The sequence below is a fragment of the Lithobates pipiens genome, unplaced genomic scaffold (genome assembly GCF_037356315.1).
Source record: "Lithobates pipiens isolate NorthernLeopardFrog02 unplaced genomic scaffold, aLitPip1_a1.2 Scaffold_19, whole genome shotgun sequence".
NCBI classification, from domain to species: Eukaryota; Metazoa; Chordata; class Amphibia; order Anura; family Ranidae; genus Lithobates; species Lithobates pipiens.
This window is the reverse complement of record NW_027507764.1, coordinates 450875696-450947784: the sequence shown is the minus strand read 5'-3', so window position 1 is coordinate 450947784 and position 72089 is coordinate 450875696. Positions and strand designations below refer to the sequence as shown.

Sequence of the window (72089 nt, the reverse complement as noted above, 5' to 3'; positions counted from 1 at the left end):
CACACATTGGTACCAAGTCCCTGCCACCATCACTAAAATATTTCCAGAATCGTCCCCTCTGTGTTTCAGGGGATGTGGCCATAATGGCTCTTTACTCTATATATGGTGGACATGCCCTCAGCACTGGAACTTTTGGAACAGCTTTTTCCACATATTGCTGAAGATCACGGGAGTTGCAGTTCCGCAGGTTCTGGAAATATCACTCCCATGTCCAGGTAGAGAAAATTCCCAAACATACACATTCATTGATTTTTTATATGCTATTAGGAGCCAAAAATCACCATAGCTAGGAACTGGAAAAGGCACTTGGTACCGTTCTCTGGAGTGAAACGTAAGATCTCCTGGATCATGGCCTAGGAGAAGATTGTCAGCAAGCTGCTTCACAAAACCCACAAATTTGAATTAATCTGGGAACTACATAGGTATATCATTACATCCAGGATCTTAGACGACCCTGATTTATTTTCTACTCTCTAGGTGACCCTCCTTCCTCCTGACACTTTTCTCCCTTCTGTCACTCTCTTTTCTTTTCCCCCTCTCTTTCCTTCTCTTTCTTTTTTCCCCTTGGGGACGAAGCATCCCCCTATGGCTGACACTCTTAGCCCTTGTACACACGGTCGGAGATTCTGACGGAATGTTTCCTATCGGACCGTTTTGTCGGATATTCCGACTGTGTGTGGTCTGCATCGGACTGTTTCCATCAGACCAACTTTTCCAACTTGCCGGTAAAATTTTCAGACAAAATGCTCTGATCGGACATACTCCGATCATGTGTAGCCTACTCCGATGGACAAAGTGCCACGCATGCTCAGATCAAATTCCTAGACCAAAGCTATTGGCTACTAGCCTGAACGTAGTCCCGGCATAACGAAATAACGTCATCACGTTATGTAAAATCGGATTTTCCGACAACTTTGTCCGACCGTGTGTATGCAACAGTTTCGGACAAAATCCGTCGGACAAAATCCAACGGATTTGGTTGTCAGAATGTCCGACCATGTGTACAAGGGCTTACAGGTGGATTTTGGCTGATAACACTCATTCAGCTTCTTAAACTACAATGTTTCAGGACATAACGTAAGGTACCCAGAGTCAGATAAACAATACTATAAGGACCAGAATGTTTGGTTTATATGACCACATTACTCAACACATCCCTCACAATATAACAGTATTGGCAGATCAGGGTAGACATACTGCTCCCCTTTGACCAGCCATGTTGACTGTTAGGAGTGGTTTCTCCACAGTGAATTCCCCTTGGGGTGGAGAGGCGGCCCATTATAAGCAATCAATCTCCTAGTTTATCACCTGTTACATTTTGGTCGGTTGAACAGGGTCAACATCACACAGCACTCAGACAATATGATTGAGTGCACGTGTCACCCTGATCTCTTGTTAACCCCAGGTCCTACCCTTCCTTAGGCTGGGTGGACATAATCCTGCTTTACCAAGTGGTCAACTATAAATGATTATTGTTGTATACCTGTTTTGGTACTGTACTCTCACATGAATTTCCTTACCTGAAATTGAATGTTACAAGTATTATTGTATATTGTAAAAACAATACAAATATTGAAAAGAACAATTAGATGCGTGTACACAATGTTTGTTATATATCTTCAAGGATTCCCTGGAAAAGGGTTTCAATGGTTTTACAGGTGATACATTTTTTTTTATCTTAGGTAATTTCAGGATATACAATTTCTTAGCAGTCCACTTAATGAGACATGACAACTGCATAGATATAAAGTTTAGTATACGTGCAATAAATACTCCTGTTCATCTAATACATCCAAACACACTTACTTACTAGACTTTCATGCACTAGGCTATATATTATGTTTTTAGAGTGAGACACATTTTAATATTGTTGAATTGCCTAAAGAAACCTATATAGGAACTACAATTGTCTTAAGCGCTTTAGGCCAAGGCCAATTCTGACATTTTTCATATACAAGTAAAGATCTCAATTTTTTCCAGAAAATTACTTAGAACCCCAGACTTTATATATTTTCTGAAAACAAAGGCCCCAGAGAATAAAATAATGGCAATGTTGCAATTTTTTATGTCACTCAAAATTTGTGCAGTGGTTTATCAAAATAAAATTTTCTGAAAAAAAAAACTTTATTGAATATTAGTGCACACAAACACAATAAAATACCCATTTTTTTGGTAAAGTATAAAATATGATGTTATAGGAAGTAAATAGATACCTTTTGTAATATGTCACGCTTTAAAATTGTGCACACTCATTGAATGGGGACAAACTATGGTACATTACATTATCCATAGGGGGCATTTTAAAAGCTTTAAGGTTACCAGGGGGTCTGGCACTAAACTTATTGCTCTCACTCAGAGCTTCATGTGTGTGGTGCAATTACAATTTACATAATCTTGTAGGACCTATGTGATAGCACCATCCCTAGAGATAGCATGGGCAGGGACAGGTACTCTTTGGTGAGAGATTTGGGGTCTATTACACCCCAGGTCTCTCCTCTGCCCTCAAAGGCATGAGATCAGTTTGATTAGATGCTTTACAAGCCAGTAATGGCTTGTAAATAACAAACCGAACCCAGAAAGGGCAAAATCCTTGTCGCTTCTGATTTCTTTCATCACAGAATGTACCTCCTTCTCCTCTGTATTCACCAAGTCCAACAGTTTTCAATGGCACCAGGCTTCCTGATTGAACCTAAGAGCCCAGTAACTGTCTGCAGACGATGGGAGGGGGGCCCTATAAAAATGACCAAGTAGCTGTGGAGCCGCTCAGACCACCTCTACAGATAAGCTTATCACTGGATGGAAAATATGATACCAGGATCCTGGAATCACTGCTTCCCAACGAGGATGACTATTTACATATGGCAGATGGGGCAGATTTGATGGACATGTTAGTAAAATGACAGTTTCGGGTGGTACTCTCCTTCTTGCGGGTCCGTGGGGGCAATCAGCGCAGCATATCATGACGGCGCTGTGTTCCTAGGACATGTGGCAACCCCAATCTCGGTAAAGACCCGATGATGCGGCTCTTTACCTGTGTAATCAGCTGTGTCCAAACACAGTCTGTCACATGTAAACAAGGAAGTGCCATTTATCAGCTCTCCTCGGCTTACACTGAGAGACACAGTAGCATCTCCTCGCAGGGTAAGACCTGTACAGGTAATCAGAGCACTGATCATCAGTGCCCTGATTACAGCACAGCCCTAGTAATGCCCGTTAATGAAAACAATCAGTGCCCATCAGTGACACCAATCAGTGACACCAATCAGTACCCATTAGTGATGCCAGTCAGTGCTGCCTTTCAGTGCTCATCAGTGCCTGCTCATCAGTGCTGCCCAACAGTGCTGCCCATCAGTGTTGCCCATGAGTGCACCTATCTGTGCCGCCTATCATTGCCCACCAGTGCCACCTATCAGTGGCCATCAGTGCCACCTATCAGTGCTCATTAGTGCCACATATCAGTGCCACCTAACAGTGCCCATCAGTGCGGCATATTAGCGCCTCCTCATCAGTGCCACCTCATCAGTGCCCATCAGTGCTGCCTCATCAGCACACATCAGTGAAGGAGAAAAAGGACTTACAAAATGTACAGACAGAAACTAAGAAAAAATTATTTTTTTCAAAATTTTTGGTCTTTTTATGTTTTTTAGCAAAAAATGAAGAAAAAAAAACAGCAGTGATTAAATGGCATCAAAAGAAAGCTCTATTTGTGTAGAAAAAAAATGAAAAAAAAATGATTTGGGTACAGTGTTGCGTGACGCAATTGTCATTCAAAGTGTACAGCGCTGAAAGCTGAAAATTGGCGCGGGCAGGAAGGTGGTGAAAGTGCTCAGTAGGCAAGTGGTTACATTTATAGAAAAATATGGCGAAAAAAATGGGAAACAGATCTGTTTAATATTCTATTTTTAGTTCACCTGTTTTTTCACCATTTGATTTCTGATTTGAAGAGTTAAGCCCACCGAAAAATGTATGAGTCACCCACCCACAGGGATTGCTTACAACTGCAGTTGAAATGTGTAAATTTGACATGATATAGGTGACATCATTTTTTGCCATTAATAGAGAGGGGGAAGGGCAGTTCCAGGGCTCAAGCATAAAGTTGTTGCTGAGTCACAGAAGAATGTAAGAAGTCAGTGGGTGATTCATCTTACCATCATCCAACTGTATCTAAAATACCAATGTGGGTGGTGATTTCAAGCTTGCTTTGACACATGGGTAGAATGGGGGATGCCCAAGCAGGCAGCATTCTATTTGGGAGAGGACAAAGTGTTTCCCTTCTTTGTAAACCAGATCTATTTCCTTTAAACAACTACACATTTCTACATATACAGTATATATAACATGCTATCATCATCTAGATGAGAATACAATCATTTTTGAAGGTAAAAACATTTGCTAGGTGTCCTAAAACTAATTATAGTTAAACTAATTTACACAGAAACTGTACTTTTACTTTGACTCTATTATTAATGGGGTTTTCTTCTTTACCTGTAGTATTACGGAGTCCCATAATGAACATGGTAGCTAAAATATCAAGATCCCAGATCAGGTTTTCATGCTATTCTTCATCTACCTTAAACTTGCCACCTCTAGATCGTGATAAGTGGCTTGTGTCAAGGCGTGGACTATAGCTGTTCGCAAACCTGCCTTCTTGGGTTCCCAAGAGTTTCAACGGCTGATGAGAGCTAAAGAAACGGTGTGGCTGTTAGATGACTCGTCACATACCAATAAACAATCAGTATGCCAAGAGACATTTTAAGCTTTTGAACATCTTATGCTCCTGAAGGATAATAATCATCATAATAGAAAACCGACAATGCAGATGTCCTCAGGAACAGTTTCAAGGCTACAGTAAGCAATGTAAAAAACATTTGAGGGTTGAATTACTAAAACTGTAGAGTGAAAAATCTGGTGCAGTTCTGCATAGAAAGCAATCAGCTTCCAGGTTATTTTGTCAAAGCATAACTGAACAAGCCGAAGTTAGAAGCTGATTGACTACCAGAGCTGCACCAGATTTTGCACTCTCCAGTTTTATTAAATCAACCATATTGCATGTTTAATGTATTTTGTTAGAGTTCAGTTTAGTTACCAATACAGATGGCATTCCTATCATGAGAAATGCTAATTTCTACACTTTTGCCTAATTGTCAGCTATTCTGGGTGATATATCCACAAATTTGTATCATATTTCAATATGGATTAGAATAATACAGCAAAACCTGTTTTATGTAGGTTGTCAGCCATTTTTTGCTCAAAATGCGTTTCACCATTTACTTGGCATCATCTATTGTTGCTCACTGGAGCAACAAAGGAGAATAGGTTTTCCACAGGTTGGTGTGTTTTTTTTTCATCTTTTTTTTTATTAACCTATGTCTTGCCAATCTTTTGCCATGCCAAGCTTTTATGAGCAGGAAGAAAACTAAGTGAGATTTTGTGGTATCACTGGGAGACAAGAAGCACAACTAAGGCTGCTTTCACACTGGGGCGGGCGGCGTTGACGGTAAAACGCAGCTAGTTTAAGCAATGCTTTACCGTAGCTTTAGCGACACTATTCGGCCGCTAGCGGGGCGCATTTAATCTCCGCTAGTGGCTGAATAAAGGGTTAAATGTAGCACCGCTGCCGAATCGCTTTGCAGGCGCTTCAGCAGCGGTGCCCATTCATTTCAATAGGCAGATCAGTAGAGGAGCAGTGTATGCAGTATGCTCCTCCACCGCCCCAAAGATGCTGCTTGCAGGACTTTTTTTAACGTCTTGCCAGCGCAGCGCCACAGCGTGAAAGCGCTCTGGCTTTCACACTGCAACTACAGGGGAGGCGTTTTTCAGACGCTTTACAGGTGCTATTTTTAGCCCAAAAGCGCCTGAAAAAACGCCCCACTGTGAAAGGGGTCTTAAAGTAGTTACTTTGAAATGTTTTAAAAATAGGCCCACTGCTTTGGATATTGGTACTATTTAAAAACAACATATTAATGACATAATCCAACTTTCAATTAAAATCTGTCCTCAGAAAAAGACAGAGGTTTCTTTCGCTGCTCTTTCTTAAAATGCTGTTTCTTCTCTTACCTTTTGCCCTGAATACCTTTACATAAAGCAATTAACTTCTCTTATTTGGTTCCTTTTGGCCTATTAAATATACTATTGAAAGCATTTTGTTAAATCTGTTCAAGGGCTACAGAATGCATGCTCCTTATGTTATAGAGAAGAGGAGAGGGGTAAGTTATCATAATCCAGTTTCAAGGTGACAGCACTGCTTCTCCATAGATACAGTACAGTAAGTTTGCATTGTTACCCTAGGACAGGAAGCGTGTTACTGCCAGGATTGGCAGGTGGAAATTAGGAGGAAAAAAAATCTGGAAAAAAAATACATCCACCAAATCTATGGACTGGTAAGTTGCAACATATTACGTATTTTATCGCTTAGAATAACAGCCATAAAGGTAGTATTTAACCACCTCAATACCTGACAATTTTACCCCCTTCCTGCTCAGGCTCATTTTCAGCTATTACAGTATATCTGAAAATCATTCAATCCTGACGTGCTGGCGGCTTATTTCAATTCTTGGGGTCCAAACATTCCAGGACAGTACAAATATCCCCCAAATTACTCCTTTTTGGAAAGTAGACAGTTCAAGGTACTTAGTAAGAGGCATTGTGAGTTTTTTGAGGTTGTAATTTCTTGTCACAGTTTTTTTTGGGAAAATGAAGAAATAAGAATTATTATTTTTTTTTACATACTATCTTCAGTGCAGTACAGCATCATCATATAACTGGTGTCAGGGAAACCGACTGGTGACAGTATGTAAAAAAAAAAAAAAGTACAGTAATAATTTTTTTTCTATTTAAAAAAAATTATATTTTTTATTTTCTTTGTATTTTCTAGATTCATTTTGTTATGTTTTTTTTAAACACATTACTATTGCTTATACCAGTGGGCAACCATTTTCACTAAGTGAAATCGATTCATTCAGTGTTACAAATGATGGTTAGCTGTGATTGGAAACTGCTAATCACATGGTATAGATGGGCTGTGATTGGCCCTGTCTGTAGCATGTGATCACTGTGACCAATCACAGAGATCAATACAATATTATATAATGAATGTCATGAATGAAAGCCATCTATTGTGTATAATTGTCATGTGATCTGCTGTGGTTGGTCATGACAATCAGGCAATCAAGGCAATCACAGCCAGTACACTGATCGGTCATCCACTGTGTCTGGTGCACATAGCGGGTGACAGACCATGCTACAGCGTGGCCCAGGGGGCACACAATTAATATCCTGCCTAACCATAATTGTACTATAAGCCAGGTGTGAACTGGTTAAAGAGGACAGCAATGGCTTTCTGACTTTTAGTTTTAATCTGTTAAAAATATGTAATGATCATGAAAGTAAAAAGTCCTCAAAGTTTTATAGTGTGTTTTCTTTAAGCTGGCCAACCAGTGGTTTGAATGGAAAAAAGTGACCCGATTTCTTCATTCACATCCAATGCGCATGCGCGAATCCTCCCCGCTGTGTTATTGTATTCTGACAGTGTGGGGACTCTCCCACTGTCAGAATTCACCGGTCAGTGCAGCAGACTATAGCCTGCAGCAGTAATTGAACAAGAGAATATCAGCAGAGTGATAGAACAGAGGTCGACAGATTGAATTTCGATCCATGCATGGTCAGTTACACAAAGCAGCCACAAATACTGTAGCTGCTGACTCAGAATGTTGCGGGCATGGGAATCACCTAGGCCAGTGATGGCGAACCTTGGCACCCCAGATGTTTCGGAACTACATTTTCCATGATGCTCTACTATACTGCAAAGTGCAGAAGCATCATGGGTAATGTAGTTCCAAAACATCTGGGGTGCCAAGGTTCGCCATCTCTAACCTAGGCCATTCTAGCAGAAGTGGGGAGTGGGTACCTGTCAAAACTAGGTGCCTTCCCCCCTCCCCCCAAAAAAATGATGTTCCAAAAGTAGAATATGAGGGGGGAGGAGGAGGAAGAGCGGATCTTCCATTTTTCAGTGAAGTTCTACTTTAAACTTAGAGTTTAGTTTGACTTTAACATCAAATTTTTCATTTTGTGTGATTGGTTTTCTTTTGGTCTATTTTTTAATCTCCTTTAATATATTATGATGTTCACAATAAGTAAACATGTATTTGTGCCTAGAAATATAATTTTTATATTATTAAACATAATCTACTATCTAGATGATGTCTTATAAAAGAAAGTGTAAGCACAGGATGTAAAACATATACCATAGAGTGAAACCTGTTTGTTTGCCACTGTGCAATCATTTCACTTGTTATTTTTATGCCGGATTGAAATTGAGACTCAGATAAGTACTTGCTAAATCACTGCTTTGTTATTCACTTGATTTACATGATTATTTTTTCTGCTATGGTAGCTTTTATTTTGCTTTTGTGTTCCTGAAATCTCTAATTGTGATTTACAGAGTAATCTGGCCAGTGCATTATAATAATTTGCAAACAATGTCTTAGTTTCTTCCTAAGCTATTTGCCTACCAAACAATGTTGGCACTTCAGCGATGCGTAAGTGATTTGCTAATGTTTATCTGCTTAAAACACATTAGCTGCCCTAGGTATACTGTAGTTATAAAACATTATTTACACATGGGAAGATATATATTTTTTTGTTAGTACAATCAGAACCTTTTTTTTAATCTTTGCTATCTGGTTAAAGGGAACCTTTGTTTTAGACTGCATGGTACGCTTTCCCCATCAGCTATTGACAGCCACACCAGCTTCACATACTTCCTTTCACTAAACAGCCACAGCCTTCAACTGCCAGGAAAATTAATAAGGGTTTCATAGTGTTGGGAAGCACAGAACTCACTACCCTTCTTTTAATGTGTTATTGGGACATACTTGCAAACTGTCCCGAATTGGCCGGGACAGTCACGCTTTCTAATAATGTGTCCTGCTATAGCTCAGTCCCGGGCTTTGTCCCAGAAACAGCAGCCATGTCCTTGCTTCTAAATACATACACCAGTGGTGTATGTTTTTTGAAGCCCTGAATCCCCTTCCTAATACGCCCAGGAGTCGTCTGCAAGCTTGCTTTGTGCCCTCATACATTTACATTAAAAGAAGAAAAGCGTGTTTGTTTGTTTTTTAGTTTATTTATCAAAAAATAAAAAACCCAGCGGTGATTAAATACCACCAAAAGAAAGTGCTCTTTGTTTAAAAAAATGTAAAAATGTCATATGGGTAATGTGTTGCATGATCGTGTAATTGTCATTCAAAGTACCACAGTACAGAAATCTGAAAATTGGCCTGGGCAGGAAAGGGGTGAAAGTGCCTGGTATATGTGGTTAAAAAAAAGTGCAGATAGATCATGGAAGAGGAGGAGGGGGAAAACTCTGTAATACCCTAGCCTATCTTTTGTATACCCCGCCTCTCTGTATATATCCGGCCTCTCTGCGTGCCCAGCCTCTCTATATATACCCAGCATCTCTGTATACACCAGCCTATACCCAGAATCTCTGTATATACCCAGCATCCCTCTATATACCCAGCCTCTCTGTATATACCCAGCATCTCTGTATACACCAGCCTCTCTGTATATACCCAGCCTCTCTGTATATACCCAGTCTCTCTATATACCCAACCTCTCTACATATACACCAACCTCTCTGTATATACTCAGCCTCTCTGTATACAGTGGCCTTTCTGTATAATTAGCCTCTCTGTATACCCAGCCACTCTGCATACCCAGCCTCTCTGTATATACACTAGCCTCTCTGTATACACAGCCTCTCTGTATATACATTAGCCTATCTGCATATCCAGCCTCTCTTTATACCCAGCATCTCTGTATATACCCAGCATCTCTGTATATACCCAGCATCTCTGTATATATCCAGCATGTCCATATATCCATTCTCTCTGAATAAACTCAGCCTCTCTGTATATATCCAGCATGTCTGTATATCCATTCTCTCTGAATAAACTCAGCCTCTCTGTATATATACTAGCCTATCTGTATACCCAGCCTCTCTGTATATACCCAGCCTCTCTGTATATACATTAGCCTATCTGTATACCCAGCCTCTCTGTATATACCCAGCCTCTCTGTATACCTAGCCTCCCTGGATACCCAGGCTCTCTGTATATGCCCAGCATCTCTGTATATACCCAGCCTCTCTGTATATACCCAGCCTCTCTGTATGCCCGGCATCTCTGTATACCCAGCCTTTCTGTATATACCCAGCATCTCTGTATATACCCAGCCTCTCTGTAGATACACAGCCTCTCTGTATATACCCAGCATCTCTGTATATACCCAGCCTCTCTGTATATACTCCGCCTCTTTGTATATACACTAGACTATCTGTATACCCAGCCTCTCTGTATATACCCAGCCTCTCTGTATACCCAGCCTCTCTGTATATACCAAGCCTATCTGTATACCCAGCCTCTCTGTATATACCCAACCTCTCTGTATACAGCAGCCTCTCTGTATATATCAAGCCTCTCTTTATCCCCAGAATCTCTGTATATTCCCAGCATCTCTGTATAAACCCAGCCTCTCTGTATATACCCAGGATCTCTGTATATACCCAGCATCTCTGTATATACACTAGCCTATCTGTATACCCAGTCTCTCTGTATATACCCAGCCTCTCTGTATATACCTAGCCTCTCTGTATACCCAGCCTCTCTGTATATATCCACCATCTCTTTATACCCAGCATCTCTGTATACCCAGCATCTCTGTATATATCCAGCCTCTCTGTATATAGACTAGACTATCTGTATACCCAGCCTCTCTGTATATACCCAGCCTCTCTGTATACCCAGCCTCTCTGTATATACCTAGCCTCTCTGTATACCCAGCCTCTCTGTATATACCAAGCCTCTCCGTATATACCCAGCCTCTCTGTATATACCCAGCCTCTCTGTATATATCAAGCCTTTCTTTATACCCAGCATCTCTGTATATTCCCAGCATCTCTGTATAAACCCGGCCTCTCTGTATATACCCAGTCTCTCTGTATATACCCAGCCTCTCTGTATATACCTAGCCTCTCTGTATACCCAGCCTCTCTGTATATATCCACCATCTCTTTATACCCAGCATCTCTGTATACCCAGCATCTCTGTATATACCCAGCATCTCTGTATATACATTAGACTATCTGTATACCCAGCCTCTCTGTATACCCAGCCTCTCTGTATATACCCAGCCTCTCTGTATATACTCAGCATCTCTGTATATAACCAGCATGTCTGTATATCCATTCTCTCTGAATAAACCCAGCCTCTCTGTATATATACTAGCCTATCTGTATACCCAGCTTCTCTTTATATATCAAGCCTCTCTTTAAACCCAGCATCTCTGCATATACCCAGCATCTCTGTATATAACCAGCCTCTCTGTATATACCCAGCATCTCTATATACCCAGCATCTCTGTATATACACTAGCCTCTCTGTATATACCCAGCCTCTCTGTATACCCAGCCTCTCTGTATATACCTAGCCTCTCTGTATACCCAGCCTCTCTGTATATATCTAGTCTCTCTTTATACCCAACATCTCTGTACACCCAGCATCTCTGTATATATCCCCGGCCTCTCTGTATATACCTAGCATCTCTGTATAAACCCAGCCTCTCTCTCTGTATATCCATTCTCTCTGAAAAAACCCAGCCTCTCTGTATGTGCACTAGCCTATCTGTATACCCTGCCTCTCTGTATATACCAAGCCTCTCTGTATACCCAGCCTCTCTGTATACCCATCCCCTCTGTATATACCCAGCCTCTCTGTATACCCAGCATCTCTGTATACTCTAGCCTCTCTGTATACCATGCCTCTCTATATACCCAGCCTCTCTGTATATACACTAGCCTATCTGTATACCCAGTCTCTCTGTATATACCCAGCCTCTCTGTATATACCTAGCCTCTCTGTATACCCAGCCTCTCTGTATATATCCACCATCTCTTTATACCCAGCATCTCTGTATACCCAGCATCTCTGTATATACCCAGCATCTCTGTATATACATTAGACTATCTGTATACCCAGCCTCTCTGTATACCCAGCCTCTCTGTATATACCCAGCCTCTCTGTATATACTCAGCATCTCTGTATATAACCAGCATGTCTGTATATCCATTCTCTCTGAATAAACCCAGCCTCTCTGTATATATACTAGCCTATCTGTATACCCAGCTTCTCTTTATATATCAAGCCTCTCTTTAAACCCAGCATCTCTGCATATACCCAGCATCTCTGTATATAACCAGCCTCTCTGTATATACCCAGCATCTCTATATACTCAGCATCTCTGTATATACACTAGCCTCTCTGTATATACCCAGCCTCTCTGTATACCCAGCCTCTCTGTATATACCTAGCCTCTCTGTATACCCAGCCTCTCTGTATATATCTAGTCTCTCTTTATACCCAACATCTCTGTACACCCAGCATCTCTGTATATATCCCCGGCCTCTCTGTATATACCTAGCATCTCTGTATAAACCCAGCCTCTCTCTCTGTATATCCATTCTCTCTGAAAAAACCCAGCCTCTCTGTATGTGCACTAGCCTATCTGTATACCCTGCCTCTCTGTATGTACCAAGCCTCTCTGTATACCCAGCCTCTCTGTATACCCATCCCCTCTGTATATACCCAGCCTCTCTGTATACCCAGCATCTCTGTATACTCTAGCCTCTCTGTATACCATGCCTCTCTATATACCCAGCCTCTCTGTATATACACTAGCCTATCTGTATACCCAGCCTCTCTGTATAACCAGCCTCTCTGTATATACCCAGCATCTCTTTATATCCAGTCTCTCTGTATACCCAGTCTCTCTGTATATACCCAGCATCTCTGTATTTACTCAGCCTCTCTGTATATACCCAGCATCTCTGTATACCCAGCATCTCTGCATATACCCAGCCTCTCTGTATATACCCAGCCTCTCTGTATACCCAGCCTCTCTGTATATACCCCGCCTCTCTGTATACACCAGCCTCTCTGTATATACCCAGCATCTCTGTATATACCCAGCCTCTCTGTATATACTCAGCATCTCTGTATTTACTCAGCCTCTCTGTATACTCTAGCCTTTCTGTATACCTAGCCTCTCTGTATATACCCAGCCTTGTTGTATACCCAGCCTTTCTGTATATACCCTACCTCTCGGTATACACCAGCCTCTATGTATATACCCAGCATCTCTGTATATACCCAGCCTCTCTGTATATACCCAGCATCTCTGTATATACTCAGCCTCTCTGTATATACCAGCCTCTCTTTATATATCCTGCCTCTCCGTATACACCCAGTATCTCTGTATATACCCAGCCTCTCTGTATATACCCAGCATCTCTGTATATCCAGCCTCTCTGAATAAACCCATCCTTTCTGTATATACACTAGCCTATCTGCTCTCTGTATATACACTTGTCTCTTTGTATACCCAGCATCTCTGTATATCACAGCCTCTCTGTATACACTAGCCTCTCTTGTATATACCCTAGCCTTTCTGTATGTAACAATCCACATCTGGTGGAAGGTGGCATGGCAAGTGACAATCTGCATCTTGTGGCAGGTAAGGTGACAAGCTCTCTGGTGACCCTGATGTATAACAATCTGCATCTGGTGGTAGGTAACATGGCAAGTGACAATCTGCATCTTGTAGCAGGTAATGTAACAAGCTCTCTGGTGACCCTGATGTAAGGGGAAGGCTCTCTGGGGACCCTGATGTAATGATAATATATAATGTTGGAGAAAACAAAACAAGAAAGGAGAGCGCACTGACCTAGTGCATTACCATAGACAGAGCTTTATTAAAAACAACACATATAGCAAAATGGCTACTCACAAACGAGTATTGATAAAAGGCATAATCAATACAGCCGGGTCCATCTCACCGAAAATCCACATGCCTGGATTTGATGTCAAGTAAATCGACTGATACCCCAACACAAATGGCTGATGCGTTTCAGGGGAGAACCCCTTTCCTCAGAGCCTAGACGGGCAAAGGTTTCTCGCTGGAGGCTAACGTTATATATATATATATATATATATATATATATATATATATATATATATATATACCTAGATGTATATGTGGGTCTCTGAGTGCATGTGGCCAGAATACCATAGAGCTCCACCCACACCACTCCCACGGACCACCCCAAAAAATAAATAAATACCATTTAATTTAATTTATTTTAATTAAATTTTCAACCCATTCAATATCTATCTATATTACTGAAAAATCATACTAATAGTACTAATAGTAGTAGCAGTGATAGTATCTCCAGATCTCAATGGGTCACCTCTGATCATAGTACTAATAAGGAATATATAAATATATAATATAAAAATGATATATAAAAAATAAATAATAAATAAATAATAAAAAATAGAAATAGAAATGAACATAGAGCAAGTGGTGGTATAATAACAGCCTTACCCAGAGTGCAAATCCCAAGGATGTATCTATTCAAGAAATTCAGGTCCAGCATCTATACCAGAAAGGCGCCTGCCCAGATAGATTAACTGGGACACTCGATTGATGGCTGGAACGCACACAGCCTCATAGAACAGGAAGTGCGGGTGGAAGTGCGTTCCACCCGCAACTTCCAGCCACCCCATAGGCGCCGCTTCCGCTCCTGCGCACATTAGAGTCGCTGGAGCGCAAGCTTCCACAACTTCTGGCCGCCCCATATGCACAGCTTCCGCTCCTGCACACACCAAAGTCGCTGGAGCGCAAGCTGTAACCAGCAGACAAGAAGCTCGGGTGGAGATAGCTCCACCTGCAACCTCCGTCGGCCAGACACAACCCCTCTGCCCTCATGCACACAAGCCTAATGCCTGCGCGTGAGGGCGGCACAGTATCTATAGAGACACACGCGAAAGGCGTGGCCCAAAAGGGTAAAAACGAAAAATGAACGCCCCACCCACCCCATCCGGCATACCCAATAGGGCTGCAAGATTCTTTTGACACTACCTTGTAAAACTGTCGATATCACACTTTGAGGATCCAGACACCAGAGCGCAGGAGAAGTTGTCTTTTTCCAATATATAATGTTACACACACACACATATATTATATACACGTGTATACCCGCCCAAGCGTATGACTTTCTTCACTTCACTGCTATGGGCTCTAGCCCCAGATCTTTTGTAGACCTAGTAACGCCCCTGGTGTCGCCATTGATTTTGAAAAATCTGACTAACCAACCCTTCAATTTCACCTCATGCTGCTACAGAAAAGAAATTTAGTGACCGGAATCTTCTTTTATTTCCAGGTCCCAGCTCATCCTCATATCTTTTTCGATTAAATTTCTCATACGATTCTCCCATCATTGATTAGAAATTCATTAAACTTTCAAAAAATTTCCAACACGCCCGATAACTTCAATTTGATGGCCGCACAAAAATTGCCCATTGCTGTGGCCCACTAATGGTGCCAAATTCAAACCAAAAATCTTAATTACTTTTTTCAAAGACAATTTGTTTCTGAATTTGACCCTTGTCTGGCCAGCTTAAGTTTTTATAATGATATGTACACTTTTACTAACACGTCAAAGTTGTGTTCAGGTGCTGGGATTTGTTTTACCTTCATCATGAAGGGGTTAAAATACAATTTACAGGCAGTTCCTATTTTTATCATATTGGCTTTATACTTTAAGTTTGGAAAAATTGGTTTTGAATTTAAGAACAATTTTATTTTCAGCATTACAGACTCTTACATACTCTTGTTTAACATCTGCAAAATAAAACCTTTCTTCGCCGCTGAAAAAATTTACTCTTTTTTTTTTTAGCAATCAGCAAAATAAATTGACCTCCTAATAACATAAGAGAGGTTTATGACACACCAGGCTTATGAATTGAATTTAAAATAGGGTTTTTTAAAAGTGCAGCATTGGGAAGGAGGGGAAACAAATGGCTTGAGGAGATCACAAAGGCAATATGCTGTTTAAGTGAAAGTCCTGAGGAGATTTTTCAGTGTATTAACATTCAAACAGCTCATTAAACTGTTCATTTGATTAAATGTAGATTACTGAATTCTTTTAATAAATACTTTATAGAAGTTCTCAAAAAGTACTCAGTTCAGTCTTCAAGGCGTCTTGTTTTCCTTGGTAAACATAAACATAATTACTCCTATGAGAGACATATTACCGTAAGGCTTTTCTGCCTCCAGAGAAACCAAACACGCTTTCTCTTCACCTGCCGTATTGTACTATTTATCATTCTTTCTACTCATTAGAAAGTAATGGAATGCAAAGCATCTGTCTGCTGTAGCACTGATATGAATGGTGGAGCCTTCTCACCCATCACACAATGGAGACTGCATTCTAAGAACATCACTGTACTTATCCAATAAGTAGGTGCTAAGAGAAATGATTATTCATAAAGTGCGTAATTATATCAACCCATCAACCTGTAACTGATCTCACAATAGTGGATACTTTGGTTATGGATGGAGCCTGGTAAGTCAGCCCTTGACTTCTTGTCTCAACAGATAAGGATTTGAGGCACTAGATTTTGGGGTATTATAGTCCATTACTATGGTAGAAGAATTGATTCATAGAGCACAATGCTCTGGTTTGGCAGCTCCTGTAAACCAGGGGCTTTGAGGAGCACCCTAGGAGGGCCCCAAAACTTTAGAAAGGCAATGGGAGTGCCACACCAATTTTCCTAAGATACAGAAGAGTAACTTTATTAAATCTCAACTTTAGCCAAAAATAAAAATAACAGCTTTAGTCACATTATTTATCCTTAACCACTTGACAAAAGACAGCTTAAAATGCAGGGAGGGCGTACATGGACGTCCTCCTGTTCCCGCACATCCTTGGGACTTGGCTGATCACTGATCAGGGTAAAGGACCAATCACAGAAGGCCCTTTACCATGTCATCAGCTGTAAGCCAATGACAGCTGACAGCAGAAGTAAACATCTTCAGTTTGGAGATGCCTGTCCTCCTCCTGCCTCTTCATTTCCAGTACTACCACTTTCCAGTTCAAAAAGAACAGCAGTACTGATGGTCCGACCACTCCCCCCACTTCCTACCTCCTCCTCCATGGATAAAAGTTCTTTCATTTCTCACACTGCTTTTAACATGACCTATGAATGGGGGAGAGTGTGATTAGACATAGGATTCTCTCCTCCATTTAAAGATTGTGTTACAGGCAGTGTACTCAAAAAATAACTTTTCTTTCTCAATGATGGAGGAGGGAGAAGAGGAAAAGAAAAAATGCCCATATGAATTCCCTGTGGAGGTAAACAGACAGTGCACTAGCTCATGGTGTCTTCCTACCCCTGAAAGACAGCATAAAAAGATAAAGTGGAGAGCTGGCAACTCGTTCTTCGAATATATTACTATATTGTAATAGGCCAAGTGTACAAAATATAGCAAAGTACGTGTTTCGGCAATAAGCCTTAGTAAAAATCAGTATTTTTTGCTAGAAAATTACTTAAAGTCCCCAAACATTATACTTTTTTTTAGCAGAGATCCTAGGGAATAAAACGATGACTGTTGCATTTCTTATGTCACATTGTATTTGTGCCTCGTGCGGGGAAAAGATCAGCTTAGACTCCTCCCACTGGGTGCTGGCTCCTGTGTATTTTCGCAGGTTTTTGACACAGGCTCCTCCCATGCTTACGCACCTCAGTGAAAGTTTCTCCAAAATGGTGCTGATCTTTGTGGCACAGTTCAAAAACATTCTTCACCCTCTGTTTTAAGGCCCTGCTAGGTAACAGTAAATCCCGGACTGCGAGCCCCCACATGTAGCGGCCACAACCCTTGCAGGGCGGCCTTGACTTATTGGGCTTACCAGTTACCTCCTCTTGGCCTGCTCTTCCACGTCTAGGGGTTCCCAGGGTTGATACCCAACAACTTGAACGCTGACACCAATAAAGTCCTTTTGAAAGGTTTTATTTTGCAGTAATAACATCCAATAACACAGTCTCTCGTGGGAACAGAGGGCACGGGTGAAGAACTCAGGCACCTTGAACTGCAGATCTAGCAAAGTCTCTAATTCCACCCAGAGAGTAGCCACTCGCAGCTGGGTACTTCAAGGCTGAACCGATCTCTAGTCAGAGATCATGGCAGTCAGCACGTCGACTCAAATACTTGAAACAATCCTATGAACGTGGACAAGTTGTAACTAAGGGTGAACAGGAACCTTTTTCCTCAGTACCTGGAACGTTCTCTGTCTCCTCAATGGTACTGGAAAATGTGAATTCATCAATGTCCTTCCCAACTCAGTAACCAGGCACTTCCCAGGATGCCACTTGTCGGCCCTCCTCCGAACAGTCCTCCCCCGGTCACTTCCACGAGCTGTGGCGCCTCTCCAGGCCGAGAGCACACCCGGACACCTTGAAGACTCCCCCAGTTACTGCACCTAGGACCAGCAGGTTCCGAGACTCAGGAACAGACAGATCCCTACCCCAGACCAGGCAGGTCTATTAGGGGCCTCTAACAGGAACATGTTGCGGGATGTCGAACACCCCCGGGCCTCACAAACTCTTCTCCCTTAAACACGTGACCCACACATCTTAAGTACCCCTTCCCAGACTCCCCAGCGGGGCCCGGCACTCCCACTGATTGGTTCAGAGAAGGTTGATACTCAAAACGTCCAACCAGACCTGGTTCTGGCCTGTCATGTGCACCTCACTGCTCACATGACCAGGCAGAACTTCCAACACAGCCCGGCCAGACTGATGTCAAGGCCAACCTACGTAATTAACCCTCAGAACCCCTACTGTTCTGAAGCAAAAACTAAATTTACATGTGTATGACATTTTGTCCAAAATGTCATCCGCTACACAAATATAGTCCTTTAAAAATTAAAACAACAGTTCATCAATGACACTTCAAAAATATCCATCCAAAAAGGACTTAATCTGATTATAAATATCCAGTGTGTATCGGTGTTATAAACAGGATGTGACAAATGGTGCTCAGATGAATGCCTTCACCCCATATAGCACACGCCTCTTACCAGACATACATGATTTCAGGTTATAAACATCTCACTTGCTTAAGGTGCATCCTAATGCCGTGTACACACGATCGGAATTCTTGTCGGAAAAAGCTCTGATGGTTTTCCCGACAGAATTCCAATGGAATTCGGCTCAAGCTGTCTTGCCTACACACGGTCACATCAACAATTCCAATCGTTTATAACGCGGTGACGTACAACACGTACGACGTGACTAGAAAAAGGAAGTTCAATAGCCAGTAGCCAATAGCTTCTGTCTCGTAGTTGAATCTGAGCATGCGTGATTTTTGGCGTGTCGGAATTGCATACACACGATCGGAATTACCGATAGAAAGTTTTTCCGTCTGGAAAATTGAGAACATGCTATCAATTTTTGGCTGGCGGAAATTCGGACAGCTAAATTCCGATGGAGCATATACATGGTCGCATTTTCCGATGAAAAGCTCTCATCGGTCTTTTTCTGCCCGGAATTCCGATCGTGTGTACGCAGAATAAGAGTTCAACAGCAAAAGGGAGACTCATTCCATTCCACTCTTTATCAGTATGGTGATCCAAAAGAATCAGGCACAGCCAGAGCCGGAGCTATCACTAGGCAGACTAGGCAGCCGCCTAGGGAATAACTGCGGCTGCTGTGTACACAGCTCTCTGGGGTGGAGATGACACAGCCTTGTGTGTAGAGCCCGGTGTCAGTATGACTAGGGGGAGGAATACGGAGATGGCGCAGCTCAGTCGCTGGGGAAAGCAGAATATTTTTGGTGAAGCCACTCTGCACTACAAGTGTATGGGAGCGATCTGCGCTCCCCTCCTACCAACAATACACAGACCAGCCTGGAATTGTCTTCCCACCCAGCTCCCTACACTCGTCCTGAGCACAGACACACACACATAAAGTCCTAGCTGGGGGGAGACGAGGAGACGCAGATGGGGTGCATAGGGAGGCATCAGTGGAGGAAAATTCAAAGACTTGTGCTTGCAAATGCCACCCTATACACACCACTGAGCACTGACCCCCGAGCCTTTACATTGTGCCTGCCCCCCTGCCCACTGTGCTCTGTACACACTCAGCATGCCCATTGCATGGCACAGTAAACAGTTCCTTCAACTTTCGGAGACTTTCAGGACAGGGTTATATGATACCAACGTTCAGTTCAGCTCTTCCTCCTGATAACCTGGAGCTCTCTGGAATGTTCCACCTCGTCCCCTTGGTAACATTGCACAGATCACAGCGTAGCAGGTTGGAAGCAGAGGTTGTGGATGAGTGACGTGGTACACATGTTATTACTGATATCAGTACTGTGCAGGGTGGTCAGTGTGTTGGCTCTCTTTATGTTTCCTTTATTTTGCTGGGGACCACCCATAGAAAACACTGCCTACAGATCAGGCTGCTGCCCACTAGTCCCTATGTATTCTCCTGGTTACTGCTGATACTAGTGCACCCTGGGTGGTGCAGCATTTACTAGAACTAGACTATATTTTCCTCCACCTGCAGCATCTGAAAACTGTCTTCTCCTCCTCTCCCTTCCAGCAGCAGTCAGTGGCTGCAGGAAGAAAATACAGACAGGCAATCAGTTCTAGTAAATGCTGCCCCTCCTGTCCAAAGGTCTGTACACCTTTTGTGCCCATTATGAGGGGTTCCCACCATCCCTGTGCTGATTTCCCGAGTCTGTACACCTGTTGTGCCCATTATGAGGGGTTCCCACCATCCCTGTGCTGATTTCCCGGGTCTGTACACCTGCTGTGCCCATTATGGGGTGTTCCCATCATCCCTGTGCTGAGTCCCTGGGTCTATACAACTGCTGTGCTCATTATGAGGGGTTCCCACCATCCCTGTGCTGATTTCCTGGGTCTGTACACCTGCTCTGCCCATTATGAGGGGTTCCCATCATCCCCGTGCTGAGTTCCTGGGTGTGTTCACCTGCTGTGCCCATTATGAGGCGTTCCCACCATCCCTGTGCTGAGTTCCTGGGTCTGTACATCTCCTGTGCCCATTATGTGGGTTTCCCACTGATGAGGCTGTACTGATGGGCACTGATGAGGTGGCACTGATGGGTTGCATGGAGACTATAGGTGGCACTCACCGATAGACAGTACTGAGGGGCCTGCACTGATCATAAGTGCCTTGATGATCTGTGTGCATATCCTCTGTATAGGGCCGGTGCTACCTATAGACAAGGTTGGTAGCAGTCTATAAAAAGGTGGGGTTTACATAGGGAGGTCAAAGGGGGAGGTGGAGTCAGGGGTGGAGCCAAAGGGGCGGCAAAATGAGGTTTCGCCGAGGGTGTCAAAAATCCTTGCACCAGCCCTGGGCACAGTCAGCTACTTCACAGATCTCTATAACCATATGTTTTGTAAGAGGCGTGTGCTATATGTGGTGAAGGCATTCATCTGAGCACCATTTGTCATGTCCTGTTTATGACACTGATACGCACTGGATATTCATTAGAGGATTAGGTCCTTTTTGGATGCATTGTTTTAAAGTGTCATTGATTAACTGTTTTTCTCATTTTTAAAGGACTATATTTGCTTATTAGTTATTTTTTATTTGATTGGATCAAGTTAACACTATTGACTACTTTCTTATATTACTGCTACAAGGAATGTAAAGATCCCTTGTAATAGAAATAAGTGATGACAGACCTTAAATCTCTCTTTTACCTTTGAAAGCAAAAGATCAAAAAAAAATTGATCTTTTGCTTTAAAAAGAAAAAAATAGTTTAGACCACAAGTGACATCATAACCTCACTTCATTTCTGTTGAGCTCATCAGAGACAATCTGGTCTATGTTCACCTCTGTGACCAGTTGCGCGAACCATCAGATCACTTCCCAGGTGAGCGGCGGGAAAGAGCGGTAAACCCCTCCCCTTGCTTCTGAACCTGATCTAATGGCTAATTAGCTGCTCTGACCACTTTGAGAACTTTAATCGCTGGCTGAAAGAAAAAAGGCAGGGTTATGGCTGAAGGCTTCAGCCATAACCCAGTAAACCACTTGCAAGCCGAAACATGTATATAAGTATTGCGGTAGGCATGTGGTTAAGGCTTATTGCCGAAATGTGTAAGCCACTGTATTATGTACACTCCGCCTGTTACAATAAAGTACTACAGTATATTCGGAAGAACGAATTGCCGTTTCCACTTTATTTTTTTACTGCTGTTCTGCCTGAAGACCCAAAGCTGTTAGCTATTGCAGCATCCTCCCTCCTCCTCCATTGAGAAAAGTTATTTTATTGATTACACTGCTGTAACACAATCTGTAAATGTATAAGAGAATCCTGTGTCTGATCAGACTTTCCCCCATTCATAGATCATCCTATAGGTAGTGTAACCAATAAAATAACTTTTCTCCATGGAGGAAGAGGAGGAAGGAGGGAACAAGTAGGGCCATCTTTACTGCTGTTCTGTCTGAAGACATGATGTAGACCTGCAGACAATTGTAATACCAGAAGTTCAAAACCAGGAAGAAGACAGGCATCCTTGCAGTGAAGATTTCTCCAGGATCCAGTTGCCTGCACAATGTGGGGCATCCTAAATTACAGGTAAGTGTTGTGACTAAAGCTGTAGGGATTTTTTTTAAACTTGAGCTTAGCTAACAGCTCTTGTATTATCTCTATTAGGTATTAATACATTGTTTATTCATAAAGTCTTACGATCTGCGATAATTGCATTATGGCAGACTTACTTATACACATGATATCCATGTACGACTGGCAGTCTACTGTGCAATTAGAAGAAAAGTGAATATAACGTTTTGGGTCCGGAGGTGGCAGCGGCATCGTGATTTACATCGCGGGACAATGTTTTTTCTTTTTAATTAAGAAATTGTCAAAAACTTCCTCCTATTTTTATTTATTTTTACACTTTTTTGTTGAATGGGTCGGGTACTATGCACCCCATACTCATTCACATAGGCCAGGGTTGTGAGGCTGAGACCCTTGTCCCCATCAACATGGGGACAAGGTGCTTTGGGGTGGGGGGGCAGAGCCCCCTATCCCAAAGCACCTACCCCCACATGTTGAGGGCATGTGGCCTGGTATGGTTCAGGAGTGGTGGAGCTCGGATAAGGGTCTGGTATTGATTTGTGGGGGGACCCCTTGGCATTTTTATTTTATTTAGGCATAGGGTTCCCTTTAAAATCCATACCAGACCTGAAGGGCCTGGTATTGATTGAGGGAGACCCCCACACGTTTTTTATTCAGCTGTCAGTGGGGAAGCCCATTGACAGCTGATGACTCATTGGTTGTTAAAAATGTGGTGGCCAGCTTCCTGGCCTTGCTCCTTAACCACTTCAGCCCCGAAAGGATTTACCCCCTTAATGACCAGGCCATTTTTTGCAATACGGCTCTGTGCCGATTTAATTGACAATTGCACGGTCATGCGACGTCGTACCCAAACAAAATCAATGTCCTTTTTTCCCCATAAATAGAGCTTTCTTTTGCTGGTATTTGATCACCTGTGCGGTTTTTATTTTTTGCGCTATAAACAAAAAAATACTGACAATTTTGAAAAAAAAAAATAATGGATATCCCCGAAATAGAAATATGTCTGTGCTCATATCCAAATATAGTATATAGTATATATGCGGTGGGCAGTCCAGAAGTGGTTAACAACTAGCTATTCACTACACCCTGATGGGGCAAAACTTTGCAACATGCAGAACATTGCAGGGGCAACAACCCACCGAATGCCCTGCAAATTTGGGTGTTCACCAATCAAGCGAACAGTGCAGTGCAGCACGGTACCCATAGTGATTGTCCGCTGGTCTGGTCCCACTATATCATCTCCAGTACACTGTGTCTTACTGTTGTTGGTGGCAAACTATGCAATCCCTGGAATGGCTCAGTTCAATACTGTATTTATAGACTGGAGTAATCAACAGCGATGTATACTCTCATTTGAGCTCTATCAGTACATCATATATTTCTGATGATCTTGGATGGATCTTACTTACTCTTATGCCAGAGATGTGGTGCTCTCCATACTCCATAGGACTATGTGTATCTTGGTTATGCACTACATTCACCCATTGTGGCCTTAAAGTGCAGTGCTACCACATACAGATTTGTTTGTTTATTTTGGGTCCCATGATCTACATGGAATATAGGTCCTTTAAGCGTTCAGGTGCACATCAATCAGGGGTCCCATCAGATTAGGGGGGTTCAGTTTATGCAGTCATCTCTGTTCCAGCTTCTAGTGGGAGGCCGATAATTTTGTAGTATTAGGAGGGGGTTATTGTGTGTTTGATTGGGAGAATATAGGTATTGGGGGGACGGTGGTGACATTACTTTAAGAGGGAAGGAGGACTGAGAGTCATATAGATTTCTGCCTCTTTTGATGCTGTTTTATCTTTACAATAAACCATGAGGACGTAGCCCCTAGGTGTTCAATCGTGTTTCTTTTGTGTTTTTTTGTTGTTGAAGTGATCAAATGCCACCAAAAGAAAGCTCTATTTGTGGAAAAAAAAGACATCAATTTTATTTGGTTACAGTGTCGCGCGACCGCACAATTGTCAGTTAAAGTAATGCATAGCCATATCGCCTGGTCAGGAAGGGGGTGAAACCTTTCGGGCTGAAGCTTTATATAATATGAGTTGAACATTTTATATAATATACACCTTTACAACAGTGCTGTATCACAAAAAGTGGGCTGGCCACAAAAGGGGGGTAAATCTTCCGGAGGTCAAGTGGTTAAATACTCATTTTCTGTAAATAATTAAATCATTGAAATAGTAATTTGTTAATCTGAATCTTCAAAGCTTTATATAATATGACTTTATACGACAAACATTTTATATAATATACACCTTTACAACAGTGCTGTATGACAAAAAAGTGGCCTGGCCATGAAGGATTCTAAATCTTCTGGAGGTCAAGTGGTTGGATTTTTTTTTTTTTCTGTGGAACTCCACTTTAAGTACACAATGGGGTTTATTTACAAAAGCTGGAAAGTGCAAAATCAGGCTCACTTCTGCATAGAAACCAATGAGCTCCTAACCCCAGCTTGTTCAATTAAACTTTGGTAATAAAACCTGGAAGCTCATTGGTTTCTATGCAGAAGTGAGCCTGATTTTGCACTTTCCAGTTTTAGTAAATAACCCCCATTTAGAAAATAACCCCCAAAAGTGTGGTATGCCTGTATCACAAAAAAAGTGGCCTGGCCATGAAGGGGGGTAAATCTTCTGGAGGTCAAGTGGTTAAATACTAATTTTCTGTAAATAATTGAAATAATAATTTGTTAATCTAAATCTTCAGAGCTTTATATAATATGAGCTTATATGATGAAAACTTTATATAATACACACCTTTACAACATTTGATTGTGTTAGGCTTAATTCCCTCTTCCTTTCTATGGCCTTATACTCAAGTGCATCTTCTTTTCTTCGCAAGTTTCCATGTAGCGTGAAGTGGGAAACGAGCGCCCTCTACAGGACAAATATGATAACTGCTGCTAGAAACTCCTGCTCAGATCTGTCACCAATACTTTGTAGAGTGCTCACAACCTGCTCCTTTCCCACTGGGAGATCATGTAAAAATAAATATGCCTGTACTATATCTAAAGCACAGCATCGTGCACAGGAACTTCATTTAAAGCCAATAATCCACCTACAATACCAAGAAACCAGTATAGCTCATTCTAAACACAGCAGCTTTTGTGTGCTTGCTGACACTTGTAATTCTGTTCTCAATAGCTATTGAACATGAACCAATATTTCATCTGTCACGTTTCTGAGTCCCACTTATGAGCCTCCCCCAGCACTTGTGATAGCGATCATGACTCTGCTTAATTATAAGAACTTATGGGGCAATGACTGCGAAATCCATGCAGAGATTTCGTAGGAGATGCGTCAGATGGAGCCTACAGGCTATTGGGGGAAGCGGTCTGCTCTCTTCTTTAACTAATTATAAAGAAGCCCAGCGCTGTGATTCCTCTAACGAGCCTCCAACCGCACACAAGTCCATTTATGGAAAGAGGCTCGTAGACGTGTCACTGCTGCCGCTCTCTCCCTCGCTCTCTCCTTAGCTCTCTCTCTCTCTCTCTCTCTCATAGAAAAGTAAAGGAGGGGAGATCACCTACAAGACTTGCACAGGTTTCTGCTGATCAGCAACACCCGCGGGCTGCTGCTCCTTGTCTTCACACTTTCTCTAGAGACCTTCACTACTTTGCTGCTCTATAAATAATTCCCTGATCGGTCCCATCCAACATCGCAGCAGTACTGAGCCGGCTGTAGTGGTCCATCTACTACAGCGCTAACACGGAGCCATGCAAGTGAGTATCACCATTCACCATACATTCACTTACCTATCTATGTCTTGTGTACAGGATGCACACTCATCACCTGTACATTAACCCTTCTTCTAACAGTTATATATACGACATGACGGTATATGCAAGCCATATAACGTGTTTTTTTTTTTCTTCCTATGTTCTTTTTGCAGTCAATCACGCTGGTTAGCAGACACTGCTGTTTAGTCCTTGCCATTACCACCTACCTGTATGTGACAATTCGAGCAGATTGCAGCAAAGATTGCGCTTCCTGTACTTACCATTTGGGACAAGCAACTGAAATCAACGCTTTGGTGAGTTAAAAGTAGCAAGTTCTGTGATTTGGTGAGCTTAGGAAGTTGAAGGGTCTTTAGAAATATTTGGATGTGCCTAATTTGCGGCAGGCAGCAGTTCAGCACCTTGGACAGCATGCTAGCGCTACATTGTAATTCTCAAGCAGTGCCTATAAATCTGCTGTGATGTGTAGCCTTCTTCTACTACAGTAAATGTTTGCTAAGGACCCCAGATGATTGCCAGGTGTTTGAAAAGTGACCCCTGAAGTCTGGACATATATTCCTTGCATTCTTTATGTATGCATAGGTACTTCTAAAAGATTATGGTGTTGATGTGCTGAAACTAGAGAGTGCAAAATCTATAGCCTTCTACTACAGTAGATGTTTGCCAAGTACCCCTGATGAATGTCAGGTGTTTCTAAAGTTACCCGAAGCCTGGAAATATATTTCCTGCATTCTTTAAGTATACATATGTACTGCTAAAAGATCATGGGGTTTATTTACTAAAACTGGAGGGTGCAAAATCAGTATTGTGTAGCCTTCTACTACACCAGATGTTTGCCAAGTACCCCTGGTGAATGTCAGGTGTATCCAAAATTATCCCTGAGGTCTGAAAATTTGTTACCTGAATTCTTTAAGTATACATAGATATTGTAAAAGACTATGGAGTTGATTTACTTCAACTGGAGAGTGCAAAATCTGTGTTGTCTAGCCTTCTACTACACCAGATGTTTGCCAAGTACCCCTGGTGAATGGCAAGTGTATCCAAAATTACCCCTGAGGTCTGGAAATATATTACCTGAATTCTTTAAATATACATATGTACTTGTAAAAGACTATGGAGTGGATTTATTTCAACCGGACAGTGCAAAATCTGTGTTGTCTAGGACTTCTACTACACCAGATGTTTGCTGAGTACCCCTGGTGAATGCCAGGTGTATCCAAAATTGCTTGTGACATCTGGAAATATTTTCCCTGCATTCTTTAAGTATACATAGGTACTTCTAAAAGATTATGGTGTTGATGTGCTTAAACTAGAGAGTGCAAAATCTGTAGCCTTCTACTACAGTAGATGTTTGCCAAATACCCCTGATGAATGTCAGGTGTTTCTAAAGTGACCCCTGAAGCCTGGAAATATATTCCCTCCATTCTTTAAGTATACATAGGTACTTCTAAAAGATCATTGGGTTTATTTACTAAAACTGGGGAATGCAAAATCAGTGTTGTGTAGCCTTCTACTACACCAGATGTTTGCCAAGTACCCCTGGTGAATGCCAGGTGTATCCAAAATTACCCCTGAGGTCTGGAAATATATTACCTGAATTCTTTAAGTATACATATGTACTTGTAAAAGTCTATGGAGTCTGATTGGCTTCTATGCACAGCTGAACTATATTTTGCACGCTCCAGTTTTAGTTAATCAACTCCACATACATTTTAAATAAAATATACCCCGTTGGAGAGATTTTTGTACACAGTGTACTATCTGCAACAAAAAGAAAACAGTGTGTGTATAGATAGATAGATAGATAGATAGATAGATAGATAGATAGATAGATATATAGATAGATATATCTTTATAGATATATATATATCTATATAGATATATCTATCTATATAGAAATATATATATATGACCATAGGAAAGCATTGGAAGAAAAAAGATCAACTGGTCCAGTCTGCCCCATTTTTTTAAACCTTTTTGTGTTCAGACCTATGTTTGTCCCAAGCATGTTAGAATCCACTTACTGTTGACTGACCAACTACCTCTGCTGGAAGTCTATTCCAAGTATTATCTACCTTTTCAGTAAATTAACACCTTCTAAGATTTTTTTTTTTTTTTTACTTTCTGCCTGCTAATTTGAGGTTATGTCCTCTTGTTCTTGATCTTAGCTTCATATTGAAAATACATCCCTAAACCATATTCACAACCTGAAAGTTTTCAATCATGTCTCCCCTTACCCTTATTTCCTCAAATTATTTCCTCAAGAGTGTACATAAGTACATAAAGTATATATATATATATATATATATATATATATATATATATATATATATATATATATATATATTGTCATTCTGTATTTAGCAGACAGAACTGTCACTCTCAGCTTGAAATACCCTTAGTGAATTAGTGAAAATGATGTTTATTATAGCTATAAGGCTGATCCTTTTCTGAATTGTTTTCACTAAAGTTAGTCATCATTGTAGACATACAAGATGGTCTTATATATGTGTATAGCATTGTGAGTATAGAAGAAAGGTCACCATATCTAATAGAAAAGTAATGGTGAATCAAATAGCATGTAAATTGCAACTAAAGCCTAAAGTAATACACCAGAATTATTTTTACCAGCACCTAATAAGATTGAGAAAGGTATATATTATTTAATGGTAGACTCTGTAATGGTATATATAGGTACAGTGTCACTTGGAATACACATAGAAGCTGATGTAACTCCCTTTCAATATGTATATTCTTGCAGCTCTCTTATTCACCATTATAATCCTTCAGCCCCCATTTCAATCCTTCCAATCCTGTACCTCTCTAGGCATTCCTTATAATCCCACAGCTCCTTTGGCATTCCTTCCAATCCTGCAAATTCCTTTATCAGTCATTGCAATCCTGTGGCTACCTGTCAACCTTACAACCCTGCAGCTCCTTTGACATTCCTTAAAATCCTGTAGATCTCTTGGCATGCCTGACAGTCATGCAGCTCACTCCTGCATTCCTTACAATCCTACAGCTCCCTTGGCATTTTATAAAGTCCCATAGCTCCCTTGGAATTTCTTAAAATCCTACAGCTTCCTTGGCATGCCTTACAATTCTGCAGCTCCCTTGGCATTTCTTACAATCCTACAGCTCCCTTGGCATTTTATACAGTCCCACAGCTCCTTTGACATTCCTTACAATCCTGCAGCTCCCTTGGAATTTATACAGTCCCACAGCTCCTTTGACATTTCTTACAATCCTGCAGCTCCCTTGGCATTTTATACAGTCCCGCAGCTCCTTTGACATTCCTTACAATCCTGCAGCTCCCTTGGAGTTTATACAGTCCCGCAGCTCCTTTGACATTTCTTACAATCCTGCAGCTCCCTTGGCATTTTATACAGTCCCGCAGCTCCTTTGACATTCCTTACAATCCTGCAGCTCCCTTGGAATTTATACAGTCCCACGGCTCCTTTGGCATTCCTTACAACCCTGCAGCTCCCTTATCAATTATTACAGTTCTGCAGTTCCCTTTTCATGTCTTACAATCCTACAGCTCCCTTGTAAGTCTTTACAATTCTGCTTTCTCTGAACTCTTACAAAAGGACACACATATTTCTTCCTTCTGCTGGATCAAAACACAATACATTGACTTATGTTATTTCCTACTATTAGGAATTGTTGCCAGGGTATGTGTGATGCTCTTCTCACCTTCATAACATTATCAAAGTGAATTCTTAAAGCACAATTTTCTATTCACTTTGGAGTGTATGTCAACATACTCTATACATTTGATGACCTTCTATGAACCTACTGCAAGATCAAAGGTTCTTTGTATCCTTATACTTAGTCTTGAGAGGGAGATAGGCAGATATAAAGTATATACCACAATATATTATCAATTTCTGTGTTTCTCTGGTTATATTAAATGTAGTGTAAGAGAGTTAATATACATAACATATCATATATATATAATATACATAATTATTCATACTTTAGGACATTGCAATTTATTTTGAATAAACGATAAATATTTCTTTAGTATAGTAAATATAAAGTGGTTTTATACTTTTTAAAGTGTTTTTTTTTGTAAAATATTAAGTTCTAAAAATATGTTTGCTACAAATAGTATGCCTGCAAAGAATATCAAATTCATACCGATCATCACAGTTTAATATACTACCATAAAGCTGATGGTGCCTTGGCACCTCATTGCTTTGGTAGTTAGCACTGTCCCCCAGCACCACAAATGAGCAGACACTGGTACAAACTTTATTTCTAGCCCACTTTGCATTTTTCGACCCATTGGCAAGAAAACAATCTTGGTACTTGTTGAAGACATCTTTTGTTATGATCTTATAATCATAGTGTCTCCTTTACTTTATGTGATTAACATATTAAGTGTGATGATATTATTAAGAATAGGAAGTGATAAGTGCAATGTTGTATAGCCATGACTGTAGATACTAAATATAACATGAAATTAAGACATTCAATAGCTTTTTGTGTTATGAATCCTGTACTGTGTGACTACTTGTCACAGAAATTGTAATCTATACATTAAAAATCCCTATATAAATATATTCAATGAACTATGCAGAATTCAATGAACTACCAAATAGTTAATTGAATCCTCTGTTTTTAGACATCTAAGATAATGAATGGACCTATTAGACTTACATATTAAGTTAGGCAATACTTCATGACTGACACAAATAATTTAAAGGAACATTTCACAACTGTTGTAGAACAGTCTCACTGTTTGCAACATATTGCATTTAATTGTCATTAAATGAATGGGCTGTAGAATAATCTCTGTAGTATTAAGGCATATAGTCATCATTAACTGATATTATCATGGACAATATAATAGTATGCGCTTCTGTCACAAAGAGATCATTAATCAATGTCTACACTTACTCACCACCTGATGTGTCAGCATGGCCATATACCATAATGGTATATCAATCCTATAGATAAAAACACACATTTCATGAAGGCACTCTTGAACATCACAGCATAGGCTATAAGCTAAACCTTTTATGGCATGCTAGCATAATGCATAATCCATTACATTTTATATAATAAAGAAAGATTTTAGGGAAAACTCTTCATTTTAGTAACTGATTAACATTCATAATTATTCTATATTATTTTAGCATTCTGCGTTAAAACACAACTTCAACTTTCCTTGACATTTGAGATCTTAAAGCAAGCCTAATTAGCCATGTAAAGACTGTATAATGACAAATGTTACATTTTGCACATTGCGGATGTAAGTAAAACTGCATATAATTATTTATGAAAATAATCCTTTACATAGGATAATGAGCTCCAGCTAGATGCCATTTTTGCATTGCATTTATGAAGAGTGGTCTTCTGAACTCTGTCTGGCCACAGTTTATGAGAGCAAGCAGTATGGTTTACATTTTCCATAAAGCATAATGAATAAAATACAAGGGTCTGTACAAACATAGCAGCCCAAAATAAGCAACTAATTCAGTTTACAAGTTATTTATTGTTCACCTCTCTGCCTTGCAATGCATAATGCATTTAAGCTCAAACATGAGATTTGAGCTTAAAGTCTTGATTCATGCCTTTTAATTATATGTATTCTTTAACAGTAACCAATGACAGTGAACTGTGACATGATAAAAAGCAGAGTTCTGCAGTGACTATAACCAGCGCAGTGGATGTTGAGTGTACATTTTTATGCACTTTTAGAAATATTCACAGCTAAACTTATAAGATATGGATTTCCTACCAATTTATTACACACAATGCATAAACTGCCCAACTGACAAAAGTACTTTCTGTAGATCTATTATGTAACTCCCTATCTTCATTTAGGAACATTAGAACACAGAAATTATTTTCACTGTATAAAAATTAACTGCAATCTGAACTGATCTAGTCTAGGAGAAATAACAAAGAATAATTCTCCTTTTCAACACGGATTTATATTAAATAATCATCATTACAAAGGGTACACTAGTCTACAATATACAGATATATTAGACAAGTAATATATCACCTGCATAAAACCATGCATCTAATATCATCATATAAAATTTTATTTCATAACTCAGTGCAAACAGTGCTGAAGCGTAACTCAGGACAACCATTAACTGTGTTAAATTGCAAAAAGCAGATCTCTAATGAATTGCTAGGGACCACCTTGACTCTTTGTTGTTTACAACATGGCAGGAAGTCCATAAAAAAATGTAAATGACCAGGGAAGATTGTTATTATCTGACAAAAACATTGATATTTGTATATGTAGCAATGTCTTTAATTGTTACATTATCTGTAAACAGCTGCATATATTCACTGGTAGTTATCTTGCGGAATAATTGGGCTCCTGCAAATACCACCAAGGATTCCTTTTTTTATGTGACTAAAAAAAAAAGTTTTCTTGGGAAAAAGCTTAAAAGAAATATGACATACCCAAATAAATATTTAGAATTGTAGCCATTCCGTAATCAAAGAAATGTGATTCAGGCTTTTTGTATGTAAACTAATGTCACAATGGAATACAGAAATCCAATCATATTTTGAATGATTGTCTAGTGTTCAGTCACAAAGAAGTATCCAGAGCTTCTATGCCGTTTTCAGCAGAGGACGTGCACATTTTAATTAAAAGGTGCCAGAAAATGGTGATTTTCCACTGCTAAGTACTTGGAAAGGACAGCTTGCATTTGAAATAGTATTATCATATATCTGTTTAATAATTTCATATAGTTTCACAAACTATGACAAAACACCTAAAACAAACAGCAAAAAAAAATGAAAAAAATTAAAACAGCCAATAGAATACACTTAGCTTCATATAAATAAAGAACGGTCCATAGTTCTTCATCACTATGTCTTAAATCAGATATTGTACAAAAACACTAGAATCAAATATATAGTGATGCTTGGATACAAGTATCATCAATTCAGAACCTGCGAGTAACGAAGGGGAAACTCCCAGAATTCCCACCCCCCTTTCTTTTTCTCTAACCACAATCTCTTTTTTAAAGAGTATTTAAAATGCCTCTACAATTGTAGAGATATTTTAAATACTCTTTAAAAAAGAGATTATGGTTAGAGAAAAAAAAAAGGGGGGGGGGGGGTGGAAGTGAAGGGGGTGGGAATTACTCACAGGTTCTGAATAGATGATACTTGTATCCAAGCCTCAGTGAAGCTCAGTCAAGAAATCCCATAACTTTGATGAGTCCTTAAATGTTAGCCAGATCAACCAAACCCTTTTAAACTTTTCTGTAGTATCATTATTTTCAGCCACTGATTCTTCCATACGCATTATACAATTTAGATTCTCAATCCACTCCATAAATGAAGGAGTAGTAGATGACTTTGAATACCTAGGAATTAGATGTCCAATTGGTGAGATAAAGAAACAGAGAAGAGATTGCCAACACTCTAAAACTGTATAACAATTTGAGGTATTTAACACCCACAGTAGATTATTTTAACACCTTTTTTCTCTATATTATTTACAGTTAAACTTTATGAAATTAATCATAACAACAGAAAAAAACATAGACAGTGGAAATGGTAGTATCTTCTTTACATTTTAGATTATTGATACTGATGGTCAATATAGTGCCCCCTTTACATTGGTGGTCAGTGAGAATTACCCCCTTAGATTGGTGGTCAGTGAAGAAGCACTCCTTATTTTGGTGGTAAGCATAGTGCACCCTTCCATGGGTAGTTAGTGTAGCGGCCCCTTATACTGGTGGTCAGTGAAGAATAGCCTTTTTTGAATTACTCTGTTACATTGATAGTCACTAGAGAAGTACCCCTTTACATTTGTGGTTAGTGGAGTGCTCCCTTAGTTGTTAGTGGATAATGGCTCCCTTGCACTGTAGGTCAGTGAAGAAGTGCCCTCTAACAATGGTGATCAGTTTAATGCTCCCTTATACCCCTTTCACACTGGGGTGCTTTGAAGGCGCTACAGTGCTAAAAATAGCACATGCAAAGTGCCCTGAAAAAGCCGCTGCTGTGTCGCCAGTATGAAAGCGCCGAGGACTTTCACACTAGAGTGGTGTACTAGCAGGACGGTAAAAAAAAGTCCTGCTAGCAGCATCTTTGGAGCGGTGCATAAACCACTCCTGCCCATTGAAATCAATGGGGCAGCGCAGCTATACCACCAGCAAAGCGCTGCTGCAGCAGCACTTTGTGGTGGTTTTAACCCTTTCTCAGGCGCTAGCCGGGGGGTAAAACTGCCCCGCTAGCAGCTGAATACCGCAGATAAAACGACGGTAAAGCGGCACTAAAAATAGTGCCATTTTACCACTGACGCTGCTCCCGCCCCAGTGTGGAAGGGGCCTTTCATTGGTAGACAGTGGAAAATGCCCACCTTACATTGAAGATCAGTAGAGAATTGCCTCTTTAAATTGGTGGTCTGTGGAGAAGTGTTCCCTTACATTGGTGGTCAAGGTAGTGTTTCCGTACATTGGTCGTCAGTGGAGAATGGCTCCTTACATTTCTGGCCATTGGGAAAAGAACCTCCATGTATTGATGATGGACAATTGCAGAATGATGTATTTGGAGGAAATGCTTTAACAGTTCTGAGATCTGCTTCTAATGCCTATTCTGGTGCCTGTGGAACCCCTAAAACATGTTGATTTTTTTTTATCAAATGCATCAATGAATAAAATTGATCTAGACAAATATTTCTGTATGGGCATGCTTTTCCTTATCCTTTTACCGTGTTTATTATGAGAAATTAGCTAAGGCCCCTGTACACTAGTGAGCTGCTTCCTAAATAAGTCACCTAGCAATAACCAACCCAGTACTCCATCAATACCAAAAGCTCCAGTGCTCTCCTCACCCCCACCATTCTTCTTACCTTCGTGGTCACTGTGTTGGTACCCTCCATTGATATGGTTGGTGGAAAAAGTACTCTCTCAGCGAGAAGAATACCACTTATACTGGTGGTAATTGAGAAGAACTCCTCTTACACTCCGAAATCAGTACGTAAAATGGCTCACTTAAAAACATCTAAAAAGAGCAATGGTGTGTGTATGAGGCAAGAGGATATACTTATTTTGTCTCAGTACATTGACCTTGCCAGATGATGATAATGGTGAAATTATGCATTCAACATTATCCCGGAGATTTTTCCACCCCTGACCACTGCTCAAGGAACCTCTAGCAACCTGTACTGGAATCTTTGGGTTCTACAGAACACTGGCTGAAAAGGATGGTGTTATTCCACATTTTTTAAATTAATGATATTATCAACAATATTGGTATGGGGTTTACACAGCATCCTCCATGAGACTGAGTTGTGTTTTTCATAACGTGTTATTACCATGAGTTTGACTTATTAAAATCCTTTTTCAAGGCAAAAGCAGTGAAGTAACCAATTCCAACCATTCAAATAGTACAGTGACATCTTATTGATTGCTGTGAGTTACTGCACTAATAGTGTCATTTTTTTTTATTCTTACCCCATGATGTGATAGACAGAAACTCACCCAAGCTCCACCGGAAGATGAAAAGATGATGAGCTGAGTATCGTTGCACTGGCTGTTGTGTCCCATAAACATCAAATAAGCAAAAAATGCCATCAGCACGAATGCTTCTTCTTGTAAACCTTTATTGGAGCACTAACAGCAGGTTTACTGATGGCACTACATTTTTCAATAAGCCAATCAGATAGCTAGTTAGTTGCATTCAACTAGACTTGTGCTGTGCTGTAAAGATGTTTCTTAGCTCAGCCAAGCAACATCAAGCTTAAATGAGTGTCAGGAATAGGGATGAGCCGAAAACCCTCTGGTTCAGTTCACACCAGACCCTGCGAATGGAAAATGTGTGCAAACTCTAGAACCCTGTTAAAGTCTATGGGGCTCAAACATTCACAATCAAAAGTGCTAATTTTAAAGGCTAGTATGCAAGTTATTGTCCTGAAAAGGGTTTGGGGACCCGGGTCCTGCCCCAGGAGACATGTATCAATGAAAAAAAGTTTTAAAAACTGAAGTTTTCGGGAGCACTGATTTTAATGATGCTTAAAGTGAAATATTCCTTTAAATATAGTACCTGGGGGGTGTCTATAGTATGCTTGTAAAGTGGCGCATGTTTCCCGTGCTTAGAACAATCCCTGCACAAAATGAAAATTTTAAAGGAATAAAAGTAATTTAAAACTGCTTGCGGCTTTAATGTAATGTCTGGTCCCGGCAATATGGATGAAAATCAGTGAGACAAAACGGCCTGGGTACCCGCGCTCCCCTAGTCCATTACCAGGCCCTCTGGGTCTTGTATGGATATCAAGGGGAACCCCTCACCCAAATTAAAAAAGGGAAAGGCGTGGGGCCCCCAGGCCCTATATACTCTGAACAGCAGTATACAGGCAGTGCAAACAAGACAGGGACTGTAGGTTTGTTGTTAAGTAGAATCTGTTTGTAATTTTGAACTGTTACACCCCTGTAACATTTTTTTTTGCAGTCTGCGCACCTCTTCAGAAGATTTCACCTTACTTTCTGTCCCAATAACAAATGTTTTTTGAAAATGTGGGTTTTTTAGTGAAACAAGGATTGGTGATAAAGCATCAGTGGAGAGGAGACACGTTTTCCCCACTCTTACAGGAGAGAATTTCCCTTCCTAGGGGTAGATTTCATCTCACTTCCTGTTGTCTCCTTCCTTTTGCAAGTAGGAGTTGTTTGTAAGTTGGATGTATGAAAGTAGGGGCCTGCCCTATAGGCTCTGCAGAAATATGGGCCTAAGGTGCTGCCACAACATTGTAAGCCCTCACAGTAACTCTTGGTGGGCACTGGAACGCCCTGCTGTGAACTATTAAATCAAGAATTGAAATGCCATTGTTGAACAGTGGTAGAAAAATTGGGCCTTTGGTGGTGGTGGTGGTGCTGGTACAACAACACTGTAAGTCCTCACAGTTACTCTTGGTGGGCACTGGAATGGGCCCTGCTGTGAAATATTATATCAAGAATTGTCATTACATGCACCTGTTGAACAGGGGCAGAAAAATTGGGCCTTTGGTGGTGATGGTGTTGCCACAACACTATAAGCCCTCACATTTACTCTTGGTGGGCGCAGGAATGGGCCCAGCTGTGAAATATTAGATCAAGAATTGTAATTACATGTCCCTGTTGAACAGGGCTAGAAAAATTGGGCCTTAGGCACTGGTGCCACAACACCTCACAGAAACTCTTGTTGGAGCACAGGAATGAGCTCTGCTGTAAAGCATTGCATCAAAAATTGTAATTACACGCCCCTGTTAAACGGGTGCTGAAAAATTGGGTCTTAGGCACTGGAGCTGGTGCCACAACACTGCAACTACTAACAGATATTGTAGTTGAGCGCCGCAATGAACCCTCCTGTAAAATATTGCATCAAAAATGTTCTTACAAGCTATCAGCATATTCATTGAGGAGAAAGAGGATCATTACTTAGCATAACAGGATAGTCACTCAGCATCAGCATAGGCAGTCCTAAAGGGATCTGACATTTTAAAAAAAATTATTTAGTTACATCAGCATCAGGCTTGGTAGCTGGTGGTGATCCAAGACTGATTCATTTTTATGAAGGTCAATCGATCAACCGAGTCGGTGATCGGTTACAAAGCCTCCAGCAGCACTGAATGTGCGTTCCGAAAGAACGCTGGATGCAGGACAGGCCACTAGCTCAATTGCATACTGTGCAAGCTCTGGCCAGTGATCCATCCTCAAGACCCAGTAACCCAGAGGATTTTCGGTGGGAAAGGTGTCCAAGTCTGATCTTGCCCCTAGATATTCCTGCACCATGTAAATCAGACGCTGGCGATGGTTGCTGGAACCGATCATACCTTGGGGCTGCGGACTAAAAAATTGTCTGAACACATCGGTTAGACGGACGCCTTCTCCATTGCTCCTTCTGTGACTGACCAAAGCCTCAGCAACACATTGTCCAGGACCAGGAATTTGTAACTTCCCAGTCTCTGGGAACACATTGCACAGACCTTTCTGCAAGGCCTCCCCAAGATGTTTCATTCGCTGCTCCCTCTGCGACGGCAAGATAAGGTCCACAACCTTACCCTTGTAACGTGGATCAAGGAGGGCTGCCAGCCAGTAATGATCCCTCTCCTTGATCCGATGAATACGAGAATCCTTCCGCAGGCTTTGCAGGATCAGGGAGGCTAGGCAGCATAGGTTAGCTGAGGAGTCCTCTGGGTCACTAATGACGACATGATCTGCAGCCACCTCCTCCCAGCCATGTACAAGTCCACGGGTTTTTTGGGACTGTAAATCATCCCTAAAAGACTGCTGCTGATGCTGAGTGCCAGGCTTCACCTCCATGCTGACAAAATCCTCCTCCTCCTCATCCTCCTCCTGTGTGACCGGCGGGCCAGCAGGAACACTGTCTGGATAAAGGGGACCTTGAGAGGTAAGGAGGTCCTCCTCTTCCTGCCTCTGTTCTGCCTCAAGTGCCCTGTTCATTATTCCACGCAGCATGTGCTCCAACAGGTGGACAAGAGGGACAGTGTCACTGATGCATGCACTGTCACTGCTCACCATCCTCGTGGCCTCCTCAAATGGTGACAGGACAGTGCATGCATCCCTGATCATGGCCCACTGGCATGGGGAAAAAAACAAGCTCCCCTGGCCCTCTCCTGGTGCCATAGTCGCACAGGTACTCATTGATGGCCCTCTGCTGCATGTGCAGCCGCTGCAGCATGGCCAACGTTGAGTTCCACCTGGTGGGCATGTCACAGATTAGGCGGTTCTTGGGCAGGTTCAATGCCTTTTGGAGCTCAGCCAGCCGAGCACTGGCATTATATGACCGGCATAAATGCACACAGACTTTCCTGGCCTGCCTCAGGACATCCTGTAAGCCCGGGTACCTGCCCATGAACCGCTGCACCACCAAGTTAAGGACATGAGCCAAACAGGGCACATGGGTCAGTTGTCCCTGTCGGAGGGCGGAGAGGAGGTTGGTGCCATTGTCGCAAACCACCATTCCTGGCTTAAGCTGGCGTGGTGTCAACCACCTCTCAGCCTGCCCCTGCAGAGCTGACAGAATATCTGCCCCAGTGTGGCTCCGTCCCCCAAGCACACCCGCGAAAGCACCGCATGCCATTTTTTGCCTGCGTACTTGCATAGCCCCTTCAACGCCTATGGAGCACCGCTGGTTCCGAGGACAAAGGAAGAGACCGTGGAGTAAGAAGAAGAGGAGGGGTGGAGGAGAGAGGTGTGTCAGAATCACCAGTAGTAGCATTTTGGAGGCGTGATGGCGGAGCAACCTCCAATACTACTGCACCTTGTCCTGCATCCTTCCCAGCTGCCAGCAGTCACCCAATGTGCAGTGAAAGATAGGTAACGTCCCTGTCCATGACTGCTAGACCATGAGTCAGCAGTAATGTGCACCTTACTACTGACAGCCCTGTCCAGCGAGGCCAAGACATTGCCTTCCACATGCCGGTAGAGAGCCGGAATCGCCTTCTGTGCGAAAAAGTGGCGTTTGGGAACCTGCCACTGAGAAAACGCACATTCCACAAACTCACGGAAGGGGGCAGAGTCTACCAACTGAAAAGGCAGCAGTTGAAATGCTAGAAATTTATCCAAGCTAGCATTCAACCGCTGGGCATGTGGATGGCTGGGAGTGAACTTCTTTCGGCGGTGCAGCAGCTGGGGCAGAGAAATTTGCCTGGTACAATCAGACGTCGGTGTACCAATAGCAGATTGCCCACAAGTACTTGGCTGTGACACACCTAATTCTACACCTTCATTCCTCTCAGTGCAGGTTTCAGAGAGGACTGAAGGTATAGTGGGGTTGGAGATCCAAGCTGATGAGGAGCAAGGAGAGGTCCACTTTGTTCTTTGGTGTGGGTCTTTTAGGTACGCTTGCCAACAAACTGCATGGCAGGTCAACTTATGCCTGGTCAAGCATGTGGTCCCCAAGCGGCTGATGTTTTGGCCATGCAAGATATACGCTTGAGACATATGTTGCAAATACAGCAGTGCAATCTGATGCACTCATCTCAAAAAGGCCCATACCAAAGAACTTTTGGAATTACATGCAGAGGCAGCGCCCTGCACATGCGGAGCTCTGCGGTGTGATGCAGTCGGTGTGCTGCCCTTAAGCTTGCCCCTGGAGGGCATCCTGCCTTGTTGGAGATGTGCCTCCTCCATTCTCCTATCAGGCACCCACATGGAGTCAGTGACCTCATCATCTCCTTCCTCCTCATCACTGGAGCAAACCTGGCGGTATGCTGCAGCTGTGCAAAGGACACAGTACACAGGAACAAATCTAGCTAAACTGAATACAGTGTATATATATATATATATATATATATATATATATATATATATATATATATATATATATATATATACAACACCTAGGATGCATATATATACGCAATACACTGACTGCAGCTAACTGACTAGCCTCCTGCCTGCTCTATCTAACTCAAATGAAATGAAATGACACTGTCTATATCTCTCTTTCTCTCTCTATCACCACGCCGGAACACTACACAAGGCCGACTTCCAGGTGGCCTTATATAATGTGGGGCGTGTACTAAACCTCCTGAGCCATAATTGGCCAAAGCCACCCTGGCTTTGGCCAATTACGACTCGCTAGACAGACGACGCTGTGATTGGCCAAGCATGCGGGTCATAGTGCATGCTTGGCCAATCATCAGCCAGCAATGCACTGCGAAGTCACAGTGAATTATGAGCCATGACGCACCACTCGAATTTGGTGCAAATGGCCCATAACATTCGGAATTCGTCAAACGGGCGAACAGCCGATGTTCGGGTCGAACATGGGTTCGACTCTAACAGGAAGCTCATCGCTAGTCAGGAACATAAGACCTTCCTGTTCTGCTTCCATAATCCAGTCACTATTGTGGTAGGAAGTCTGGAATAAAAAGATGGATGTTCCCGTTTGACGTAGATATCCTCCTTCATGCCTCTTGCAAAATAGTTCACCACTCTGTCCAAAATGTTCACCTTTCTATATTGAAATGATTGTCACTTTGTAGATGTAGGAAGACTGCTGTGTCCAGACCTGCAGAGTTTGCCCTCATGTTGGGACATCCAATTTCTCAGGATTTGCTTTGTTTCCCCTATGTACAGGTCTTGTTATTCCTCACAACACAAGACTGCATAGCAGGTTACATCACTTTGGCTTGTGTGTTGGGGCTTCTGGATGTACAAGCTTCTGTCACAGTGTGTTACCAGGATTGAAAAACACAGGAATGCAACATTTGTTAAAAATTATTTTGAGGTTTTTTGACACTCCAGCCACAAAAGAGACGCTTTGTGTGTTCTTCTTCATTCCTCTGTTTGAGGGTCTTGTGTTTTTGTGGTAATGTTTAGGTGCTAGGATATCTTGGCTGAAGGTCGATTCTGTTTTGGCCAAACAAGTTGGAAATATGTACCAAAAGTACAGGGACTGTATAAAAACAAATGGTGCCTACAGCGAGTAGTAAATGATACTCTGTTGGGTTTGTTTACTTATCCACCTTAAAGTCCAGCCTGAGCTAGTTTGGCTGGGCTTCTTCTATGGATCACAGGAGCAATTCATTTGGCACTCCTTTGATCCATTTTCAACAGAGAGCGAGCTAAAGTCCGCTCTCTGCTAACATCACAGGAATCCGTCCAGGCACCACATCATCACGGCAATAAAGTCTGGATCCACCAGATGCCTGGACTGATACTTGTCTCAACCTCTCAGTGAGCCGCTGAGAGCATGAGACGACTGCTCCCTGCCCCTCCACTGCATGGGGGGGTGGGGGGCAGAGCGGCGAGCTGCTGGTTGACAGTCAGCAGCTCTCTGCTCAGGGAGCTGTGAGAACCGAGCCATTGCGATGTTCGCTCTCTTGGTTCTCAGTGCAGAGGTGCCTGGGGACAGATGCAGCATCGGACCAATGCTGCATACGCCTAGGTAAGTATGAATGGGGAAAAAAAAAATATACTTCTCTTTTAAGGTGCCATTGTAAAAAATAGACAGCAGATGGACACAGTTTTCTGGAGAGCTGTACAAATTTGCACAAGCAGCCACCAGTGCACTCTTTAAATACCTGTGATTGAGCTGTCGTTAGACAAAACAGATCGCAGGCAAAATGCACAGATCCAGGCTCTGTGCCTTGTGAATGCTGTGAACCAAACACAGAAATCACAAGTGTAAACAAAAATTTTTCAACACTGTCCTACCTTTTCTCCTCTGCTGCCAATCAGTTCTCTGTAAGTAACACTGCTTACCACAAACAAAATTTGGGCTTATTAACAACAAACAGTTCACATTGAACTAGATGCACTTGTGTATTTCCAACCAGACTAACTATGTAACTATGTGTAACATTCAGAAGCAAGAGGGTACACAGACCAGGGGGGCATATTGACCACAAATAGGGCACATTGACAGTTATGGGGTATTCACCAACATTTAAGGGGACACATACAGTTGAACACCAACATTAAAGGAGCACTCACCAGCAACCACCACCATAAGGGCACGCTGACTCCTCACCACTGAAATCTGCACGATGCTTTTTGGTAATACATAGTTATGACCCCTACATTCTGACTGCTGCACTGTACAAACTGCATGTCCTAAACTGAATTACACAATTCTGGGGGGTGTTTGTGCTGTTCTGGAATAGTAGGACCTCAAGACATGTGATAGGCAGTTAGAACATTAGAATTGTTCCTTTATATAGTAAAAAATAAAACCCAGTGGTTTTATAAATACCACCATAGGAAAGCTCCATGGGTCTCAAAAATATATAAAAAAATATTTGCGTATAGTGTAGTTGTCAGTCAAACTATCACAGCAATAAAACTAAAATAAATATATAAATAAATAAAAAATAGTAGTAATATAGGAGTAAATACAAGATAATACTCAAGTGGTTAAGGAGTAGAGAATGTTAATTTAGCTTACTGAATTAGGTAAAGCTGTGTTTATGCCAATTTCCCTTGCACATGACTAGTCTATTTATTCAAAGTGAATGTTGTTTTGCCCTAATCGTTAAAGTGGGGTGCCCCTTAAAAAAAATTAAAAGTCAGTAGCTATAAATACTGCAGTTGCTGACTTTTAATAATCGGACACTTACCTGTCCCCGGGTCCAGCGATGCGGGGGAAAGAAGCCCCGCTCGTTTCCCGCTCCACTCGGCGGTGCCGGCATTCTTACTGTGAGCACCTGGCTGTGGCTTCACAGCCAGGCACCCACTGCGCATGCACGAGTGTCACCGCTTGCTGTGATACGCCGCAAAGTCATTTGGGACCTGTCACGTGTCCCCGATGACTGACTGCACCAAGGGGAAGTGACGTCAGGTGCCCGGGCACTGAAGGAGGCAGACTACGAGGGACCCCCCTAGCAACAGGCATTTACAGGTGAGTTACATTTTTTTTTCCAACTTTTTTTTTTGGGGGGGAATTTTAATCTTTTTTTATTTTTTGGGGGGGAAGCACCACTTTAAGGTGATCAAATGTCCATACCAGAGTAAACAGTCTATGCACTACAAACAAATGGCCACTGCCCCTACCTATAACTGACCTTTGCAGCAAGGAACGCATGGAAGGGTGACGCATGTCAAACAAAACCAAAGAAAATTCCCAGCTCAGCTTACCGACCAGTCTACAACTAACTGAATTATCCTGTTTAAAAGTATGCGTTAAAAACAGGGGGTTAGTTTGCACACGTTTGCAAAAACATGCATACGTTGCAGAGCCACTTCATGGCACCCCAATATTATTTGCAGTCCTAACTCTAAATTTTGAGAGCCTCCACAGTGTAAGCCCATGAATTATAAAGGATAGGCAGAGGGTGAGCCTGGAGGGAGCCTACCCCTCCTTAAAGGCACAAGGGGTGCACTGGACACCCAGCATATAGCACAATGGCAGCAAAGGTGGGTGTTCTGTGGAATAAAAATGTGTGCATACAGTCATGTAATTGATGTGCAGAGGTCCTTTATTTCCTCAACCACAAGAGCCAGACATACTTCAGCATTTCTTTTTTTTTTTTTGAGTGTAAGATGAAAGTCAAAACTTCACTACAGTCTTAGCACAAGGTGACAGCAAGAGCTTTGATCATATCTTTAGCACAGTTCTACTAGATATAAAAAGAAAAGGTAAACATATACTGTCAGAGTGGTCTATTTTCAGAACACCTACCACTGTATGTGAAAATGCAACCATAGCTTCTTGGTATTTACTCAAAGAAGTGCAACACTACATAGTCTACATTCTCCTACTGATATCACATTGCAAAGTTAATGCATCCAGGTTTATGTTGGATTACCCTAGGATGTAACCATAGGTCCTAATGCAGAAATGATTGCCAGTCCATCTGGTCTCCTCAGTTGTGGAGAGAACTCAAAGCCATGATTACATTTAGTTACTTGATTTACAAAGGGAAAAAGACTGTTCACTTTGCAAAGGAACTTGCACTTTGTAAAGGGCATTTGACCCAAAGCTGTGTGAATAAGGAGGAGATCTACTGACTTTCATCATCCAATCAAGTGCAGACAAAAAGCCTATTTGCCTTTAGTAAATCAACCCCAGCAAGCTTCTATTTGTGTGTACAGTGTAAGGTGTAAGGTAAACAGTGGTTTCAATGTTCCTTGTTCAAATATTTTATTGGAGAGGAGGTAAACAGAATACAATAAACATGTCACAGTAAAATGTTGTGGTATAAGAGGATTGGTACAATCAAAATACAATTAACATGTCACAGTAGAACTTGTGGCATAAAAAGATTGGTGTAATCATCCTTATTTAGAAATAGGGTGAAAACAATCTTAACAATAGTGCAATGTGGATAACAATTGCTTTAGAATAGAATGGTTAAGGTTTGTTGGGCCGGTAACCCCTTGATCGTGGGGTTGTACCCATTATGTGGTTTCAATGTTCAAGAAAAGGCAAGAATACCTTTTTATTTTGGTTTTCCTTGACTCCAACTGCTAATCTCAGTTCCTCCAACTCCAAATCTAAATCTATGTTATATATAAGCAGTAATTGAAAGTCACCACTGCAAATTACCCCTTCAAGAATAAAGCAAACATTTGCTCCTTCTTTACAAATGAGCTAAAAAGTGATTTTAAAGGCTTATTTTTTTATTATTATTAAAATAATAAATATGTTATAGTATTGCACAGAGCAGCCTCAAGCCTCCTCTTTAGGGGTACCCCACTGGCACTCTGGGCTCCTCCTCTTCTCTGAGTGCCCCCATAGCGAGGGGCTTGCTATAGGGCACTCATGTAGGTGCGCTCCCGAGTCAGGCTATGCGAGTTCATAGGCACACAGCTTGGTTTGGCCTTGCCCCCTGCTCTCTCCTCACTGGATTTGAATGACAGCAGCAAGAGCCAATGGCTCCAGTTGCTTTCCATAAAGCCCATGAATCCAGGATAAGAGCAGATCAGGGCTGCCAGCGTAGACAGCACTGGATCAAGTGTGGCAATTAAGTGTTTAAAGAGGAAGTAAACCCTGATGAGTTTACTTCCTCTTTTTTTCCCTGCAAAGGTAAAGCATAATGGACTACTATGCATCGCATAGTAGTCCATTATGTGTCACTTACCTGACACAGGAGCCAGCGAAGTCGCCGCTGTCCCCTGTAGTCTGCCGCATCCATCTTGCTGGTGGCGTCTCGCAGCTCCGCCGCTGTCATTCGGTGAAGCCGCGATGACGTCACTCCCGCGCATGCGCACGGGAGTCGACAAATGCGGCAGCTCCATTCTTGGAACTGCCGCGCTCAGTGCGCCTGCGCGCCGCTGTCTACGGTGCATGCGCCGTAGACAGCGGTGCCCGTTTTCAGGCAAATATCTCCTAAACCATATAGGTTTAGGAGATATTGCTTGGACCTACAGGTAAGCCTTAATCTAGGCTTACCTGTAGGTCAAAGTGGTTTGTAAGGGTTTACAACCACTTTAAGGGGAAAGGCAAAGACAGTGGAAGGTCTTTTACTTTAATGCATAGAAAGGTAAAGAAAAAAAATACTTTCTGCTTTTAGAACCACGTTAATATAAGGAGTTGCTTCGATTATTTGAATACAAATGGTTAAATAAAATGTATCCACACAGGCAACATATAATATTGATTTCATAGTAATAATGTTTTTTGGGGGTAAAATCTGGGTGCCCAACAAACATTTCAGGGAGAATAGAGACAACATTTCCAAACTCTAAACTACTGACCATTTTTTTTTATCATTCTTTTACCAGCATCCTAGGTACTCTAAGTAAAAGGTATTTCTTTTGGAATTAAGTTGTACTTTCCACTTTTAAAAAGATGAAGTTTCAAAAAAAAAAAAAAACTACAGAAGAGATCAGCTTCAGGCTTTTTCAGGTTCTTCAAACAAATATGTTGAAAAAGGAGATCATCTTCTGAGCAGAATCAAGGCTGGAATGACATATAAAAGTGCTTTTATGGGATTACAAATTAAAGCTTTATGATTTAATAAATATTTCATCACAGAAATTTCAACTTAGTGGAAGTAGATAGTTTGCAAAGGTATTAAGAAAGTTTAACAATGTAAGTGTGTGCTTGCTATTAACAGTAAAATACTGATGATTATTTTTGAGAATTTTAAAGGTTATTTTTTCTTGGTAAAACTGACTATATTTTTCATATTTAGCAAAAATCACACACAGCTACTAATTATTTTAGATTGTAAGCTTCATGACCAGGGCACTTTGATCCCTCCTATATTAAATTGTATTTTAACTGTACTATCTCTGTCCAATTTGTAAAGAACTGGGCAAACTGTTAGTGCTATATACATTCTGTATAACAATAATAATAATACATGTAAGGACTTTTCTACTGCAATCTTTAAGTGTTTCTCTGTTAGGGATCCCTTACTGAGTACAGCTCTGCTTTCTTTTGAAATCAGTCTTATTACAGATTTTACCAGAAACTGGCATTGCAGTGTTTTTGAGAACAATATGGCCCAATTCATAAAGAGGACTAGAGTTGTTAAAGCTAAACTCTGTGTCATGTGTATATATATATATATATATATATATATATATATATATATATATATATTTGCAGCAACCAGCAATAACTTTATGACCACTGACAGGTAAAGTGAATAACATTATTATTATATATTACTTTGTTACAATAGCATCTCAAAGTGGATGGTATATAATGGTATATATTAGGCAGCAAGTGAACATGTTGTCCATGAAGCTGATGTGTTGAAATCCTAAAAAAAAAAGCAAGTGTATGGACTTACACATGCTGACCCACAGCCAAAGCCCCTACAATGGGCACGTGAGCACCAGAACTGAACCACAGAGCAATGGAAGAAGGTGGCCTGGTCTGATGAATTTGAAAATGGTTTGAGAAAAAACAATGAGTTTGAGTTGTTGTCCTGGCCTCCAAATTCTCCAAATCTCAATCCAATCAAGCATCTGTGGTATATGCTGGAAAAACAAGTCCAATCCATGTAGGCCCCACCTTACAACCCACAGGATCTCTGCTACTGACAGCTTGGTGTCAGACACCACAGCATATCTTCACAGGTCTAGTAGACTCAATCCCTTGACTTATGGTGGGTGGTTATAATGACTGATTGGTGTGTATATATACAATATATACTGTATAATGTATATATATGTATATGTCCAACTAAACCATCTATTTAAGCCCCAATGAAGGGGGAACCTTATAGGCCCGAAACACTTTGATGTGTTGTCTTTGTTATCTTTGGACTTCTGTGATGAAATAAATGTACTTCGACTTTTATACTTTAGGAGTAGAGCCTTATTCTTCTTATAACATCCTCTTCTATGTCCTGGCCATTTCTGTGAGACAGCACAACAAGGTCCTGGTCCTTTATTAAGCAATCAGGTTTGGCCTAGGGCCTGTCCCAGTCTGTGACTGGAATATATGAGCAAAATATTATCATTCTGCTCTTTCCTCCTCTCAGGAACTTCTCAATGTTAGATGAACAACAAAGGTGAAAACAAGCAGAGCTTAAGTTTCTTACTGCTACTGCTATTTACATAAGGCTGTTTGGAATGCTGTAACACTGTTAATGTGTATCCTAATGTGGTTGGTAAAAGATTTATTGCAGGTATTTATATGGTGTCCACAATTTATGCATACTGTATACTCATGGGAAAAAAGTATGTGTTATACGCCAATAAATGCGGTATATTGTACATTCACATCAGTCCCTGCCCTCAAGGAGCTTACAATCTAAGGTCTCTAATTCATATTCATACATGCACATGCTGGGGCCATTTTAGACAATTCATCTACAAGTATTTCTTTGGAGTGTGGGATGAAACCAGAATACCTAGGGACAAAGGAATTAGACTGTGATAAATATATTTTTCACGGCTGTCTATACAAGCATTTATACAGCTGAGGTATAATGTGTTGTTCTTGTTACAGACATGTACATTGGAATGTGAAGGACAACTGCCATCTGCCAAAGCCTGGGGAACCTGCAAAGAGCTTCTCCAAACAGCTAAAGAGGACAATGCGTCAGAAGCTGAGAAAGAGACAGATGATAGCCACTTACTAGCCAAAAAATATGGGGGCTTTATGAAGCGGTATGGTGGCTTCATGAAAAAGAAAATGGATGAGCTGTACCATACGGAACCAGAGGAAGAAGCTACAGGTGGAGAGGTTCTTGCTAAGAAGTATGGAGGCTTCATGAAGAAAGAGTTTGACAGTGATACTTCAGATCTTCTCAAAGAGATTCTAGGTACTGGTGCCGATGTTGATAGTGAAACACAAGGAGAGGTGAACAAAAGGTATGGAGGCTTTATGAGAGGTTACAGAAGAAGTCCAGATGTTGAAGATGAGGCTAAAGAGCTGCAGAAGCGATATGGTGGCTTTATGAGAAGAGTAGGCAGGCCTGAATGGTGGCAGGACTACCAGAAAAGATATGGAGGGTTCATGAGGCGCTTTGCTGATTCTTTTCTTCCTTCAGATGAAGATGGTGAAAGCTATTCCAAAGAAGTACCAGAAATGGATAAAAGATATGGTGGATTTATGAGATTTTAATTCCATTCCCTCCTACCCCAGATTTATTGAAAAAGACTGCCTCATTGACCATATTTTATTGTAATGTGTTGCCTGCACTGTACAGTTTTTTACTGTCTTAGTTAACAACGCAACTCGTACTCTGTTATATCAGGCTCTGTGTTCTTTATAACTCAACAAAAAAATCTGTTTGTCACATTTCCGTTTATACTGTAGGTATTATGCTGAAAATATTTTTGTTACTGTATTTTTTCTTTTAAATGGAATACATCTACCAATGCTTATTGTATATAAATAAATTATTCATCATATCTGCACAGTTTATGGCTTGTCACTTCTATCTCTACAGGTTAAAATGCAACAATACAAATTCAATACAAATGGGCGTACCTGTACATCCCTTTAATTTTGTCACCTATCGGGCACGTGCACGCCCACTGAACCCCACTGAAATGTGCCTACATGTCCCGGGAACTTGATATTTGCTTGCGGCCTGTGATTGCGGTGTGGAACAAGGCATTTCCCCGTTCTGCCTTGTGACATGACAGAGATTCACTGCTCCCTGTGATCCGGAGCAGTGATCGCTGCCATGTCAGTGGAAGCCCACCCCCCCAACAGTAATTACACCTCCCTAGGACACATTTAATCCCTTAATCGCCCCCTAGTGTTTAACCCCCTTCGTTGCCAGTGTCATTTACACAGTAATCAGTGCATTTTTATAGCACTTATCACTGTATAAATGACAATGGTCTCAAAATAGTGTCAAAAATATCCTATGTGTCCACCATAATGTCAGAGTCATGATAAAAATCACAGATCGCCGCTGTTACTAATAAAGAAATAATAATAAAAATGCCATAAAACTATCCCCTATTTTTAGACCCTATAACTTTTGTGTAAACCAATCAATATACGCTTATTGTTTTCTTTTTTTACTAAAAATATGTAGAAGAATACATATCGGCCTAAACTGAGGAAAAAAATAGGTTTTTTTATATATTTTTGGGGGGTATTTATTATAGCAAAAAGTGAAAAATATTGCTTTTTTCTCAAAATTGTTTTTGTTTATAGTGCAAAAAATAAAAAAAACACAGAGGTGATCAAATACCACCAAAAGAAAGCTCTATTTGTGGGGAAAAAAAAGGACATCAATTTTGTTTGGGTACAATGTAGCACGGCCGTGCAATTGTCAGCTAAAGCGATGCAGTGCCGAATCACAGAAAATGCTCTGGTTAGGAGGGAAGAAAAATCTTCCGGGGCTGAAGTTGTTATAAAAAGGCTTACCTGTAGGTAAAAAGAATATATCTCCTAAACCTGTACGGTTTAGGAGATATTTCCCTTGCAACGAGCCAATGAGTTCAGCAGCACATGTGCTTCGGGAATTCTCGTCTGAAAGTCCGGCAGACGCCGGACCACGCCAGAAAGAAGTCTCTTGCGCGGTAGCAACAACATTGCCGCTCTGGCCACTCACCGTGCCGGAGCCGCGATACCCGGAAGACATGCTGAGGGAAAATGTCAGCTCCCTCGGCATGGACCGGGTGAGATACCAAGGTATACAATGCATACTAGCTCATTATGCCTTTTACCTTACAGATGTAGAAAAAAAAAAGTCAGCGGGTTTACTACCGCTTTAAGTATTACCTTGGGGAGATGCAGACTAGAATACTGCAATCACTGAGCAACAAATTATATCACCTGTGATACTTTTCGGTTATCTTGCAAACCTGGTCTGTTAGTGGGTCCTGAGGACAGGAGTTGATAACCACTGTTGTACACTTTCCTGAGAAGATGCTGGAGGACCAATTCACCATCAAGGATTTTAGGAATTGGGAAACACCGCTTATCTCGTTGCGGGGGTTACTCTAATACCATAGTAGCTTACCTAGAGCTAAACTCCAGGCAAACAGCTAACAGTGGGTTGATTACTAAAACTGGAAGGTGCAAAATCTGGTGCAGCTATTCATTGTAGCCAATCAGCTTCTAATTTCAGCTTTTTCAATTAAGCTTTGAAAAAAAAAATCCTGGAAGCTGATTGGTTTCTATGCATAGCTGCTCCAGATGTTGCACACTCCAGTTTTAGTAAATTAACCCCGGTGTTTTTATACACATTTTTTGGCGGCTGTTTTGGCTACCAAAGGAGTTGTATATCTATCTGTTCCTTTATTCTTGAAATTTACAGAGAAAGACAGCAGACCTAGTTTGGTGACCTGGCTTTTCTATACTGCAATTAAGTAATACAGCTAAGTCACCTCACTGCCAGTTTGTGAATAGATAGTAAAAGAGAGGTAGCACACAAATAAACCAACTCAGCTTGCACCTCCTAAAAAGTTCACTTTCAACAGATGAGCACTACAGCAGACCTGATGGGCCTCTAATACTGATCATGCATCCCAATTCTTGGCCCTGCCTTTCAAGAGAATGGCAGAGAGTTATTCCAAGTCAAATTTAGGTACTTGTTTTTACACTCACACTAAATTATCTTTTAATATATGTATAACTACACTAATTGGTGTTTTTTTAGCTGCCTGTTTAGCTTTAAAACAACCCTTGCTGCCACCTGCAGTCTGCAGAAAGGGTTAGAGAATCTCTCTGGTGCTCTAGGCATATAACAGTAGCCAGAAGCTGCAATGGAAGTTAGGTTTATGTAATTCTTATCTCTGTATATCACTTCCTACCAGGGGTCAAGTCCTGGGGAAAAAAGTGTGGGAACTCCCACCCATGATCCACTCCCCCACCAAAAAAAAATAAAAAATGATATGCTCATATGCACGGACGCTTTAAAAGTGGTATTTTTCATCCAATTTTCTTATTGTGTGTATGAAGCTTAACTGTTAGTACATTAAAAAAAAACAATCCTCAAACATGAATACAGTAATTCTCTGAATAATCAGCATTCATTCAATTGTGCTTCCATGGAAATGTGAACATCATGTTCTGATCTTTATTGGGGAATTTTATTTTGTATATAGAGTGTTTATGTGGTGAGTTTACACTTTTCATTGAACAGAGTTTGGATAACAATGGAAAGGTCATAAATTAACTGCACATTATCTGGACAGAATGCTTGGGGAGATAGTGATGTGTTCCTGCTTAGGAGATGTATGTTAGCTTGGGGGGCTGCAAACTCTGCAGGGCTCCAACACACACTCACTGCTATTCCAACCCTTCACATATTTCCACATAAACTTCCCTCCTGGCATTAAACTTTGCCAGGTATTGTGCTCAGCTTACCACCCCAAACTGATGTTCCTCCCTCAGCTCACCTCTCTCCCTGCATGTCCTGTGAGCAGAATGGATGATCTACCCGTCAGCTAGACCTAGACCTGATCTACCCGTCAGCTAGCTGTGATTGACAGGTAGATTGAAGCGGAAGCTGTCATGGGGCCCCTACTGGCAATGCCTGAATGATCAGGTGTGTGGCACTTACTATTGTGAGCTGTGTTGACAGCTGCTGGTGTAGTACCGGCCACACAGCTTGCATACTTCAAAGTCTTGCAGGACACGGCTGCTAACGGGAACTGAGTTCCTGTTGTGGAAAAAGTACAGGAACTTCGTTCCCATGCGTTCCCGCAGGGCTTGAGCCCTGCTTCCTACACTGGAGAGAACAGATGCTGAAAGGAACATGGAAGAGATACTACAAAACAAATTAATTTGTAGATTAATTCTACTATTAATTCTAAAATATATTTTTACATATAATATGTTTCATTACCTATCCAAATTACAATTTAATATTTTATCACTCATGATAGCAGTTTAGGGTTTAGTTTGGAGGTATATTATGAAAAGGATAACGTGTAGGTAAATACAGCTAATGCCGTGTACACACCATCAGAATTTCGGCCATCAAAAAAACGATGAGCTCTTTTCAACGGAAAATGCGACCGTGTGTAGGCTCCATCAGAATTTAGCTGGTCATATTCCCACCAGCAAAAATTTGAGAGCATGTTCTTGATTTACCCGAAAAACTTTCTAGCGGAAATTCAGATTGTGTGTATGCAATTCCGAAGCGCAAAAACTCACGCATACTCAGATTCAACTACGAGATGGAAGCTATTGGCTACTGAGTATTGAACTTCCTTTTTCTAGTCCCATTGTACGTGTTGTACGTCACCGCGTTCATGGCGGTTGGAATTTGGTGTGACCGTTTGTAGGCAAGACCAGGGCCGGTGCTATCACTAGGCGAACTAGGCAGTCGCCTAGGGCGCACTGGAGCCTAGGGCGCCGCCAGGGAATCTGGCTCTCTATCTCTCTGTGTGACAGCAGTGATGCTGCCGCTAATGCTTTCAGAGCGCAATGCATGGTGTAGTCCTGTGGAGAAGGAAGCGCTGTGATGGAACTTGTCAGAAAATCATTCTCTAGCCCCCTGTCTAGGGAATGGTGTTGCTGTCATTCCTTTCATTTGAGTAGCTGGTGAACTGGACACAGAGCAGGAAGTGCAACAGCTGCTGGGTCAGTGGATGGTTCCATGTGCGCTCCTTCCCTGCCCCCACGCTCTGCACATCTATGTGTGCAGAGCTCGGATAATGGTCGCCACGGCTGAGCAGCTCTCCCTGATCTCCTCTCCAGGATGGACATCTATGGCTGTGGACTATGGTGGAGGACCTGGAACAGCAGGAGCCTGGCGATCATCATTCTTCTGGAGTCCCAAGGTACTACATGAGTCATGACAGTAATGCCCGATACTGACAGTATCCGTGACGTCACTCCCTGACCGAGGGAAACCTATAAATTGCTACTAGCAGCCGCCCCACACACAGCCCTAACAATACATATGATGCTGCCACCTACTGTCCCCCTGCCATCATATTTATCCTCCTCATCATCTGCCTGTTTCCCTGCTAACCTACCTCCTGTCACATACTTCTTATCATCCCCCTGTACCCCACTGTCAGCTTCCTACCACCCACCCCTGTCATCTTCATCCCCCTGTACCCCACTGTCAGCTTCCTACCACCCCGCCCCGTCATCTTCATCCTCCTGTACCCAACTGCCAGCTTCCTATCACCCCACCCCTGTCATCTTCATCCCCCCACACCCAAATGCCAGCTTCCTACCACCCCACCCCCTGTCATCTTCATCCCCATGTTCCCCACTGCCAACTTCTTATCATCCCACCCCTGTCATCTTCATCCCCCTGTACCCCACTGCCAGTTTCTTATCACCCCACCCCTGTCATCTTCATCCTCCTGTACCCCACTGCCAGCTTCTTATCACCCCACCCCCTGTCATCTTCATCCCCCTGTACCAAACTGTCAGCTTCTTATCACCCCACCCCTGTCATCTTCAACCCCCCCTTTAACCCACTGCCAGCTTCTTATCACCCCACCCCCTGTCATCTTCATCCTCCTGTACCCCACTGCCAGCTTCTTATCTCCCCACCCCCTGTCATCTTCATCCCCCCTGTATCCAACTGCCAGCTTCTTATCACCCCACCCCCTGTCATCTTCATCCCCCACACCCAAATGCCAGCTTCCTACCACCCCACCCCCTGTCATCTTCATCCCCATGTTCCCCACTGCCAACTTCTTATCATCCCACCCCGATCATCTTTACCCCCCTATACCCCACTGCCAGCTTCTTATCACCCCACCCCCTGTCATCTTCATCCCCCTGTACCCCACTGCCAGCTTCCTACCACCCCATCCCCGTCATCTTTATCCCCTTGTACCCCGCTGCCAGCTTCTTATCGCCCCACCCCTGTCATCTTCATCCCCCTGTACCCCACTGCCAGCTTCTTATCACCCCACCCCCTGTCATCTTCATCCCCCCTGTACCCAACTGCCAGCGTCCTATCACCCCACCCTCTGTCATCTTCATCCCCCCGCACCCAAATGCCAGCTTCCTACAACCCCACCCCCTGTCATCTTCATCCCCATGTTCCCCGCTGCCAACTTCTTATAATCCCACCCTCGATCATCTTCACCCCCCTATACCCCACTGCCAGCTTCTTATCACCCCACCCCCTGTCATCTTCATCCCCCTGTACCCCACTGCCAGCTTCCTACCACCCGTCATCTGACATCTTCACCCCCCTGTTCCCCACTGCCAGCTTCCTACCACCCCACACCCTGTCATTTTGATCCTCCTGTACCCCACTGTCAGCTTCTTACCACCCCACCCCTGTCATCTTCATCCCGCTGTACCCCACTGACAGCTTCCTACCACCCCACCCCTGTCATCTTCATCGCCCTGTACCCCACTGCCAGCTTCCTACCACCCCACACCCTGTCATTTTCATCCTCCTGTACCCCACTGCCAGCTTTCTACCACCCGTCCCACTGTCATCTTCATCCCCTGTACCCCACTGTCAGCTTTACCACCCCACCCCCTGTTATCTTCATTCCCCTGTACCCCACTGCCAGCTTCCTACCACCCCACCTCTGTCATCTTCATTGCCCTGTACCCCACTGCCAGCTTATTACTCCACCCCCTGTCATCTTTATCCCCCTATACCCCACTGTCAGCTTCCTACAACCCCACCCCCTGTCATCTTCATTCCCCCCCGTACCCCACTTCCAGCTTGCTACCAACCTGCCCCTCCCATCCTCATTCACCTGTACCCCACTGCCAGCTTCCTACCACCCCACCCCCTGTCATCTTCACCCCCCTGTACCCCACTGCCAGCTTCCTACCACCCCACCCCCTGTCATCTTCCTCCCCATGTACCCCACTGCCAGCTTCCTACCACCCAGCCCCTGTCATTTTCATCCCCCCTGTACCCAACTGCCAGATTCCTACCACCCCACCCCCTGTCATCTTCATCCCCCCTGTGCCCAACTGCCAGCTTTCTACCACTCCACTCCCTGTCATCTTCATCCCCATGTGCCCCACTGCCAACTTATTATCACCCCACCCCCTGTCATCTTCATCCCCCTGTACCCCACTTCCAGCTTCCTATCACCCCACCCCCTGTCATATTCATCCCCATCTAACCCATTGCCAGCTTCCTACCACCCCATCCCCTTACTGGTGCACTTCACATATAATGGACACAGGGGCAATTTTTTTCTTCCAGTGACAACACGGACACAAGGACATTTGTCCTCCCAGTATAACCACCAATGCAGGGACAATTTTATTTTAGTGGCGCCAAGGATGCAGGTGCATTTCTACCCCACTCATCCATAGTGTGCAGTGGCCTGTGTTTAAAAAAAAGTTAGTTTTTTTTTTTTTTGGGGGGGGGGGGGGGCGCATGTAGCTGGTCTTGCCTAGGGTGCAAAATAGTCTAGCACCGGCATTGGGCAAGACAGCTTGAGCGGATTGTGTGTACGCGGCATAAGAGTATGCCTTATACCAATGATTACATTTTTACAAAATGCTAAAACAAACTGTATTTTGTCTCGACTAAGGTGTCCATTTATCAAGCAGCAGAAAATATCCGCTGCTGAGTTCTCCGGCATTCTCAGAGGAGATCGCTCTCCCCTGAGTACCTGTTTATGAAGCAGTGTAATTAACTTCTCCTTTTGAGGAGTGAAGCGATCTACAACCACTTTGAACTGTGCGGAATGCCTCCTGTTACTGTAATCTTGCGAGACATAGAGAGATTACAGTACCAGAAAATCCGTGAAAAACTTTGATGTCCATTTATTAAGCAGCAGTGAATTACAACTGCTGAGTACACGAGCATTCTCAGAGGAGACCACCCACTTCATAGTAATAAAATACTAAAGGTAAAGTCCCCCTACACAAAATATATATACAGTATCTCACAAAACTGAGTACACCCCTCACATTTTTGCAAATATTTTATTATATCTGTTCATGTGACAACACTGAAGAAATTACACTTTGCTACAATGTAATTTGCTGTCCCCTCAAAATAACTCAACACACAGCCGTTAATGTTTAAACCGCTAGCAACACAAGTGAGTAGTACGCCCCTAAGTGAAAATGTCCATATTGGGCCCAATTAGCTATTTTCCCCCCACATGACTCCCTGGTGTCATGTGACTTGTTAGTGTTACAAGGTCTCAGGTGTGAATGGGGAGCAGGTGTGTTAAATTTGGTGTTATCGCTCTCACTCTCTCATAATGGTCACTGGAAGTTCAACATGGCACCTCATGGCAAAGAACTCGCTGATGATCTGAAAAAAAGAATTGTTGCTCTACATAAAGATGGGCTAGGCTATAAGAAGATTGCCAAGAACCTGAAACTGAGCTGCAGCACGGTGCCCAAGACTGTACAGCAGTTTAACAGGACAGGTTCCACTCAGAACAGGCCTCGCCATGATCGACCAAAGAAGTTGAGTGCACGTGCTCAGCATCATATCCAGAGGTTGTCTTTGGGAAATACACGTATGAGTGCTGCCAGCATTGCTGCAGAGGTTGAAAGGGTGGGGGGTCAGCCTGTAAGTGCTCAGACCATACGCCGCACACTGCATCAATTTGGTCTGCATGGCTGTCATCCCAAAAGGAAGCCTCTTCTAAAGATGATGCACAAGAAAACCCCCAAACAGCTTGCTGAAGACAAGCAGACTAAGAACATGGATTACTGGAACCAGGTCCTGTGGTCTGATGAGACCAAGATAAACTTATTTGGTTCAGATGTCGTCAAATGTGTGTGGCGGCAAACAGGTGAGGAGTACAAAGACAAGTGTATTTCCCTACAGTCAAGCATGGTGGTGGGAGTGTCATGGTCTGGTTCATTGAGGGAACTATGAATGCCAACACGTATTGTGATATACTGAGACAGAGCATGATCCCTCCCTTCAGAGACTGGGCCACAGGGCAGTATTCCAACATGATAACGACCCCAAACACACCTCCAAGACAACCACTGCCTTGCTAAAGAAGCTGAGGGTAAAGGTGATAGACTGGACAAGCATGTCTCCAGACCTAAACCCTATTGAGCATCTGTGGGGCATCCTCAAACGTAAGGTGGAGGAGCACAAGGTCGTTAACTTCCCCCATCTCCATGATGTCATCATCGAGGAGTGGAAGAGGACTTCAGTGGCAACCTGTGAAACTGTGGTGAACTCAATGCCCAAGAGGGTTAAGGCAGTGCTGGAAAATAATGGTGGCCACACAAAATATTAACACTTATGGGCCCAATTTGGACATTTTCACTTAGGTGTGTACTCATGTTCGTTGCCAGCAGTTTAGACATTAATGGCTGTGTGTTGAGTTATTTTGAGGGGACAGCAAATTGACACTGTTATACAAGCTGTACACTCACTACTTTCCATTGTAGAAATGTAAATTTCTTCAGTGTTGTCAGATGAAAAGATATAATAAAATATTTTCAAAAATGTGAGGGGGTACTCACTTTTTTTAGATACTGTATATATACTGTATATATACCCCTTCAACCTCTGCAGCAATGCTGTCAGAATCCATAAGTCTATTTCACAAAGACAACCTCTGGATATGATGCTGAGCACGTGCACGCAACTTATTTGGTCAACCATGGCAAGGCCTGTTCTGAGTGGAACCTGTCCTGTTCAGTTTCAGGGTCTTTGCAATCTTCTTATAGCCTAGGCCATCTTTATGTAGAGCAACAATTCTTTTTTTTTTCAGATCCTCAGAGAGTTCTTTGCCATGTTGAACTTCCAGTGATCAGTATGAGAGAGTGAGAGCGATAACACCACATTTAACACACCTGCTCCCCATTCACACCTCAGACCTTGTAACACTAACGAGTCACATGACACCGGGGAGGGAAAATGGCTAATTGGGGCCAATTTGGACATTTTCACTTAGGGGTTTACTTACTTTTGTGCCAGTGGTTTATACATTAATGGCTGTGTTGAGTTATTTTAAAGGAGACAGCAAATTGACACTGTTATACAAGCTGTACACTCACTACTTTACATTGTAGCAAGGTGTCATTTCTTCAGTGTTGTCACATGAAAAGATATAATAAAATATTTATGTTTTAAAATGTGAGGGGTGTACTCACTTTTGTGGGATACTATATATATATATATATATATATATATATATATATATATATATATATATATATATATACACATTTCTACTGTATTGAGGGGTCTGATTAAGGAAGTTCTCTGGGTATTCTGTATTCTCTCCCTGATTCTCTACCTCTGGGCTGGAGAATTTGGGAGGGAGAATTCCGACAGAGATCGCCAGTTAGGTGCCGAGATCACACCTTCATTATCTGGCCATTTCTGTCAATGACAGATTCTCTGTGTGCTGAGATGATCGGTGGAGAATATGTTCTCCATTGGTCATCTCAGTTTCATAAACCGCTAATGAATGAAATAAGGAAATAATGAAAGTATAAAACAGTCATAAAAAATAAAAAAAAACATCAAAATGGGTAGTGCACAACTATTTAACCCTTTATAAAGAGCCCCTTTTTGTTTTCCTGAGACTTCACTCAATAGAAAATATAGATAAAGTGCAATGTATTTTTTTTTCATGCAGAACATTTACATTTCAAACTACTACCCAGTAATTCTTTTTTTAGCTTTTTTTTTTCTTGTGGTGCAGCTCTTTCTTTGAAGCATGAATTTGCTTTTCTTGAAATTGAATTTTCTTGAATTCAATGTTCATTTCATAGAGTGCCCCTAGTGATGATAATTTTTCAGACTTGAGCAAAAAGGTATCTTTTGTTAAACTACGAGTCTTTTGATAATACAAACCTAATACAACAATCAGCATGGTGAGGGCTGGAGTCTAACAAGCTGATGTTAGCTTTTAGTCATATAAAACATGATTTTCCACTTATGGTGTAGGTAATGCAACTTTCAATCAGGCCATTCATCAATGCACTCTGTAGAAAATACAGAGAGCTAACTCTAGTCAGGCTATACCATACTAAATTTTTAATAAACATCCATCCTCTTGGCACTTGACTGGTTCATATTTACACCTGCCTGCAAGGAAAGTTTTATATATATATATATATATATATATATATATATATATATAATACGACCATGCCTAGAGTTAATACTTCAATATTTACTTGAAAGTATTTTTAATGACTTCCCCACCTTAAGTCTCCATTCACACTTATGCGACTTTGGATACTAAAGTCAGTCACATGACAGATTGCACCCCATTTTTTGCAATTTCAACCTTTCAAATATGTGTGACTTAAAGTCACAGTGACTTTTTTTTAAAAAGTCGCATCCAAGTCATACCCATCCAAAGTTGAACTCCAAAATCCCATGTCTTCAGAGTCGTACAAGTGTGAATGGAGACTTACTTGCTTCCTCTCACATAATTTGACAACGGATGAAGTTGAGGTTAACTGTTACTATGGGTTTAAGGTGAATCCTGTGGATTCGAGAGTAGTGGTTCCAGTTAATTAGCGTGCAGGTTTTTTTTTAAACTGTAATGCATTACATGACCATTTCTACACAGCGGGTAAAAAAAGCACAGAACACGTCACCATTTTTCTAGGTAAATATATTTCTATAGGTGCTATTTACATTACATTTTCACCACATGTCGGTATCAACCCATGGAATCCATACATACAAAGAAACCAAAACAAATAGGTTCAGAAATTAAGTTATGTGTAATAAAATGGAATGACGCAGGGAAATAGTATTGAACATATGAAGAAGGGGAGGTGCAATAAGGCATGGAAATCCAAGATACCAGCTGAAATATATCAGTACTTAGAAAGCAATCCTGCCTCTTGTCAGTGCAAATTAATATCAGCTGGTTCAGTTTCAACTGATGGCCTATAAAATGTTGTCTCATTATTAAGGTTTCACACAAGAAACATCTCATAATGGGTGAAAGCAAAGAGCTTCATGACCTTTGCAACCTTATTGTTGCAAAACATACTGATGGCATTGGTTACAAAAGGATTTCTAAACTTCTGAATGTTCCAGTGAGCTCTGTTGGGGCCATAATCTGGAAGTGGAAAGAACATAATTTCACCATAAATGACCAGGTGCTCCTCGCAATATTTCTGATAAAAGAGTGAAAAGAATTATCAGAAGAGCCAAGGACCACTTGTGGAGAGCTTCAGAAAGAGCTAAAATTAGCAGGTACAATTGTTTCAAAGAAAACAATAAGTAATGCACTCAACCTCCATGGCCTGTATGCACGCTCACCACAGAAGACTCCATTGCTGAAGAAAACACATGTTTGTCATGTTAGTCAAGTTTAAAAATGACAGTAGACCATTTGGGACAAGTCCTTTATTAAAAAATAAAAAGTGTCCCACGATATCCATTCATCTTCAATCACAGTGTCCGACGATCCGCCTCCATGAGAGGCTCCCGCTGACTGAAGCCTCTTTGCGATGACAGCTGTTATATAGCTGATGGTGGGGCCACCCAGTACCATAAACAGGTGACTCCGTCCCCTTCTGACGTTATGTGATGCACTGACGTCACCTGCACCACCTCAGTAATGTCACCTGCACCACCTCAGCGCTCTGGACACATGCCTGTAAGAAACAGACAACAAGGCTCAGCCCTGCCCCCCTCCTCACTGGCTGTGATTGACAGCAGTGGGAGCTAATGGCTCCTCCTGCTGCATCTCAGTCCCACTCTCAACATCCATTCATTCATTTCAGATTCCACCCTGTTGCACCTGATTGGTGGGTCAAGAGGATGATAGGTGGGGCTTATTGCGGAACCATCACTTCCAGTGTCCCTACCACTCGGAGAGCACGGCTTGAAGGGACGGACGGGTAAGCTAAGGTACTTAGCTAAGCAGCACCGACCGTCCTTCTCTGGGGTCTACAGCCAGGAGCATGTGTAGTGGTAATGTGTCCAGGCAATCGCTGCAATCTGCCCTTGCTAGCTTGGGATGAACTTTGTAGATGATTCAATGGGAGCTGACATCTCATGATCAGCTCCAAGTAAAGCCAATCACTGACATTTCACCTGACTCATCAATACACACAAGTATGATGGAGCCACACACATCTTCATCATATCTGTCAGTGTATGGGGAGTATGTGCGATCTGGATGTCCTGACAGCTCTATAGACCTGATCTGTATCTCCTTCCTCTACACTGATCATGTATGACTTGGATCTGGCTGCTGAGATTGCTGTCAGTGCAAGAACATGGCTCAGCAGTTGCCCAGTGCATCCATGGATATTGGCTGCTGGGGAAGGAGACCCACTCCCCACTCGCTTGAGCTGTATACCCTGATCTGTGATGTTGAGCTGTATACCCTGAGCTGTGATGCTGAGCTGTATACCCTGAGCTTTATACCATGAGCTGTATACCCTGAGCTGTGATGCTGAGCTGTATACCCTGATCTGTGATGCTAAGCTGTATGCCCTGAGCTGCATACCCTGAGCTGTATACCCTGAGCTGTATACCCTGAGCTGTGATGCTGAGCTGTATACCTTGAGCTGTGAGGCTGAGCTCTATACCCTGAGATGTATACCCTGAGCTGTATACAGTGAGCTGTGATGCTGAGCTGTATACCCTGAGCTGTACACCCTGAGCTGCGAGGCTGAGCTGTATACCCTGAGCTGTGATGCTGAGCTATATACCCTAAGCTGTATACCCTGAGCTGCATACCCTGAGCTGTATACCCTTATCTGTGAGGCTGAGCTGTATACCCTGATCTGTGATGCTGAGCTGTATACCCTGATCTGTGATGCTGAGCTGTATACACTGAGCTGTATACCCTGATCTGTGAGGCTGAGCTATATATCCTGATCTGTGAGGCTGAGCTGTATACTCTGTCCTGTGATGCTGGGGCTGTATACTCCTGACACTATGGGTGGAAGCAAGTGGAATACAGGCGCCCCCAATCCTAAAACTTCACCAGCCGCCATTGGCTTTGAACACCATAATAGGGAAGCAGAACTGTGTGGATTGTGGGAGCTTGCAGAAGGAAAATGAGAGATAACGTCTTTCGAATTTGACTAGCAAAACTCAATATCTTACAGTGAGACATGGCTTAAGGCCCCACGATCCTGTTGAATAAAGGAATGGAACAAATGCTAATACTGCTAATTTTGTAACCCATCATCTGTAACTAATGGTTGCCATAAATGCTTTGATTTTTTTAATCCCTTGTGGGATGATTTGATCAAAACAATTAAATCAGAAAACAATCAAATAGCCATGACTTCCCTTCTGATCAATTTTGACTCAATTTTGATTGGCTTCAATCAAACTGAGCCGACCAGCAGGGCACATAATTATTGACTGTTTTGCATCAAGCAGCAGCTATGAGACACTTTGTTCATGAATATCATAAGAAAACTATCAGATTATGAGATTACATGGTGAATACAGAGATGCAGTCAATAATTTAGGATCATAAGTTACAATCATATATTAACCCCTTCCCACCGACCGTACGCAAATTTGCATTCATGGTTTGCTGAATTGGGCCTTGATTGGGTCTTTATGTAAAATCTCGGAAGTGATGTCACAACGTCACTTTCGGTTTACTCGGCTGCCAATGGCGCAGATTTTTATACAATCACAGTATTTTTGCAATTTTGCTGATCTGAATATGTTTAAGTGCAAAGAGGGATTTGGGGTCTTTAGACCCCCGATCCCTCCACAAAGGGTACCTGCCCCCACCTATTACTGTCACAAGGGATGTTTACATTCCTTGTGACAGCAATAAAAGTGATCAGAATTATTTTTTTGAGGGTCAATGTAAAAAAAAAATGTAATAAAATAAATAATTTTAAAAAATGTTAACCCCCCCCCCCCCCCAGCGTGCTCGCGCAGCAAAGAAAATGCATACGTAAGTAAACAATGTTCAAATCACATATGTGAGCTATCACCGCAATCGATAAAGTGAGCACAATAATTCTAGAAAAAGATTTTCTCTGTAACTCTAACCTGGTAACCGTTAAATTTGAAAAATTGCCTATGGAGATTTTTAGGTACCGTTTTTAGTTTGTTGTCATTCCACGAGTGTGCTCTATTTCAAAGCATGACATGTTAGGTATCTATCTACTTGGCGTAACATCATCTTTCAAATTATATAAATATATATTTTTTTCATTCATGAAAGTGTATTTTTTCCCAAAAAATTGCATGTGAAAGACCACTGTGCAAATACTGTGTGATATAAAATATTGCAATGATTGCCATTTTATTCTCTAGGGTCTCTGCTAAAAAAAAAATATATATATATATATATATATATATATATATATATAGATAGATAGATAGATAGATAGATAGATAGATAGATAGATAGATAGATAGATAGATATTAAAAAACAAAAGTACAGCGCAGATAAAACTCAACAAAATAATACTAGTAAAGTAATATATATAAAATAATTTATAAATAAACGAAATATAGGATAGGTAAGATGAGCTTCAAAAGTCCACAAGTGCAGAGTGTCTTTATTCAGCATAAAAAGGTGATGATGTGATCCCTTCCACCAATGAACAAGATGGACTCTCACCTTAGACAATGGACCCCTGATAAATCAGACAGGTCAAAAAAGCATATCCCCACCAGGGGTTAATCACAGACATCAGCATTCAGACAGGGGTGCTCCGGGAGTTAATCTTTCTCATATCCTATATATCAGCATAAATCCACATGAAAGCATAAGAGGACAAAATCTAGTGCTCTCCGTTTCAAAAATTTATAAGAAAAATACAATAAAATAATACACTCACATGGTGTGGCACTGATCTCCAGTGCCAAGTTGTAAGCGAAATAAAGACAGATTCAATGGATATCCATGCACGGATCAGCGCCGCTGATGAAGTCCCGCCTACTTTTGGGGACGCAACGCTTACGGACAACGTGACATTAGCCGTGACGTCACCTGCTTGTCCATATCGCTGATCCGTGCATGGATATCCATTGAATCTGTCTTTATTTCGCTTACAACTTGGCACTGGAGATCAGTGCCACACCATGTGAGTGAATTAACTTGTAAGCAACAAATGTCAGAAATAGGCTTAGGCATGAAAGGTTTAACTATTGATTCATTGATTCACTTCCCCAAGTATGGCATATCAATCAATTGGATTATCTACTAATGAGCAATTATTCCTATCAGAAAATAGCAATCAGACAAGAAATCAATGATTTATCTTATGGCCTCTACAAAATACAGTAAGCAAATGTTAAAGAGGACCTTTAGGTGACTGGAAACTGCTTATTGCAGAAAAGCTGACCAGTTGCAATGCAAAGCATCTCCAGATTCTGCCTGCTCCAGACATGACCAATTCACCCCTCCATTTTGCAGTTAAAGCTTATTACCTGCTTGCTAGCAGGTCTTTAAAAAATCATACACCGAGCTGTCCATGTGCCTAGAACTAACTCCCATGAGGGAGCAGCAACTTTTTGCGGATGACCTCTCCCAATACACATGTAGATGCTACATAGATGACATTTTTCTGGTATGGGAGGGGCCTACAGATTTATTAGAATGATTCCTTTCCAAATTAAACTCAAATGCTCTCAATCTGACATTCACTATATCATACCATCATGTGAGGATTCCATTTTTGGATAGGGAAATATTTGTGCAGAAACAGAGTTTCCATCCTCACACATTGATTAATTCTGTTCCATATGGATAATCCCTAAGACTGAGGAAAAACAGTTTGAAGGATAGTGATTTTTTAATGTAGGCCAATTTACTTTGGATGCAACTTCTGGCTAGAGGATATAGCCACAATTGCCTGAAAAAGACATTTTGAAATGCTTGAGTTCAGCCTAGGGAAAAATGCTATATGGTTCTAGATCTTAAAAACACACATCATGTAGCCAGGATTATCACCTTATATCCTGGACAGCAGCAGATCCAAGGTAAAATTCTAAAATACTGACACCTACTTACAACAGACCACATGGTTGGCAGACTTGTCCTGAAAAACCCCAAATCACCCATAGAAGAGCTTACTAGATTAAGGACAAACTTGTTTACAGTAATTACAGCGGATAAGTGATAAAAAAAACCCTTGCATTATGGTAGGCACCTACCATTGTGGTAGTTTTAAGTATTGTCAATACCAATAAACATCATTTTTTTACCTAATGGAGAACGATACAAATTGCATCACTTTGTAAAATGTCGTAGTAAAGGTGTGATATGTCTTCTTATTTGTGAATGTGGACGTTTTTAAGACAGCAAAACCATTAGGGAGTTTTGAAGAAGAATACATGATCATATTTATGCCATGAGAACAGAAAATCTATATCTCACCTTAGGTAGACTTGCACAAGTTCGTAACTATCATTTTCCACAGGTTTTCTTTATTGCATTAGATCGTGTACACTCTGATCATCGAGGTGGTGATTGGAAAATGGCCTTGTACAAAAAGAACTGAGATGGATTTTCAGGCTGCAAGCAACAGCTGCTCCTGGTTTGAATGAAGCTATTACCTTTCTGCCATTTTTGGAGGTTTATTCCTCAAAAGGTTTAAGGGGAAGAAAAAGGATTGATATATGGTTTATATTTCGTGTTTACAGATGGTTCTCATACACACTTGTTATATACTGTATATACTATATATTAAGTAGTATTGTTCTGTGTGTACCAGGTGAGGAGTACAATGACAAGTGTGTGTTGCCTACATTAAAGCTTGGTGGTGAGAGTGTCATGGTCTGGGGCTGCATTAGTGCTGCCAGCACTGGGGAGCTACAGTTTATGGAGGGAACCATGAATGCCAACATGTACTGTGACATACTGAAGCAGAGCATGATCCCTTCCCTTCAGAGACTGGGCCGCAGGGCAGTATTCCAACATGATAACGACCCCAAACACACCTTCAAGACAACCACTGTCTTGCTAAAGAAGCTGAGGGTAAAGGTGATAGACTGGACAAGCATGTCTCCAGACCTAAACCCTATTGAGCATCTGTGGGGCATCCTCAAATGGAAGGTGGAAGAGTGCAAGTTCTCTAACATCCACCACCTCCGTGATGTCGTCAGGAGTGGAAGAGGACTCCAGTGGCAACCTGTGAAGCTCTGGTGAACTCCATGCCCAAAAGGTTAAGGCAGTGCTTAAAAATAATGGTGGCCACACAAAATATTGACATTTTGGGCCCAATTTGGACATTTTCACTTAAGGGTGTACTCACTTTTGTTGCCAGCGGTTTAAACATTAATGGCTGTGTGTTGAATTATTTGACAGAACAGCAAATTTACACTGTTATGCAATTACATTACTTTACATTTTAGCAAAGTGTAATTTCTTCAGTATTGTCACATTAAAAGATATAATAAAATATTTACAAAAATGTGAGGGGTGTACTCACTTTTGTGAGATAATGTAAATAATTTTGAAAACATTATATAGTTCCTTTCTTTAGAATTAAATATTATTGCCCCATACACACTATCAGATTTTCTGCTGATTTTTTCCTTCAGGTTTACCAAAACCATGTAGTACAAGGGCCTGCCTGATTGCATACACATTGAAACTCCTAAGGTTTGACCTCATATTATATGGTTTTGGTAAATCTGAGGGAAAAACTCAGCAGAAAAACAGATAGTGTGTATGGGGCTTATAAGTTGCAATTTTTACTATAATGCAATAGTAAATAAAATAATAAGCTTCAAGATGATTTAATCTTTTTTTTTTTTTATTAAGCATGTGCCGTCCTCAGTAGAGAAATGCAGCCCACAGTAGATATGATACAGCCCCTTGAAGATTTAGCATATCAGTTCTACCCAGTCATCCTGGAATTTTTTTTATTTGCCACAATAAAGCACATGTATTTTTAATTATTTTTTATTATTATGGAATATGGAAACAAAATAAAGTAGATGAAAATTTGGACAAGATGAAAAGGAGATTACATTAATTAGTAGAGGTATCTGTTAAAAGTAAATCACATTGGAAATTATTGATTAACATTGCATTCATGTGTCTTCTTGTCTCTAGCCATGCCATAAAGTGGGTAATGTATAAACTGATAATTTTTTCTTTTCCAGAACCAGAGTTCATACATTTTCATCCCATGTGTGAAGTAAATGTGCAGTTTCCACCACCAGCCATGACACAACACATATTAAAGTTGTAGTTATGAGTCTGGCTCTATTACAGAAGTTGTTGCAGGTAGTTGTACGGTGTCTCATCTTTACCTGCTGTAATGCTATGTATTAAAACATTAAGTGGGATGGCTCATGAGATCAAATATATGCTGATGTGTAAAATTAGTAAACAAAATGCCTGATGAATCTACTTAATCAAGAAAAGGTCATGCTCAGAGTTTAGTAATCTATTGCAACAATGAAATTTTAGTTTATTGTAATAAGACCACCTAATACGCACCCATTTAAATTTTATTTTTCCAAATTTAGATGCACTGATCAAGCCCCAAACATGCTCATTTACATTAGGCAGCCTGCATGGCAGGTTAATGCATATGACCTACACTATATTTAGAATTGTGTTCCCTTGAAAACGGGTCTATTTATTTGGATAGATTCAAGAGCCTGATAGTATTCTAAGAATATTTATAACTAGCCCATCTCTTTTGTCACAGATACATGATATTTTATATTTTTGGGGTTGTATTCGATATGTGTAAAGTGAAATCACACACATACTTATAAGTATAATATTTATTAAAAGTAATGACAAATAAAGATAATATTAGAAAATAGAATAAGAATACTTAACTAAAGATGCTGTTTTGTCACGGGGTCTCCCTGTAATGGCGTGGCCAGATAATCAGACAGAAACGTGCCTAATGGCAGCTCTGCTATGAAACATGTATTATAAGCTGCATGTGTTTTATATAGAGAAAATGGCCATCCCATCCCCCTCTGGAACAAAATTACCTTCTAAGGAAAATGGCACATTCCTGAAAAGAGAGTTAGCTGGCTTTTACATGTAGTCAGTTTACAATCACATTCCTATAGCATGAGTCATTTAGGGTAACCAGAATAACCAGGATATTAGAGGCTTCCCTAAATATATGTAAGGCAACTAGACAACTGATAATAAGGAAATTTGTAATATGCATATTTCCCCATCACACATTCCTTTCTTGTCCCCTGACAAAACAAAACATGGGAAAATAGTAACGTAGGGTTCCCACATAATAAATCCCAAGTGGAGAACTTTTTGGGTTACATGAAACAAACAATTAAGCTGTCAATTTTATGTTTCGAATAATGTACATGTCAAAAATCGATTGGTTGCTACAGGAAACAAGAAATGCTCTTTGGACATTCCTGTGTGTGAGACTCCATTTTTTTCTACTGCTCTCAATAATGCCTATAGTAGAAGCAGATAAAAGAGAAAACACAGCATGAAAATAAAGTAAGATCTAATCCAATCCTTCCAGCGACAGTGTGGTGTCGGGGATGAAATTCTCATCTTCCATATTGGTGTTATTCATCTTGAGGATGTTTGTGCTTTTACAATACATGCAACCACTGTAAATATCTTTTGACATGTAGTCCATGTCATTGCAAGACTTCTACCTTATGTCTGAACCATGTCTCAATGTAAAGAAGTTTTCTACTTTTCCCAAGAGAAAAACCTGTGCAGCCTTTCCAAAGACCCCTGTTGCTAAATGGTAGGGGGTCCACAGCTTGTACCCACATCATTTAGCTCTTTGAAGTGAACCGCTAAGCAGCTTCAAGGCTAATGCCATGCTCCAGGCAGATTGACTTCTCAAAAGAGGCATGTACCATTTGGAAAGAAGATTTTAGACTTAAAACATATTCCAGCAACACAGCAAAATGCTCTGAAAAAATGTGAATGGTCTTTTACTATGGTTTTAATCTTTCAGGAGATTATGCTGATTATATTTCAGAGGCAGCAGCCATTGCATTGAAATAGTGGTGCTTATGCAGAGTGTAAGGGTAATATTGTGGTTATGAAAAGATTAATGAAGCTTGGCTGAAAACAATTTATTAATATGCCAGAATAGCTTGCTACACAGAGAGATCGTCCAGAGTTAGAGGCATTTACGCAATATCATTTGGCACTGTTTAATATTCACAACACAAAAAATGTATACAGAAAATCATCATAAAAGTATGATGCGTGAAATGTTTTATTAAATCAAGCTGTGCAGTCCAATGCTATTCACTGAATTTCTAGTCAACATAAATATACACAGTTTAGTTTCTGTCATGATGTAAAAATGAACGTTCACAAACAACTCATATTAATTAGAAAAAAAGAAACCATTGCTGGCTCTTATTGTATAATATTTGCTTTCAAATTCACCCCTTAGGGGTAACTTTTCACTGTCCAGTAGCAAGCATTGTAACATGCCTGCCAACTCTTTACCTTAGGATTTTTCTGCTGCATACCCAAAGGCAGGAATTTACTGCAGTTGTTTAAAAGTCTCTGAAGCTGGCCATTCACATATATATATTTTTTTTATTCAACCCGAACTAATAAAATGCAACAGATTCTTGCAAGTTAACTATAACCACTCCTGTGATGCTAGGGGTGAGCTCTCAATGTTTAGAAACTCCCAGATCCTGGGCCATGCAGAGCTGATCTTTACGGTGGGAGTTTTTCAGGCAGGCTTTGGAAGTTTCAGCTCATGGCTTATGTAAAGCATTTTAACTAAGCACAATATTTCAAATCTGTACAGTGTGTTTTAACTAGGGATGTACGGATACCATTTTTTTTACAATGAATACAAGTACTGATCCTTTTTTTTAGTACTCGTGATACCAATTACCAATACCTACCACAACTGTTTTGTTTTAACTTCAGTTGTCAGCAATGGTATAAAGCATTGAAAAGTTATTTACAGATTAAATAAATTGATTTTTTTTTTTTTAATTTAGCGCTTTTTCAATGTGAAAAGTGTAAATATCATATATATTAATATATATGTGTAAAAATATTCACTAACAAAGCAAACAAAAAAAAAGTTTTAATTGTTCATCGTTTATCAAATAGCCATGAACAAAAGAAAAAAAGCAGGAAAATAATAATTAAATGGAGGAGAATAGGGAGTTAATTAAGGCTGATTAGAGTAAATTAAGGGTTATTAAGGGGTTAAACGGAGGAACATTTGTTCATCCCTTTGATCTGCAGATGAAGAAACAGAAATATACAAAAATAAACAATGTTTCTTTTTATTTTAGTGTTTGTGGACTGAGTAATGTTGTTAATAAACATTTTTGGCTGCTTTTTTTTTTGACAGCTCCAATTACCGGACTTCTTTAACACTGTGGAGACCCATTGACAGCTCAAAGAGCCGAGTCTGAAAGTCTGAAAGTATCAGTTTCAGGTATCAGTGCATTTGTACTCGTGCAAATGCATACTAGTATCGATACCGATTCTAGTATCAGTGCAACCCTAGTTTTAAAACACTGAGACCCCACGACCGCATAGTGTATTGTACTGAAAGGGTAACGTTAGCCTTTAAAGGTGACAAAAAACCCATCACTAAATGACAGATCAGTTGCCAGCTTCTGTTTGCAAAAACAAACCAGCAGTAGGGTCCTAGGGAATGTCACTTTGGGTGTCTATTATCTTTTTACATTTTTTGGTGTGAATGATTACTCATTTACCACATACTCATTCCCCTGCAGGTGGGCAGATATCTGGAAGCCACCCTATTATGATGGCAGTTTCCAAATTCTGATAAGTTCCTCCCGCAAACCCTTACATCCTCTCAGGACAACCTGATATGGGGATGAGGCCCTTGATCCCCAACATAAGGAAAATACATCTTACAAATGGGGGTACCCTTCCAATGTTGATGATGTGGCCTTGTATGATTATAGAGGAAGGGAAGGTGCACATTCTCTGCCCACCCTTTCCTAGTCACCCAGACTGCAAGCTATATTATTGATTCTGAGATTTTCAATTTGCAATTTGCAATAAAAAAAACATTTCTGTTGTTTTTCAGGAGTAAAAAACATCACTTTTATGGGAACATCTCTCAAACAAAGGCCACTGGAACAATGTTTGCAGGTGCTGTCTTCTAATACAATGTGGAATGAGAGCCAATTGTAAATTTGGGCACTATAAAAACCGGAATAAATCTGCTCAAATGGTGAAAAACCAAAAAAGAATG

The 72089-nt window shown here is 41.4% G+C and overlaps 1 protein-coding gene across 1 annotated transcript; it reads left to right on the top strand.

Annotated features, from left to right (window-relative positions):
• The first annotated feature begins 25884 nt into the window (after positions 1 to 25884).
• PENK (proenkephalin) lies at positions 25885 to 49511 on the top strand. Its single transcript, XM_077492726.1, has 3 exons — positions 25885 to 26236; positions 26407 to 26547; positions 48593 to 49511. Exons 1-3 carry the CDS (start codon positions 26231 to 26233, stop codon positions 49208 to 49210), a joined length of 765 nt encoding a protein of 254 aa, XP_077348852.1. The 5' UTR covers positions 25885 to 26230; the 3' UTR covers positions 49211 to 49511.
• The last annotated feature ends 22578 nt before the right edge of the window (positions 49512 to 72089 follow it).

Bases quoted from the DNA above. Each gene is read 5' to 3' on its own strand.
- PENK (XM_077492726.1), top strand. The intron at 26,548-48,592 runs GTGAGTTAAAAG...TTCTTGTTACAG, and splicing joins CAACTGAAATCAACGCTTTG to ACATGTACATTGGAATGTGA.